At 31.3% G+C, this 60,883-nt stretch overlaps 4 protein-coding genes across 4 annotated transcripts; 2 read left to right on the forward strand and 2 right to left on the reverse strand.

The window, feature by feature from the left end:
* Window positions 1-3,544: 3,544 nt before the first annotated feature.
* LOC132738041 (uncharacterized) lies at window positions 3,545-30,330 on the reverse strand (the record flags this gene model as incomplete). Its single annotated transcript, XM_060725463.1, has 15 exons — window positions 30,067-30,330; window positions 28,032-28,093; window positions 27,400-27,696; window positions 26,456-26,583; window positions 26,005-26,239; window positions 21,676-21,795; window positions 21,312-21,389; window positions 20,931-20,958; window positions 20,672-20,760; window positions 19,344-19,422; window positions 19,027-19,115; window positions 17,181-17,259; window positions 16,877-16,965; window positions 15,473-15,554; window positions 3,545-3,635 (listed from the first exon to the last, which is right to left on the reverse strand). Coding segments are annotated over exons 1-15 (1,560 nt in total), but the record flags the coding sequence as incomplete, so codon positions are not given.
* A 9,113-nt stretch (window positions 30,331-39,443) lies between these two features.
* On the forward strand, window positions 39,444-42,567 carry LOC132738037 (hemicentin-1-like). Its single transcript, XM_060725459.1, has 3 exons — window positions 39,444-39,775; window positions 41,514-41,816; window positions 42,153-42,567. Exons 1-3 carry the CDS (start codon window positions 39,463-39,465, stop codon window positions 42,449-42,451), a joined length of 915 nt encoding a protein of 304 aa, XP_060581442.1. The 5' UTR covers window positions 39,444-39,462; the 3' UTR covers window positions 42,452-42,567.
* Window positions 42,568-42,743: 176 nt separating this feature from the next.
* LOC132738039 (receptor-type tyrosine-protein phosphatase epsilon-like) lies at window positions 42,744-53,307 on the forward strand. The gene is made up of 20 exons (XM_060725461.1): window positions 42,744-43,028; window positions 43,294-43,584; window positions 44,339-44,641; window positions 45,159-45,279; window positions 45,617-45,866; window positions 46,171-46,258; window positions 46,548-46,612; window positions 46,788-46,824; window positions 47,222-47,325; window positions 47,561-47,686; window positions 48,033-48,181; window positions 48,787-48,922; window positions 49,140-49,268; window positions 49,813-49,915; window positions 50,459-50,535; window positions 50,825-50,959; window positions 51,093-51,221; window positions 51,409-51,572; window positions 51,881-52,016; window positions 52,461-53,307. The coding sequence occupies exons 1-20, from the start codon at window positions 42,761-42,763 to the stop codon at window positions 52,521-52,523; spliced, it is 2,874 nt and encodes a 957-aa protein (XP_060581444.1). The 5' UTR covers window positions 42,744-42,760; the 3' UTR covers window positions 52,524-53,307.
* On the reverse strand, window positions 53,101-55,554 carry LOC132738038 (uncharacterized; the record flags this gene model as incomplete). The annotated part of the gene is given in 2 exon segments (XM_060725460.1): window positions 53,101-53,131; window positions 54,239-55,554. Coding segments are annotated over 2 exon segments (1,347 nt in total), but the record flags the coding sequence as incomplete, so codon positions are not given.
* Between the last annotated feature and the right edge of the window lie 5,329 nt (window positions 55,555-60,883).

The raw sequence follows: 60,883 nt of genomic DNA on the forward strand, positions 1-60,883 counted from the left end.
AAGTTAAAAAGAACATGATATAGTGGAAAAAGGAGGTAAAGATACTTCGATTACAAGTAATATAAATAAATCAATAATAATAGTAATAAACGGAAGGAAATAATCGTTATATAGTTTCGTCCATGAAAGGGAAAACATGAAGAAAAAACACACCAGAAAAAATTCTTTGAAGCCTGTTACCCTCCTTTCGAGGAGTAGATTCCTTTCTGAACTTAGCGTTCTACCGATTGAGCTATTGCGACGTTTATTGCTTACTTTTTCCAATTATCAGTCAAATGTTTAATCACCGAGATGTGCAACATTTCATTTACCTACATAGTATTAAGATGGACTGTTCCGTATTTTAAATAAATATGAAAAAAACATATGTTTATTGTCCTCGGAATATAGTCTATATTTTTGTATTCAATTAAAAAGTAACTACAAAAAAAAAAACAACAAGAGGGCCATGCTGGCCCTGAAGTCGCTCACCTGTATAGGCCCCCAGGGCGGGGCCAGTTTAAACCCCAGGGCTTTTATTTGAACAAACTTGGTAGACACCCATTAGAAGATATTTCACGCTAAACATCTAAGGACTAGCTCGTTGAGTTTTTAAAAAAACATTTTTTAAGTTTTAACTATACACATATAGTTAAAAGCAATGCCACCCCTAGGGCGGGGCCAGTTTTGACCCCAGGGCTTTTATTTGAACACACTTTGGAGACACTCACTAGAAGATGTTTCATGCTTGATATCTAAACTCTAACTATTCTGGTTTTTTTTAAAGAAGTTTTTGCTATACACATATAAGGAAAATCAATGTCCCCCGGGGCAGGGCCAATTTTGACCCTAGGGCTTTATTTGAACAAACTTTGAAGACACTAACTTGAAGAAGTTTCATGCTAAATATCTTAACTCTAGCTATTTGGGTTTTTTCAAAGAAGTTTTTGCTATACACATAAATAAAATCAATGACCCCCGGCGCAGGGTCAATTTTGACCCAAGGGCTTTTATTTGAAAAAACTTTGTAGACACTCACTAGAAGATGTTTCATGCTTAGTATCTAAACTCTAGCTATTTTGTTTTTTTTTTCAAAGAATTTTTAATTAAAGTTTTTGCTTTACACATATATGGAAAATCCATGACCCCCGGGGCAGGGCAAACTTTGACCCCAGGGCTCTTAATTGAAACAAAATTTTGTAGCACCCATTAGAACATGGTTCATGCTAAATATCTTAGCTCTAGCTCTTTGGGTTCTTTAAAAGAATATTTTATAAGTTTTTACTAATATGCATAATAGGGAAAATCAATGACCCCTCTGGGGCGGGGCCAATTTTGACCCCAGGGCTTTTATTTGAACAAACTTGATAGACACCTGTTAGAAGATGTGTCATGCTTAATATCTTAGCTCTAGCTCTTTGGGTTCTTTAATAGAAGATTTTATAAGTTTTTACTATATGTATATAGGGAAAATCAATGACCCCGGGCGGGGCCAATTTTGACCCCAGGGCTTTTTTTTAACAAACTTGGTAGACACTCATTAGAACATGTTTCATGCTAAATATCTTAGCTCTAGCTCTTTGGGTTCTTTAAAAGAAGATTTAATAAGTTTTTACTATATGCTTATAGGGAAAATCAATGACCCCCTGGGGCGGGGCAAATTTTGACCCCAGGGCTTTTATTTGAACAAATTTAGTAGACACCCATGAGAAGATGTTTCATGCTAAATATCTTAGCTCTAGCTCTTTGGGTTCTTTAATAGAAGATTTTATAAGTTTTTACTATATGTATATAGGGAAAATCAATGACCCCCGGGCGGGGCCAATTTTGACCCCAGGGCTTTTTTTTTTAACAAACTTGGTAGACACTCATTAGAACATGTTTCATGCTAAATATCTTAGCTCTAGCTCTTTGGGTTCTTTAAAAGAAGATTTAATAAGTTTTTACTATATGCTTATAGGGAAAATCAATGATCCCCTGGGGCGGGGCAAATTTTGACCCCAGGGCTTTTATTTGAACAAACTTAGTAGACACCTATTAGAAGATGTTTCATGCTAAATATCTTAGCTCTAGCTCTTTGGGTTCTTTAAAAGAAGATTTTTTAAGTTTTTACTATATGCATATAGGGAAAATCAATGACCCCCGGGGCGGGGCCAATTTTGACCCCAGGGCTTTTATTTGAACAAACTTGACAGACACTCACTAGAAGATGTTTTATGCCAAATATCTAAGTTCTACCTCTTTGAGTTTTTTAAAAGAACATAATTTAATTTTTTTCTATCGGTTGCCATGGCAACCAGAGTTCTGCATGGAATTGAATTCTTTGAACAATTTTTAAAGGTGACCACCAAAGGAACATTCCTGTGAAGTTTGGATGAAATTGGCTCAGTGGTTTATGAGGAGATGTCATTTAAAGTAAAAGTTTACGGACGGACGGACGGACGCCGGACGAAAAGCGATCACAAAAGCTCACCATGTCACTTTGTGACAGGTGAGCTAAAACAACAACAAGAAAAAACAACAAACAAACAAACAATGACGTGTTTCTGTATCATATTGAGGCTTGTTCGTTTTCAAAGTTGCACCAATATTAAGTGACACTCACGTCCTATATTCCAGTCATTTTCTTCAATCATTATGATTTGTGCTATTTGTCTTTCTTTGTTGACCTTTCATTGGAATTTTTCAGTCACTAGAAGGCGAAACAAATATCAATTTAAGATATTTGTACGACGTATTCCATTCCAGTTTATTAAAAGCAAATTATGCCACAGAAGCACAAAATAAATATTTACCTTTATTGACATGACAAATATGAATTTTATAACATTTAAATAATGGTTTTAGAGTATGTGGGTGCTTTTGACCTGATGAAGTTATAAATAAACGTGAAATAGTTTTACGTAGCAAAATGAAAACTTAGTAGTATTTTGATGTTCATACAAAATACTAAATCACTATTTTGCCGAAAAATAAAAAATGAAAGAAAAAAAATGTTAAAAACTGGACTATTCTAGCAGATTGGGGTTTTACATAAAACCAAGTATTGGATTGGTTCACATATATTTCTGCTTTATTTACCAGTGGGTCCACTCAAAGACATACAAATATTTATTAACAAGTCTGTATATCACTGTACAATACCATATAATACTGTACTGTCTGGATCTGAAACAATAGTTAAACAAAAAGTGTTCACCATTTGATATCAATGATATCAAATGTACAAGATATCAAAGAGATATCCTAGTCAAATATGATACAAAATACAATATTAAGTTATTCAATATGCAAATAGCATTATACATTACTTAATTAACTGTAAGTTAATAACTGTATCCTTATCCTATGAATCCAGAACAATACAAACATTACAACCATAAACTTTATAATACTTTACATCAAAATAATAAGATTAAAGATTAAAATATCAAATAGTGATGATGTCTTGTGGTGTAGTGGTCTGTACCTTTAAATAAATGTTAATTAACAAGTCCAGAATAGGCTTAAATAATATTTTACAATATGATGTTTACAACAACAATATTATACAACAGTTACATACCTTGTTTGTAAAACAAGTACCCTGACAAAACCCTGACAAAACACTCAACTCCACTCCACTGTCAACTGTCACACTGTGAATAATTACTGTGCTGTAATGTTAAATTAGTCATATTCATGCAAGATGTTAATAAGAAGTAAAATGGCAGTTGTAGACCAGCAATTACAATGCTTTTTCGCGAGTGTCAAAACCGACAATTGAAACGCGAAGAAATAACAATATACAACATCAACAGCCGAACAATCCACAATGTCATACAACCAGTACAAAGTACAAACCTTATACCAACCTCAATCCTATATCCAACCTATCAAATTTATATCAAAACCGTACAAATTTTAATTTAATCAACACACGACCATTTACAACAACTCACCTCTGAAGTTAAACATGGCGGCTTCTCCCGCAATGCTATACCATGTGACCACAAGCCATTGAAACGCAAGTTCCGATTGGACGAGACAAAACGAAAGAGCCAATCAACAATAAGGAAAGCCCGAGGGAAATATTGATTACAGTTCACCTTTACGAACTTTAAAGACCCACCACGTTGGATTCAATAAATGATTTAAAGACCCATCATGTTTTAAAAAATGATAAATAATGAAAAGTTAAGAATTTAATAACTTGTTAAAATTCACATCTGCTACACACACACACACACACACACACACACACACACACACACACACACACACGCCCACAAACTTGAGAAATAAGAATAGAATCATTTCATTGTAAACTCGTTCCATCAACTCCATAGTATTTTAGTGACCATTCCTGTTGTCTTTCTTTTTCTTTCTCTCAAATCTGTCTCTTATTTCCTACCATCCCAACAATTTCAACAATTAACTAACGTTTCCATTTCTTTATTTTTCTTTAAATTTTTTTTTAAAACATGCTTAAAAGTTCTATTATTTTTCTTGAAAAGTTTAAACGTGCTAATCTGTGCATTTATCACTTACGTGTATTTATGCTATAGAACTATAGGGTTTTCTTTCACATTTTTATGTCAATATTCTATTATTAAGGTCGTTTCGATTAGGAAAACCAGAGTGTAAATTGCTAACTTTCCTGTATATGTAAAGAAGCAAGTTTATAGTGAAAATGTTATGTATATTTAACTCAAAAATGCATATAATTGTTACCATTTTACATACTGTTTGAGATAGTGATTACGGAAAGAGTTTTTAAAAAAGCTTTCAAGCTTACTACTCAATCCGTACTATTTATTACTTGTCAATTATCATGTAAATGTAATACTTATAAATAAAATATTGTTTAAACTAATCATTTCTATGGCATAAAATGACAAAATCTACTTGTTTCATATACTAGTAGAGTAAATTATCTTACATTGTGCTCTTAATTCAATCTATTAAAGCAAAGCAAATTTGAATAAGTCGATGCAAAGTTCTTGTATATAAGTCCTTAAAGTGTTTTGTTTTAACTTTTATTGATATATATGTATTGTTTGCATGAAAATTATCATTTGAAATCTGCATAACATATATGCAATGTAATTATTCAATAATTCAAATGTTCCAAAATACGGAGATTTAATTGTTTTAGTTTTTAGTTTAATTGTTATGCAGTGGTTTAAACTAATGACATGTTTAAACTGAAATATTATTCGATGCATTTATGTTTACTGAACAGCTGTTAAATGTCGTCGTATTGTGAAGGAAGTTATACCTGTATTCAATGAATACGGAATTTTAACGCATCTTCCGGGGTCATCGCAAAACTCATCTCTTCTTCTTTCTTTTCAAAATTGTCTTTTTACAAATTCGGAAATATCTTGAAAGAGTGCACATTATGTTAATAACTCCTTCCTTTCTCTGATAGCACAAAAACAAGACCATACTATTCTTACCTTAATGCGAATCTAATACTTCGGTAAAATACTTAATCTGGAATAAGTATTATGTTGGGGTTTCCATGGGCATTAAATACAGAATTACCTATATATATATATATGAGAAGAATATATATGCACACTTACCACCACATCGATATGCCAGTCCAATTACGCCACAGCGCCTAGCAGAACAGTCATGAAAGCATAGCTACTGCTCATCCACCATCACAAAAATGATGGTTTCAGAACAGCTTTATCACGGGGGAGGAAGTGTTACACGAAGGATGGAGTTCTTATGATAACTTGTTCAGGAGTTCTTGTGATAACTGTCACGGATTTCGTCGGAAAACATCTGTATATACCACAAAAATACTCGTTAAAAATGATTATTTTCATCATTCCAAAATGAGTTTTAGGTGTTAAATTAAACTTAAATGATTAAGCTTGCCTTATATCTTGTATTATGTGTCAAAAACTAATTCACAGGCTCTTGCTTAAATCTGGTAGTTTTGAGTAAAATTTCCAAATTATTTGCCAATTCACAAGTTTTGACCTGTTTATTTCTGGTCTTCATCCTTGCCATACATAATTACCTAATGATAATGCAAAATTGCAAACATAAAACACCTATTAACAGATTTATACCTGATTTTTCAAATGTCCCGGAATTCTTGTGATAACTCTGAAGATGTCACAGTGTTCTTATGATAAGTTTTGTTATTGCCAGTGTGTTTTTTGCGCTAAATCACGGCACGTTTTGGCGTGTTTTATTATTCAATGAGATTGTAAATCATTATGAAATGTAGTACGCTCATCCTTTGCGCAAAAAATAGGATATATAATAATGGTTTTGAGTGAATTTTAGTTCAAGAGATATTATTTCTTACCCCCGTTTCTTTTTCATAGCATTTTTTTGTTGTTTGACGCAGATTTCGTAGACTGGAAAAAGGATTTATGTACTGGTTTCCTAGCAGTTTCCGGCCCCTAGCAGTTGTCTTGCCCTTTACCATTTTCATCCAGGCATACAGTATATGTTTTCTCAGTTAAGCATCTATGTTACTGCATCAATCAGAGAAACATTTGTTTTCTATGTAAATTATCAGTTATAATAGTACAGCGATAAATATGTTTCAAAGTTTTGTCTGTTGTTTTAAGTTACATTAGAGAACACGGACACTTACAAACAACACCTGGGGAATTCTAGTTTGAATGCCCATGGTTATATACTTATTTATTATGGTATAAAATGATACAAATTACTTAGCCCTTAGGTAAGGGAAGCATTCCTATATATTGTCTGCTTAAGAAAGGTGGTTGCTTAAAAAATGTGAAACTGAAAACAACGTGTACGTTTTGAGACATTTTTGTTTAGTGGTTTCAAAATTGGGTGGTTCCAATATTCCTACATGAATAATGTTGAATCACTCTTAGGATATGTTGCCTGCTTTTTAACTTTGTCTTTTGACGTCTTATCTGTGATATGCAGGCTTCATAACCTCTGATCCCCTTTCAAAATTCCATTTTATTTAGTTCCGCCCATTGTTTTCTCGTTTAGGGCACAAGCTTTTTATTACTTGGGGGCCATACGCCGCTTTTCATGAAATGGCACTACTGTGTCACATTGAAGGTTCCATGATAACCGCCGTATGAACACATCTGCGGATGCTTCTAAATTCAAAATTTCACCATTTTCGTGTTTAAATGTTGAATTCTGCTTAAGCCGGTGCTAGTGGGCGTGGACGGTAGTTTGCACTTAACATTACCGTCCATGTACAGGCTCAATCAAACCGAGCCTGCAACAATTTCAATTTTGACGTGTTGGGCTTTCTTTAGGGATTCTTATTTTCTCTATTTTAAGCCATTATACTGCTGAATATCAGTAGCCGCTGGTTCAATTTTTACTGTAGACGATAGCCTATCACATATTTATCCTTTGCAGACAGTTAAGACCAAAGTTTTATCCACATTTTTGTGCAAAGGATGAGCGTACTGCATTTCATGATGATTTACAGTCTCATTGAATTTATAAAACAAGCCAAAACGTGCCGTGATTTAGCGCAAGAAACACACTGGCAATAACTATTAACAAAAGTTATCATAAGAACTCTGTGACACTTCAGAGTTATCACAAGAACTCCGGGACATTTGAAAAATCAGGTATAAATCTGTTAGCCGGTGCTTTATGTTTGCAATTTTGCATTATCATTAGGTAATTATGTATGGCAAGGATGAAGACCAGAAATAAACAGGTCAAAACTTGTGAATTGGCAAGTAATTTGGAAATTTTACTCAAAACTACCAGATTTGAAGCAAGAGGCGATGAAAAACAGCCTGTGAATTAGTTTTTGACACATAATACAAGATGTAAGACAAGCTTAATCATTAAAGTTTAATTTAACACCTAAAACTCATTTTGGAATTATAAAAATAACCATTTTTAACGAGTGTTTTTGTAATATATACAGATGTTTTCCGACGAACTCCGTGACAGTTATCACAAGAGCTCCTAAACATGTTATCATAAGAACTCCATCCTTCGTGTAACACTTCCTCCCCCGTGTTTATATACAGTCACAAACTGCACTACACATTGAAACAGGCTCAATATTTGCATATATAGAGTTTGTTCTCTGTTATCATGTCTCACAAATCAACGATGACATTTTTATTGTCTTCTTCACTGATTGGGACCAGAGAACTATAAATCTATTTCCGAAAGTCAACTGGATCCAGTAAGATCAAGTAGATCCGTAGGATACAATGAATTTCAATGCACCGTAATCAATTTAACGTATATGTATAACAATTCCTTCCAAATCACGAACCCTGTTTAAAATGAAATGCAGCAACTGTTTATTTAGCACAACAATGCAGTGTTTGGCAGGATTTTTCAACAAAATAAAAACGGCATATTCAAAATGGTTTGATAACGATTAACTGGATTGATAACGTCAGAAATACAAAATGTAAAGAAGCTATTGAAGTATCAGATCTGAAGAAAATGTCACTACATCTAAAAACACAAAAACTGTTACAGAACAAAACCTTTTACAAGACTATGTGTGACAATAAAAGAAAACAGTTTTATGCAAAAGAATTAAATGATCTATGACTCAACCAAATTAAGAGACTGAAAAAGTAGGTAATTAAAAAGTTTATAATTATAACGGAAGATAAAGTCTGAGTAGCTATAAATCATCTATAATAAAGGAAATCAACCGGGTCATATTATATTAGTCTTATGGTAAAGATAGTGTAGTACATGTACATTGTATTAGTCAGATTGTTCAAAGGTTTATTTTTTCAGGGAAATCAATTATTGTCACATTATATATAAAGGAGACATAAACAATGTTGAAAATTATTATAATTTTATTTTTATTAACATATTGAACTTATTTGCAAAAATGTATAAAAATCTCAGAATGTCGATCAAATTTTAAGTTAGATATTTTACAATAGATAATGCTTTTGTCCTAAAATCAGTCACTGACCGTATTCTTAAAAGAAAACAAAGTTGCAAATTATATGTCTCAACAAATTTTTCATACAATTAATAGATAGTTGTAATAGTTTTTATCAAAAGAAAATGGCATCAAAGGTAACTTATATAAAACCTTCCAAAGTATGTGCATATCTGTTAAGGCATATGCAAGATGTAAAAGTACAAGAAGTGGATATGTTAATAATATAATTGATCTTAAGCAAGGTTGTTGGACAAGTCCGATTTTTTTATAGATGAATCGTAACGTTATATGTCCAAAAACGGCATCATAGTGATACAATAACACCCAGATAGTTCTTCAGTTATTTATGTTGCCAGGTCAAAGGTCAAGGTCATACTAAAAGGTCATTGAAAACGCTTGTCCGTAGCAAAACTTCTATACGCATAGAGAGATTTCAATATAACTTGGCAAAAATGTTCACCATTTAAAGGCTAAATATTGCGTATTATAATGCAGGTCATTGCAACCAAAATCCAGATCACACGGAGAAGAAGTCATAATTTGTGTACAGGTACGATTCAGTAATCATTTATTGATGGATTGTAACACAAATGATAACTATCATGACTACAAGTGTGACATGTGTAACTTATGTTAATATTTACAAGGTCAATGTCAAAATAAAATATTCAGATATTATCCAGATATTGCCTAGAGCATATCCACTATTTCATGCCTATCAATAATGCTCTGTCAAAAGCTTTTGTGACGGGCGTGTATGTGCAAATGGGTTGGGATGTAGAAAAAAAGGTTTTATTACACTGTATAGGATCGTAGATGTTTCTAAAATGATGTGTAAGTTATTAAGAAATCGTAAGTTAAAGACAATTTACATAGTGCTTCTACTGTACCTTCTGTTGTAAAGTTCAATATTATCATGTCAACAAATAGTGCAGAAAGCATAAAATCAGTTGGTATGTAAAAATCACTTGCTGTGTTTAGGAAGTATGTTTTAATGATGTGATGTAGTATTAAATAGTTTATACCATATTTGAATTTGATGTTATTAGTTACAACAAATATGAATATGTACATAAATAAACATATGACTTTTATAAATCAAGACTTATTAAGGTGTTCATAAAATATGCTTGAACTTTCAGTTTCAGCACTCATACTTTTGTGGAAATGTATGTAGCCATTATTTTGGCTACAAATATGCAATATGCAATTTACAAAAGGTTAAGACTGAATAATTTCAGTGCCTTCAACATTGTATAAAAATTGTTTGTGTTAACATTGAAAAGTTTTAAGGGCTTTGAATTTAAAATGAAAAAAAATTAATTTGTGCAAACAAATTTGGAACTAAATATTATAACACCTGAAATTTTGGCTGCATTCCGCATGATGGTGGCATGATGACACATTTCTAGTTGATAATCAAACACCCTCATACCAATCGGAATGATCGGCTATTATGACCGACAAAAAGGCCCGATAAGTTGCAATTGCCCTTTCACAAAATCTGATTTCATTCCAATAATAAATAAAACATCAGTTTTATTAATGGTTTAAGTATAAAGAGAAGAGGAACAATATGTTGAGTAACTGTTTATTCACAGTAAAACATCATATTTGAACCAAACTTGCTTAGCAATATTGTCAAGGAACTGCTATGATTATTAAATAAGCAAGTATTGTTTGGCAATATTGACCTGAGACTCATTAATTTTCGGGATGTGTTTCGTTAGTTTACGTAAATTATTATGATTAATACTAAAGATTTTATTGATAGTTTAGATCTCGAATTTAATCAATTAATATTGCTCGATGGCCTAGTGGTAAGTATGACGAAGTTGTGACCTAGTAGGCCAAGTTTGAATCTTTGAAAATCTTTTTTGTAGTTTTCATAAAATTATTTTTTATTAATTCTTTTAACTATATGAAACTTAAGTTGATAAATCGTGTGTTTCATTTCTAGCATTTTTTCATTTCATAAGTTTGAATAATTTTGTAAGGCGGGTGATATGCTTGTAATTCTACTTGTATTTCACCTTATACATTTACCGTTATATCAGACATCGAAATCTGTATTATATATTTCAGAATCTGATAATTACCGCCAAATAATTAACGGTCAACCTCAGCAAAACTATTGAACGTTGGCAAAAAGGGCGAACTATAACCCTTTACCAAGAAAAAATGAAAAAGGTTTTGAAAATTTATTATTTAATGTGTAAATTATGAGTATACAGACCTTTCTAATGATATAAAATATGAAACTGATTAATGAAAGATAACTTTGTAATTATTTATGCAAAATTACTATGATTTGCATCTTATCAGCCGCCATACATTTGCCAACTATTTACAAGTTACATGTATGTCTCATCAGAAAACTGTTACTATTATTACAATAACATACAACGTGTAGTCACGTGATTCTTACAAAAGAACAGGGAGAATTTGTTTATAATTAGATAAAATAATGAAATGTAATAGGTCTCATAAGATATAAGAAACCAAATAATTTGAAAGTGTCATTTCAAATATCATTCATGATCTATCTATCATAAAATAGCAACGTTTGACACTTAGAAAAAAGAAAAAGTATCCCTAAATTCAATGACTGGTCCATAGAGATACATTATAAATTCAATTTTTGAAAATTGTAAATTGCTTTTTAAGATGTCAATATTTGTATATTTCATTTCATTAAGCAACGTTATCTTATGTGTGAATTTTTAAGATTATGAAAAATAATTGTGGTCCTTAATTGTTCAATAACTGATTTGTTTTTACATTCAGATTTTAAGGCCTTCTCCTACCATAGATATAATATTAAACTGTTACAAATATGGTTTCTACCGGCGACTAATAACAATTATTTTAATCAAAGCGCTGAAAGTGCTGTATGCGGTAAGCCCGAGAATTGTAAAGCATAGGTAGTCAGACTATTTTCCGCCTTTTGACACCGAAGGAATTTCAATTAACTGTTAAACCTACCGCCTGTCACGCCATTTTACATACAATTGATACTGAGAGGTATGTAACCTGTTTACTCTACTTGAAACTCAACTGACAAGAATAGCCCTTCGTCTGCTACTTCGGAAACTGTTTATCGGTTATTCAAATTCCATGAGAAATTCAGCACAATTCAAATGCTATGAGAAATTCAGTGTCATTCAAATTCCATGTGAAATTCAGTGTGCTTCATATTCCATGAGAAATTCAGTACAATTCAAATTCTATGTGGGATTCGGTGTGCTTCATATTTCATGTGAAATTCAGTGCATTTCAGATTCCATGTATTATTCAGTGTAAATCAAATTCCATGTAAATTCAACACAATTTTAATCAATGTACAATTCTATTATTTAATATCAAATTTGTATTTATACCATGAGAAATTCGGTATGTTGCAAATCCATCCATCTCTGAATATATGAATACTGAACAAGGTTTAAAATGTAATTTATTGGGTTATATAATATGGAAAAGACGGCAATCCAAAAATAAATTTACAGACTTACAACTATCAAAACTTAAAAAAGGCCTGCATGAAATACATTTAACAGCCACAGCAAACAGTACAAGAGCCATGTCAACATGGCCATCCCCCGCCAAATGTGTTTGCTCATTGGAAGAATGTATATGTGTTGTAGAGCAGAATAATTCCATTTTAAGAGGTCTTTTGGTAATGAAAACTGATGACTGAAGTGATAACAGATTTGAAACCTATGTGAATACTGATGGCTGAAATACCTGAAAAAATAATGCAGGGTAGGTTATCATTCTTGTGTGCGGCATCCCTCCTCAGTAAAATCTATCCACCTATGAAGTTTCAAGTTGATACCTCAAATACTTTTTGAGATGAAATAGTATAAAAAAGAACAAAGGGCAATAACTAAAAAAATATATAGGGAAGAGTTATCATTCTTGTGCACAGCATTCCTCCTGAATAAGATCTATCCACCTATGACATTTCATGTTGACATCTCAAACACTTTTGAGTTATGCTCAACTCGGGTGAAAAGTTAAGTATGAAAAATAATAAAGGGAAAAAAATCAAAAATTATAAAAGGTAGAGTTATCATTCTTCTGCACTGCACACCTCCTGAGTGAGATCCATGCACCTATGAAGTTTCATGTTGATATCTCAAAGGCTTTTTGAGTTATGCTCTAGACAAAAATTAATTATGAAAAATAACAAAGGTCAATAACTCAAAAATTATGCAGGGTAGAGTTATCATTCTGACTTGTGCACTGCACTCCTCCTCAATGAGACCCATCCACCTATGAAGTTTCAAGTTGATACCTCAAATACTTTTTGAGATAAGCTCCGGACAAAATAGTATGAAAAAGAACAAATGGCAATAACTCAAAAGTTATATAGCAAAGAGTTATCATTCTGGCACACAGCATTTCTCCTAAATAAGATCTATTTATCTATGACATTTCATGTTGACATCTCAAAAACATTTTGAGTTAAGCTCTACTCAGGTGAAAAATTAAGTATGAAAAATAACAAAGGGCAATAACTCAAAAAATATGAAAGGTAGACTTAACATTCTTGTGCACTGCATACCTCCTGAGTGAGATCTATGCACCTATGAAGTTTCATGTTGATATCTCAAAGACTTTTTGAGTTATGCTCTGGACCAAAATTAATTTTGAAAAATACCAAAGGGCAATTACTCAAAAAATATGCAGATAGAGTTATCATTCTTATGCACTGCACTCCTTCTCAATGAGGTCTGTCCATCTATGAAGTTTCAAGTTGATACCTCAAATACTTTTTGAAATATACTACGACAAAAATGTCGGACGGAAGGACGGACGGAAGGTCGGACGGACGGATGGAGACTATTTCTATATCCCCCGCCGCCTTTTCGGCGGGGGATAAAAATGCAATCTACTATAAATGTGAATATACAATACAATATCAAAACATCATTCATGTAAACAAGCCAAGCAAAAGTAGTTAACGATGAAATTGATAAACTGAAAAAAGTAAAATCACGCCTTATTCCTGGAAAAATGCACGCTTGCAAAAATAATGTATGCAGATGTAACGTTTTAAGGCACACACATATTGTCGGTGAAAAGCTAGCTCACCACTGAGAGTGGTTTATGCCCTTATATATTTGATACTTTCCTGTACCTTTAGTTTTTGCATATTGTAATGCTCATTATGAGTATTATGACGTTCCACTACGGAAGACCGAATTCACGATTTCACGACTTCATTATTTCATTTATTCAGGTTTTAAAGAGAAATCGTGAAATTATGAAATCGCGAATTCATGAATTCACGAATTCACGATTTCATTTTTTAAAGTTAAATCGTGAAATAATGAAATCGTGAATTCATGAATTATACACGATTTCATTTTTTCATTTATTCAGGATTTTTATTAGAAATTGTGAAACTATAAATCGCAAATTCATGAATTCGCGATTTTATTATTTCACAGTTTCACGATTTCATTATTTCTTTTATTCAGTTTTTTTAAGAGAAATCGTGAAATTATGAATTCACGAATTCACGATTTCAAAATTCAATTTTTCACTTTAAATGTAATGGAATATTAAAATCCTGAAATCATGAATTCGTGACCGTGAAATTTCACCACCGGTCTTTCGTATTCTACCAACGTCGTTTCAAAGATATATTCATGCGCGATACTGCTAAACATTCAATTATCACTTCTTCACGACAAATCCTTAATGAACATTTGTAAAATAAAGTAAAATACATTGACATATATTTATTTGTATAAGTTAAGCCTAAAACAAAATAACACTTGCACTTTGTACGACCTAATCACACGAAACCACGATTGTTCACAATTTCCACGCAGTAATTCTTCGGCGTAGACTGTACCTATAAAAGGGAGTAGTTTGGATTGTTCCGGAATTCAGCGAAGTAACATCGGGTGTACTTATACAAGCATATGTTAATATTTTCAAAAATGTTTATTCTCACAATCTCATTCGAGTAATCAAAATCACATAAAATTACATTATGATATAATGGCCCAGCACATGAAAAATCTTCGAATCATTGTTAATTGTTTGTTTCATTTTGAGAACTATTTGTACTGCGCAGCAGCAAATAAGCGTTAGTTCTTTGGCTGTTTTCCTCAAAATTTGATCAGTCTCTCCAGATGTTGTTATAACTAAAGCGGCTTACCGCAAAAAAACGAACTTGACATGATGTCAAGGCAACAATAAAATTCTTCGTATACATGTAATTATAAGTCTGCATTCAATTTGTTGAAAAGCTGCATATCATGTTTTTGGGTTTTTCTAACATCGTGTATCTGACGGTTTATTGTCACAACCAGAGAGATTGCTGTTTTCCTGCTTATCATCTGTATCAGGGACTTTACTGCAAAAAAGGAGATTGGTAATCGTTATCGTTATCCTCAGAATAATCGCAAAATAATAATAATTTTAATGATTGAAAATGTTTATTTGCTAACATCACTAATATACCATAATATTCATTCAATGATCAATTTTGTTATCACGAGTTTCTGTTCACTTTAAGAAGCAATCTATAAACGAAAGATTTAAATTTTTCATCATACTGATATATAATACTTATTACCGTACCTTGTATTTGGATTGACATCATTACTGTCTTGTATATCGTATATATTTTCTCCTAAGTAAGTCGAATTATCAAAATCTTTTCCTTAAAAAGATGGATAAAATAATAATAATTACATTCATGGAATTTATAGATAAATAATCAATTTGTTCCTAGAAATGTATCAATTCGTTCAATTGTAAAATTGTTTGTTTCAGTTGTATTTTAATTGCATAAAATTATTTGTTTAAAGACCCGTTAAGTCTCAGAAATGATGTCATTTTTTTCACAAAAGCTTTAAACTTTTAATATCTTGCTACAGTTTACAAAACTAAATACTGATTCGTCCTATAGATGTATTATCTTTGCTTATTTTCCTTTGTTGGTAACTGGTTTACATACAGTGAAAAAGTATTTTGTAAGGTCGCGACAATACTACTTTGTTTACATGTTGCCACCTTTATGACATATTACTGCACATTTAGCGCTATTTTCTTAGGCCTGTAGGCTGTTAACATGTAGCATCCACTAAATCGATTTTTAATCATTATCAAACACATGTTTGACGTTTCTAAAGAATTTCATCTACATGGATTTCTGAGGCATAAAGAGTCTTAAACATTAATCCTTACACACTTTAATCTTTGTAGGCTCGGCAAGTATTTGTGGTAAATAAATTACACGAAAAAATAAATATGCTAGGCAAAAAAGGTGACGCAATAAAACCTTTCCTGAATGTAATTACATTTCGGCTTGTAATTAAGAGAATCTACGAGATATCCATAAGACTTTAAGAAATGGTAACTAAGCTGTAAAATGCTAATCAGTGGATGGGAAAATATTTAAACGCAAGCTCAAAGTCAAAGTGGTTGCACATCAGATCAAAACTTTCTAAGTAGCGTTTGTATCATTGCTTAGTTTAATAAAATCGTATTATTGACACATATAAGTTCTATGATAAAACACAACGAACGTTTCGTGAAATAAGAGAAAGTAGATTTTATAGTTAAGCTGTAGCAGTTATTTTGAATTAACCGCCACGGTTTTATTACTTTTGCCACTGGTTTATTACTGTACTATTTATGTAAAGCGGTTGGTAATATACTCAATATACATGTTCTTTAGCAAGCTTAAATACATATTTAAACAGTATTCTTAATGCACTAAAATCTTTGTAGGCTCGCCAAGTATTTGTGGTGACAATTTATATGAAAAAAAAACAAAAAAACAAATATGTTAAGCAAAAAGGCTGACTCAATGAAAACGAGCAGAAATGAAGTTATATTTCGGCTTGTTATTAACATAATGTACGAGAATTGAAGTCTTTCAACAATGGATACAAAACTGTTACATTCAAATCAGCGGATACAAAAAAACTTCAGGCAAGTTCAAAGCTGCATATTATCTTTTTTGTGTGTCTTTCTAACCTTGTGTTTCTGACGGTTTATTGTCATTTTCCGAGTGATTGCTGTTTTCCTGCTTCCCGTGTGTATCACCAACTTCATCAGGTACCTTACTGCAAAAATAGAGATTAATAATCGTTATCGTTATCAACAAAATGGTCGCAAAATAATATCATTGAAAATGTTTATATGCTTACATCATTAACCTACCATGATATATATTTAAATTTGAATGATCATAGTTACTGTTAACTTTAAAGAGCAATCAATAAACGAAAGATTGAAACTTTTTATCATACTGATACTGATATAACACATATTACTGTACCTTGTATTTGGATTGACATCATTACTGTCTTGTATATCGTTATTTTCTTCTAAGAAAGACGCATTGTCAAAATCATTTCCTTCAAAAGATGGAGAAAATATTAATAATTACGGTCATGGAATTAATACATAAATATTCAATTTGTTCAAAGAAATGTATCAGTTCCTTAAGAAGATGGAGAAAATAATAATAACTACGGTCATCGAATTGAAAGATAAATATTTAATTTATTAATTAGTTCAATAGCACAGTTGTTCGTTTCAGTTGTATTTAAATTGCAATAAATTATTTGTTTAAAGACCCGTTAACAAAAACTTTAAACTTTTGATATTTGCTTCCGTTTACAAAAAAAATATCAATTCGTCCTAAAGATGTATTACCTATGCTTCTTTCCTTCGTTAATAATTGGGTTACTTATAGTGAATAAGTATTTGGTAAGGACGTCCAAATACTTCTTTGATTACATGTTGCTACATCAATCACATACTACTGCCCATTTAACGCTATTTTCTGATACTGGTTAACATCTAAGATACGCTTAATCAATTATTTGAACATTATTAAACACATCTTTGGCATTTCTAAAGAATTTCATATAAAATATTTTTGAGACATAATGTGTCTTTAAACAATATTCTTTAAGCACTATAATTTTTGTAGGCCTGGCAAGATTTTGTAATGAATAAATTATACGAAAAAAAAATCATGTTAGGCAAAAAAGGTGACGCAATAAAAACGAGCAGGAATGGAATTACATTTCAGCTTGTAATTAACAGAATTTACGAGAAATTCATTAGACTTTTAACAATGCGCTGTTACATGCTAATCAACGGTTGAAGATAATTTCACGCCAGTTCAAATTCGCAATTGTTGCACATCAGATAAGTATTATATAAGTAGCGTGTTCATCATGGTTTCGATTGATTTTTGTTGAAACATATATATATTATATATATATATATATATATATTTGTTAAAATTCAGCGAACATTTCTTGGAATAAGAGTTAAAATAGATATAAACAGAATCCCTAAAGAAAGCCCAACACGGCGAAATTGAAAATGTTGCAGGCTCGGTTTAATTGAGCCTGTTCATGGACGGTACTGGAAAGTGCAAGTTACCGTCCACGCCCATTGGCACCGGCTTAAGCAGAATTCAACATTAAACATGAACTGGTACAATTTGGAATTTTGAAACATCCGCAGATGTGTTATATGGCGGTCATCATGGAACCTTCAATGTGACAAGTAAGTGCCATTCCATGAAAAGCGGCATATGGTCCCCAAGTAAACAAATGCATGTGCCCTAAACGAGAAAACAATGGGCGGAACTTAATAAAATGGAATTTTGAAAGGGGATCAGAGGTTATGAAGTCTGCATATCACAGATAATACGTCAAAAGACAAATTTAAAAAGCAGGCCACATATCCTAAGGGTGATTATACAGTATTCAAGTAGGAATACTGGAACCACCCAAGTTGAAAAAGGTCAAATAGAAGAAACTAGAAATACCACATAACATGAATACACAACAATTATGTTGATAGTTAAGTTGTAGTAGTTATTTTGAATTAAACGTGGCGCTTTTATTTTCCTTTCACTGGTATATTAATGAAATACTTATGTAAAGCGATAATGTACCCGAATTACTCTAACAAGCTAAATTCATATTAATATTTTTAAATGTTATTCTCTGGTTTATATTATTTACTGCAAATAATAATAATCAGTAAAGAACGAACTTGAAATGAAGACATAGATGCAAAAACATTCTTCATGTATCATAATTAGTTTCCATTCAGTTTGTCGAAAAGCTGCATATTATGTTTTTGTGTGTCTTTCTAACCTTGTGTTTCTGACGGTTTATTGTCACTTTCCGATTGATTGCCGTTTTCCTGCTTCCCGTGTGTATCACCAACTTGATCAGGTACCTTACTGCAAAAATAGAGATTAATAATCGTTATCATAATCAACAGAATGATCGCAAAATAATATCATTGAAAATGTTTATTTGCTTCCATCACTAACGTACCATAATATTAATTTAAATTTCATTGATCATTTCTGTTACCATTAGTTTCTGTTAACTTTAAAGAGCAATCAATAAACGAAAGATTTAAACTTTTTATCATACTGATACTGATATAACACATATTACTGTACCTTGTATTTGGATTGACATCATTACTGTCTTGTATATCGTTATTTTCTTCTAAGAAAGACGCATTGTCAAAATCATTTCCTTCAAAAGATGGAGAAAATAATAATAATTACGGTCATGGAATTAATACATAAATATTCAATTTGTTCAAAGAAATGTATCAGTTCCTTAAGAAGATGGAGAAAAAAATAATAACTACGGTCATGGAATTGATAGATAGATATCAAATTCATCAATTCGTTCAATAGTATCAATTGTTCGTTTGAGATGTTTTTAAATTGCACACAATTATTTGTTTAAAGACCCGTTAAGCCTAAAAATTCCTCTAATTTTTATTTCACAAAAACTTTAAACTTTTGATAATTTGCTACCATTTACGAAAAAAAAAGATACTGATTCGTCCAATAGATGTCTTATCTTGGCTTCTTTTCCTTCGTTAATAATTGGTTTACTTATGGTGAATAAGTATTTTGTAAGGACGTTCAAATACTTCTTTGATTACATGTTGCTACATTAATCACATACTACTGCCCATTTAGCGCTATTTTCTGATACTGGTAAACATCTAAGATACTTTAAATCCATTATTTGAACATAATTAAACACATCTTTGACATTTCTAAAGAGTTTCATACAAATGACTTTTTGAGGCTAATGTGTTTTTAAACATTATTCTTTGCGCTCTATAATCTTTGTAGTTTCGCATGTATTTGGAATGAATAAATTGTAAGGAAAAAAAACATGTAAGGCATAAAAGGTGAGGCAATATAAACGAGCAGGAATCGAATTACATTTCGGCTTGTAATTAACACAATCTACGAGAAATCCATAAGCCATTTAACAATGCCCTGTTACATGCTTCTAATCGGGTGGAAAATAATTTCACGCCAGTTCAAATTCGCAATTGTTGCACATCAGATAAGTATCATATAAGTAGCGTGTTCATCATGGCTTAGTTTGATTAAATCGTATATTTGTTACAACACAGCGAACGTTTCTTGGAATAAGAGTAAGTAGATTTGATAGTTAAGCTGTAGTAGTTATTTTGAATTAAACGTCGCGCTTTTATTTTCCTTTCACTGGTATATTACTGAAATACTTATGTAAAGCGGTAATGTGCCCGAATAACTTTAACAAGCTTAAATTCATATTTATATTTTTAAATGTTATTCTCTGTTGTTTTTTTATTATTTGCTGCAAATAATAATAATCAGTAAAAAACGAACTTGAAATGAAGACTAAGATGCAATGAAATTCTTCATGTATCATTATTAGTTTCCATTCAATTTGTCGAAAAGCTGCATATTATGTTTTTGTGTGTCTTTCTAACCTTGTGTTTCTGACGGTTTATTGTCATTTTCCGAGTGATTGCTGTTTTCCTGCTTCCCGTGTGTATCATCAACTTGATCAGGTACCTTACTGCAAAAATAGAGATTAATAATCGTTATCGTTATCAACAGAGTGATCGCAAAATTTATTTCTTTGCTTCCATCACCTACCTCTGGACGGATATTCAGATATGAAATCTCGGGACGGATATTTAGATATGAACCACATATGACATATATTATAAATATTGGTAAATTTACCTTTTGTTGTCTTCCTTTTCTTTAAAACCTAGAAAAGAATAAATTACAATCAATGAAAGTTACAAAGTTACATTAGTATATTCTATTAAAATGACACTCAAAAGTTTATTAACGTTCATATTTTTTTTAAAAAAATGCCTTTAGAATAAAAAACAAACAAAATATCTGCACAAAATAATTCTGTAGCTTAAACCTTAAACGAGAGTTTTTACTCTTAATTATATATAAAGTGTACGTCTGAAAGCAACAGCATAGAAGAAAAATTTATCAGAAATGTTTAAGTTACAAGCTATTATTTGTTTCCCGTATATTTTGATACTATATTGTTTTTTTTTTTTCTCTTTTAGTCAGAATAAATCTACAGTAATTACTATGTATTACACAGTGATTGATACTCAGGTGGCAATGACGTAACAATCTCATCTGAATCCCTCTTGTCTTTATAAATCTTTTTACGGCCTACAACAAAGCACAGAAATTCTTGCAACAACATTTAAAATATATGTTTAGCGTTAAAGATATCTTAATCTTAGACTATTAAATTTTAGACTATTAAGCTAATACATGTATATTAATGAGCATACAGTGATCGAATTTCCATAATACACATGTAATGCAAATATCATTCTTATTGCATAGAGTAACAAATGTTATACATTTCATTGCATGATGTCCAACAATGCGTTTACAATCATTAGTGTCATATAAATGTTATTACAAAAAGAGGAAACAATTCAAAACTTACAGCAAAAGATACAAATCACACATCCTAAAACGAAAAGTAGGAGACCAAAAACTGCAGCAATAACAATAGGATAAATGTTATCGTCAGTGTTATCAGGTGTGCTCATTCTGTGATCATTTACTAAAATGAATTGTTTTAAACTAAATAAACACAATGTTTAAACACATAGCTATTATAGGCAAAGCAAAACAGAAGCATTTATGTTTAATATTTTAAACTTAAATAAAGTTATTATCTTTAACTGGGAATAACTTAATTTGAGTGTTATATATAAAACGCCACAATCAGTTCATAAAAAAAAAAGAAAATCATTTGACTTAGACTTCAGTGGTCATAAACTCATTACACTAACTGTGTCTGTATAAATGTTTGTAAAAATATACTGCACTGATAAATCTCAAGTTTGTGATATACATAGTATATAAATTATCAAAACAAAACTGTTGGCAGTCTATTATGTTTTGTTATCATTATCTGTTATCTTATTTCATCTAAAAGAACGATAGATTTAAAACGTAATTGTTTACAATAATTTAAATAATCATCATTTTTATATCAACTTAAACCGCTAAGATAGTTTTAAAGTGACAGTATGCCCATCCAATGGTATAACTGAGTGAACAAGTGAATGTCAAAATTACTTTTCATTTTACCATAATTCCTTTCAATATAAAAAAATTATTTCACATTAACAATAAACGACGCATGGATTCAAATGGAATTTTCGTAAATACCCGCTAGAATTTATCTGCAACGTTCATTTCGTTAAAAGAGTGGGGCAGTCTTTTTATATTATAGGCAGATTTAAATTTTACCCTAAACATTTTCCAATATGAACAGTTGGTCAATCACCATTTTAACAGTCAATCTTTTGAAATATATAGTCAGTTCAGCTTAACTTGACTATGAAAATATGAGCATAATGTCACTTTAACAGAAAATGTTTATTTCGGATAGAACACCATCTTGACTTTGTCTTTTTCACTGATTGGGTAGTTGTGCCAATGTTTGTTTTTGACATAACACAAGTTGATGTATCACTCACATATCAATTTTACTACGAAAAAATATATGGATATATGGGAATGTACGAAAACCCGTATATCATTTATATACCGGAAAAAAACCCGGTAAATTAAAAAAAAATCATTCGTATATTATTTAAATTCGTATCATTCTAATGCAAACGGTGATCCGTATAAAAGTTTTATACTGAACTTTTGTTGAACGCTACTCGTATTTTACTAAAATACGGAAATTTTATAACAAGTCCGCGTATTACTAATATAATTATGTATGATTGCTAATGCGGATTTTATATACGAATAGAATACATTTTGTTTGTCTTAAAATAAAAAGTCTGATCAGATTAAGATGAAAGAGTAAGGCTCTTTAAAAATGTTATATTTTACGGGTTTATAACCATGGCAAATCATTTGAAATGCTTGTTTCGCTTTTTCTCCATATACGTTCTGTTTAACGCCCGCAGACATTCATTTACACGATATCAGCATATTTTATGTTTGAAGTACACTTCTTTGAATTTAACAGTTTATTGTAAACTCAGAACCAAATAAGGAACAACTGCGATTGAAAGAAATGTTTTTAAACTGTGTTTATGGTGACTTTTTAAAAGTTAAGCAAAAATATGTTTATTTACTGGATTCAAGCGACATTCAACTGCTCTGATCAAACGCCCACTGAGCTATCGTTTCAAACATATCTGTTGCATACCGTTTAGATGATTAATTAAATTTTAACTTTGACGCTTGCATTTTAATTCAAAAATATTTCGCGTTATGATTTGTCACATGCTTAATGCTTTAATGCTTAGAAGTGAAGTTCTGGATATTGTCCTTGAAATAAAAACCATAATAGTCACAGTATATATTTAAAGTGTGAGTTATAATTAATCATAGTTTTGCAGAAAAAATATGTAAATATACATAAAAGTGTGTTGTCGCATTTTGTTCTTTGCGTCTAAGCTTTCGAATGAAATACAATTGCTGCACTAATTTTTTAAACGGTTACGTCAAAATGATGACTTAAAGATTTAATTCCTTTAATTTGCACATCGACAGCGTAGCTATTGAAAGACTTACGTCAATTTCTCTAATCTAATTTCAATTTCTGTTTCTTATGCTTCATTGAAATTATTAATCATTCTTGTTTTATTTTCTTTTTTTTTCTTCTTCTTTTACCCTTTGTTTTCTTTTTTATCAAACAAAGTCATTAAGATGTCTATATTTCCAAAGCATGTTTTATTGTGATTATTTACAATTTTTTTATTTTTATTTTCTGTTTGTTTGCTTTATATTTTCCAGCAAACATAAAAGTAGATTATTTGGCGCAGAGCGATCCTTGCGTACCAGGGTTGGTGTAATTGTAATCAGTAATCGTAATCGATTGTAATCAAATATTTTTTTCAAGTATTTTATAATCGAAGTCATTTTCGATAACATGTAATAAAATTGTGCCATAAATTGATAAACTTTAAACAAAACACAACAATAAGTGTTTACACGTATGTATAACATAAATGAAAAACATATTAAATGACATCATTCATTGTCAATGCATTTAATCGAATGAAATCATTATGTAAATTTATCATATTTTTTTGCCAAACTTGTCGAAAGTATTTCATTACACAACTCTATAGTGTTATCAAATATTAATCAATTACATAAAATGTAAACATGTAATTGATTAATGATCGATTACATGTGACTGTAGTTTTGTGATTCTAAAGTTGCGAGTCTTTCTATGCTTTCATACAATTTTGTTATTGTTTATAGAATAAAGTGAAGTATATCGCCAAATCAATGTTCTTGCTCAGGAAAATAGGATGTGATATAAGTTGTCATTTAATATAATTTTTTTCCGAAAGAAATAAATAATATTTTTTGACAATTTTCATAAACGAATCTGTCAAATAACAATATTGTCAGATTCTTTGCATCACATGAACATGAATCCCCATTATTTTTCATGATAACAGGTGCTTGACGAGATTAAGAAATACCTTAATACTACACGTGTGAAATAAATAAATGCGAAACGTCTTTAATACCAAGAAATTCTTGTGATAAAATTTAATTTCTTACATTGGTATAATCATAGATGAACTATTTCCTATAAATCGTGTTCAGAATATTCCGTATCATCTCGTCCCCTAGTCTCGAATGTTAGCCCGTCTCCATTTTAGTCAAACTCGTCCTGTGGTCAACGCCGTCCCATAGTCAACACGTCCCCTAACTTAATTCCACAGTAAAACTTATCAAACTATAATTACCTACTTCTCTATGAAGGAAATATCTTAAAGAAACTGTCTCCATATCTAATTCATGTTTATTTTTGCATATTACCTCAAACATAATCAGGCCTGTTTGTAAAAGCTCGACATATAAATTCATAACTATAACCTTCAAAATTATCAAATAGATAAAACTTACTTCGATTCATTCAATCTACCGATAACCAAACATGGTATGTTTAAGTTATGGTAAGAGTCGTAACAGTCTGATTATTACACGTCCCTCCACATACAAAAAAAAATGTGATCATCAGCAAGAAATGAAATTATCCAAACATTTGTATTGAAACCTTTCAAAAGTCATATTTTGGAAATACCTTTTCGTTTCTTGAATTTAAAAAAAATACATCTGTCAACACTTGTTTATTGTTTGTAACAGTTATCAAATATTTTTACTTTCATTTAAACATTTGTAAAATTCCAAGTAAATTAATCTAAATCGAATTTAGCACTTTAACCGAGCGTAAACTTTAAAAATTGCGGACATTCTGTCACTTTGGATTGCTTGATTAACCAATTACGCCTGGATGCGCGGATAAAATTGTTTAACGGCCTTGCATAATTTTTTACCGATAAACCTTCCTTGATACATTTATTCGACCAAACAAGAACAGCAACCTTTCTAATATATATTAAATTGACTTAGCTAAAATACATTATACTTAAATAAACCGATTTGTACAACTATAGAGTTATCAAATCATTATTGCACAAACATACTATTTTTCAATATGTCGATCATGTATTGAACGTAAAAGATTAAGTCAGCGCATGCAGCACTAAAATAACTTAAATAATCGATCTTTAGACAATAAGTATATATCAAGAAGGTTAACATAGATGTACCAACTGAATATTTAATAAACATGCATCGAGTAATTACCCTTAACTTCATATTTTCAAGAAAAAAAAGCATTAAATAAAAAATGCTTTCATTATAAGAAATAACATTATAATACATTTAATTTGTATTTAAAACTAATACTTAATATTATATATAATTTATATCATACCTTGTACCATATACGCATGCTTAGAAGTTAGAGTAATATCATCCAAAGGATACTCTTTATGATGTATTTTCACTTGAAACAGAACTTTTTGAGCCTCCTTTCCCCCTGCTTCAGTGTGGTTAAAACCAATTGTTAAAGATGCAAGTGCATCGCCGGCACACTGATTACATGAAGAGTTATTAGACTCGAAAACGAACCTTCCTTTGTCAATGTCATACTTCCTTTCAGACCCGTCCTTTAAATATAATCACACAAAATGTTGTAAATGTGATACGAAAATATTATGAACTTATTTATGTCACTTATTTACATATAATCTCGTTAACCACTTCATGATAGAATAGTTTATAGAAGTGTCGATTTCCACTGATTGCGCGCTTTTTGTATATTTTAACTCTCAGAAGAGCAATATAAGAATAACGTACTTTGACAAGAAATAAAAATAACTTACACTGACAATGTACCAGGTGTAATTTATCTTCGAATACTGAAAAACACATGCTGTGGTAAACGTTATTGTGCCGTTTGAGTGGTTAGAATTCGGTTCATTCAGTGAGACTGGTGTCGTTGAATCAAACTCTAAAAATATAAATGAAACACCATCCGAGTTAACAAGTTTCCATTTAAAGTAAATTGTACATGCTAATTCACACAAAAGTGTAAAATATTTAACAAAAAAAAGTAGAAATGCAAACAATACTCATAAACTAAGAATGTGTCTATAGGACACATGTGTCTCTAGTCAAAGTGTTGCATTAATAAATGTTTCATATGACATGCAAAAGTAACATTATGACTCAGTTATACTGTTAATTATTCAAGTATTTATACAGGCAATGTGTCAACCATCTATTAGTCATGCACAATCTACACACCAATTATGAAAACCTCAGATCAAAGTTTGCAAAAGTTATTGATCTAACTTTAAGTGGTCTATGACACTGTTACCAACACCTTTGATCTAAGAATCCTAAAATATGGTATTCCGCTGGCCATGACTAAAACCAAATCATAGTCTCTATAAATAGTCGGGTAGGCTTTTAGCTGCTATCAATGTCATGATGACCTTGTTTTTCCTTATGACATGAAGCTCAGTGATTTCTTCTTCTAAAGAAGATCAATGTCAACATTTAAAGACTGTAATTTTCTGCCATTAGTGAAACAAGCTTTATGTATTTCAGCCCAATGACAAACATTCAGATGTTATCTTAGGACTCTCCGCAAAAGTGTTCATTAGTTATTGATCATCTCTCACTCTCCCTTTAAATGGAAAAATACAACGGTGACATTTACCTTTGACATGTTGACCTCAAATCTAATTTCATAAACAGGCAATGAGCAATGTCCCTACAAAGGTATATGATTCATAGCTTATTCCTTTTCAGGGTAGCTTACCTGAAGGTGATGGTCTTGCCGATATCTGAATAGTGCTATCGCTTATGTCCCTGCATGAAAAATATAGGCAATCGCTATACCTATAGTTGATTATAGTCATCCGATAGGATGCTGAGTCAATAGAAAACATAAAGCCATTTATCGTTGGAAAACACTGCTGAAATGATTGAAAGCAGTTCACAAGTTTTGTACCGTTTGGATGAAACCAGGATATACCGTTTCCAACATATTGACACACGCATGTTACGTTTGCAGGTAATAATGGGTTAACAGTGCCACATGTCAGTTCAATATTGCCTGAAATTGTAAAAACAACTGATAAAAATATCAACAAATCTATAAAACAGAATGCACAACACATGGCTTATAATTGTCATAAAACAATACTAGTTGATCGAAAAAAAAAACACATTGTAAATGAATAACTTAGGAGGTATCTCTAAACAAAAAAGATAAATATTAATGCAACAAATGAATCAAACATTATATATAATAAAAAGATTTAATTTGCCGTTTTTTATCAGCTCAATTGAAATTTTGTAATTGAAATAAGCAATGGCTAATTTCGATTCATTGAAATTGATAACTTGATAAAGAATTGTTAACAACAAACACATTGACTGTTTACTTACCGTAAAATCCATGAATTATATGTAAGAAACACAGCAAGGACGGGCCTAATTTCATCCTTAGCCTAAGATAGAAAAAAGGCCAAAAACAGTTTGATAATCTAAACTAAGATAAAAGAGATATGATTTGTATTATGTTGTGTCAATCAATAAATAAGATAGATGCAAAGTAACAAAAGTTGTAAGGTTATAAGTTTATGGTATTACAGTATCCGCGGATATCTAAACACATGCACATTTAATGAAACTGCCATTTTATAAACATGTATTTTTCAAAATCATTGAATGGAATAAATAAATAAATTGCAATAATAATACATTTCTTCTGATATGGAAAGGTCAATAGATATATCCGTGTTCAATATGTCACATTATCATGTTAAAAGATGAAATTCTAATTCATATTCAATTCTAGTTCAGTCAGTGCGAGTGACGGGGACAGCAGCTTGCATTTACCACTAACGTCCACGAAAACGTGATAACTCAATTTGTACGTAGAATAAGGGATCATTATTCATAATGTAAGTCCATGGGAAAATCCATTCGTGAGTCTGACCCTCTATGAAAAATACCAACAAAAAAAAATAAAATAAACACAGGAACCTCCGTATAGGAGAGTGAATTCACTCGATTACGAAAGAATAAAATGACTCGGAATGCACTATCACATGAGCACTTACATTAATTAACCAAACAAAAGCATATTTCAGAGAAGATTGGTAAAGTAAAGACAATTAAGCGTCCGAGTAAATATGATTGATTAAAAAAATCATGAGAAGTGAATTTTTTTTTAAAGTTTTGCATAATCATATTTTTGCGCTTAAAGCAATTCTTACATCTAAAAATTGCGCCGAAATTTAAGGGTTTTTTCCGCTATGTATGACTTAATTCTAATGGCCATATTTTTTGAGTCAAACTCAGACAGAAAAACTGGAAACCAAGCCCCGGTTAAAATTTGGATATATATATTTTGTGTTTTTGGTTGTTTTCTATTGCTTCCCCAATAAAACCCAAAAGTGCTAAGTAGTAATCCGCTGAAATGTTGTTTGTTATTGTTGTGGTTGTTATGTATGTATGTGTGTGTGTGTGTGTGTGTGTGTGTGTGTGTGTGTGTGTGTGTGTGTGTGTGTGTGTGTGTGCGTGTGTTGGTGCGTGTGTGTGTGTGTGTTGGTGTGGGTGTTGGTGCGTGCGTGCGTGTGTGTGTGTGCGCGCGCGCGCGCGTGTTCCTGATGCATGGGGGTATGTGTGTGTGGGGGGTATGTGTGTGTGTTTTTTTTTAATATTTATTTTTTTCATATTGCAAAAGTATTTGTATTGTCAGTTTGAAGTTTTAAACAAGCAGATGTTACATCATTTCCTGCTTGTCTAATGATATCAACAAGGACATTAATGTCTGTTATTCAAAGAAATTTTTATATATTTCGATGTATGGTTACGATCTAAGTTCTATTTGCATGACTGCTGCTTTTAAAAAATCTTTTTGTTTTAAGAAAACCCATTACAACCAGTTCCATAATGTGTTAATTTTGAGACGTAACAGTAACAACCTATATTCTTATTAAGCCTCACTCACACTGATAATTTCACCGTAATATGAATATATTAGGTGTTGCAACAACATCATGCACACATGCAAGGCGATGTTAGATAATTATACCATGTGCTACAATACCAAATGTTCGTAAACATTCCCACTCTTTATTAAATTGCCGTCGCTGACGTCCGGTGACATCAGGTTGGCTTAATTAGTTTAAGTTGCAGAACATTACGTATTGAATAAACTAATATCCTAAAATCGTGTATCGAACTTGCATGCTTCCTTTTAAACAGAGATATCTATAGCGGTATGACACTTTCTGTTTCGTGGCATTCGGCTTCAAACCCGACAAAACAGCTCTTGAATATGTTCAAGGTTCTTCTCCCTGGAAGAAACTGGCCAGTTTTCTACTATCTGGCCGGTCTCGTATCACTTTCCTTAACATTCCATGCATTTTATAAAAGATAAATAAGCTTTATAACAAAGAAATAATATACAAACTTTCGTGACGACATTCCATCCAGATTTTGATCAACACCCTATATATTGTTCTGTAGTAGACATCCTAATGAAGGAAGTTTGTATTTTTCTTAATGTCTACATGTCCAACAGCACATTTGTAGTTTGTTTCAGATAACCAGGGTAAAACCTTATTGCACGTTGGACGCGCCTAACCGCCTCCGTGGTCGAGGGGTTAGAGTCGATGACTTCTAATCCAGTTACCTCTCTGGCGCGGTTTCGATCCCTGGGAGATGCTTTGGTAGTTTAGCGCAGAGAAAGGTAGTCTAGTACTGGTGTAACTCTCCAGGAACAATGGTAAGGAAACCACCCGCCTATATGACTGAAATACTGTTGGGAAAAGGCGTTACGTAAAATGTAACAAACAAACAAATGCCCTGTGACACAATACACCTCATGTTTAATTATTTAAGGACAATGTGTTTTGACCTTGTGTACACAATATCAATTTGAAGTTATATTCAGGAGCAATAGCAATAAACATATAAAATCCGAGTACTTTTGTTCAGGATAGTTATGAACGTAATAACTGGACAATATGACATAAAATGAATGAATAGTTTCATTACATTGCCAATAAAATACTGACTTACTTGATTTTTAATCATCAACACTGTTATACATTCCTTTTGTATAAACTGTGTATGCCAACTTTGAAATCTACATTTGAACAAGTTTAACAGTTTTTTTTCCAATTGTGAATCACACTGTATAAAGCACATAAAATACACACATTTTTATGACAGTATACTGACTGATAACACATTGTTTAAAGTGGACATAACTCTTTGAAAAGTATCTAGACGGCTCAGGATTGAATAAGTTGTTCCCCTTAAATGTTTACTTCATGTTAGGTGTTAACTATTTTACTTCAAAGAAAACAATACGGTTAGAAAATGATATGATGGTCATAAATACTATCACAAAGTTTTAAAACTTTCTATAATTAAAAAAAATATGAATTCTAGCATTGGTTTTATCATACAACAATAGAATTGTGTATAAGCGATTTAACACACTAATTTTTATATTTTGTCGTTTTGACTTGTTTAATATTCACATCTAAAATAGCATACCTTTGTTCATTCAATGACATCCGCGTTATTATTATTTGCGGGATATAGATAATATAAGCTCAAATCTGTCTGATTATGTTTTTTAGCTCACCTGACCACGAAGTGGTCAAGGAAAGGTATAGTGATGGGGCTATGTTCGGCGTCTGTTGACGTGCGTCGTCAACAATTGGGTTGTTATCAGTCGAACAGTCACAGTTTTGATTGGATCATCATCAAACTTTATTAGAATGTTTGTCTCAATGAAATACAGACCAAGTTCGAAAATGTGTTATCTCGGGTCAAAAAGTAGGTCACAGCAGCTAAAAATAAAAAAAGCTTGTTAATACTCTAGTGACTGTAGTTTTGATCAAAATGTTCTGAAAATTAGTCAGGAAGGTTGTTTTAATGATTATTTCTAGGTCAAGTTCGAAGATGGGTCATCTTCGGTCAAAAACTAGGTCACAGAAGGTAAAAATAGAAGGCTTGTTTACACTCTAGTGGCTGCAGTTTTGATCCAGATATTCTGGAAATTTGTCAGGAAGGTTGTTTTGATGATTTCTAGAACAGGTTCTAAGATGGGTCATCTCCGGTCAAAAACAAGGTCACAGGAGCTAAAAAAGGAAATATCTTGTTAACACTCTAGTGGCTGCAGATTTTATCCAAATACTCTAGAAATTTGTCAGTCTTGTTGTTTTGATGATTTCTAAGTCATGTTTGAAGATGGGTTATATTCGGTCAAAAACTAGGTCACAGGAGCTAAAAATATAAAAAGCTTGTTAACATTCTAGTGGCTGCAGTTTTGATCCAAATATTCTGGAAATTTGTCAAGAAGGTTGTTTTGATGATTTCTAGGTCAAGTTCGAAGAAGAGTCATCTCCGGTCAAAAGCTAGGTCACAGGAGCTAAAAATATAAAAATCTTATTCATTTCTAGTGCCTGCAGTTTTGATCCAAATATTCTGGAAATATGTCAGAAAAGTTATTTTGATGATTTCTAAGTCAAGTTTGAAAATGGGTTATGTCCGGTCAAAAACTAGGTCACAGGATCTAAAAATAGAAAAAGCTTGTTTACATTCTAGTGGCTGCAGTTTTGGTTCAAATATTTTGGAAACTTGTCAGGTAGGTTGTTTTGATGATTTTTAGGTCAAGTTCGATCAAAATCACAGGAGCTAAAAAAGAATTAGGCTTGTTAACACTCCTATGGCTGAAGTTTTAATCCAATGTCCTGGAAATCAGTCAGAAATGTTGTTTTTGATGATTTTTAGGTTAAGTTTGAATAAAGGTCATCTATGGTCAAAAACTAGGTCACATGAGCTTAAAATAGAAAAAAGGCTTGTAACACTCTAGTGACTTCAGTTTTGATCTAAATATTTTGAAAATTTGTGAAGAAGGTTGTTTCGATGATTTCTAGGTCAAGTTTGAAGATTGGTCAAGTCTGGTTAAAAACTATGTCACAGGAGCTTAAAAGAGAAAAATCTTGTTAACACAATTTAGTAGCTGCAGTTTTGATCAAGATATTCTGGAAATTTGTTAAGAAGGTTGTTCTGATGATTCCTAGGTCAAGTTTGAAGATGGGTCATGTCCGGTCAAAAACTAGGTCTCAGGAGCTAAAAAAAAGAAAAAGCTTGTTAACACTCTAGTGGCTGCAGTTTTGATCCAAATTTCGTGAAAATCGGTTAGGAAAGTTTTTTTTGATTATTTCTAGGTCAAGGTTAAATATAGGTTGTCTCCGGTCGAAAACTAGGTCACATTGCCCAAATATGGAAAACCCTTTTTAACACACTAGAGGTCACATTTTTGACTCAATTGTCATCAAACTTGGCCAGGATGCTTGTCTAAGACATTGCTTGAATCCGGTTGATAGGTCAGGGGAGCGATCCAGGGCCATCATGACCCTCTTGTTTATTTATTTGTGTGTTGTCAATCGTGTCGTTTCGGTTTGCGAAAAATATGTTATCTGTAATCCAGTTTATAAAGGAAGAAATATAAACAAGGAAATATATTAAACGATTAGGTACTACCTGCTGTGTCATAGAAAGAGTTTAACTGTATAACTGATATGAATTTTAACGCTCAAAGTTAAATAATACTATTGTTTTGAGTTAAATCCAGCTTAACTGATATGGATATATTTTTAAAAATTTTGACATATTGTGTGTTAAACACTGCATATGCAATAGAAGGTAATATACTTAAAACATTCCTTGAAATAAACTATAATCGTAATATTACTTGCATTCCACTATCTTCATAGTCATATATAATTACTTTAATTTAAAATGTGTTACATATGAAAGAAAATGGCATATTTGCGTTATTTGTTAAAGAGGAAACGATTTTATAATTAAAGATTACGGACCCTAATGGACAGTATCAAGAATGATAAAGAAACTTTTTTTTCCAAATATCTGATATTTAAGCAGGTAATTGCCAAATTTTAACGAGTTACTAAATCGTGGCCACGAGATAGCTAAGTCGTGGCCACGAGATACTATGTCGTGACCACGAGTTACTAAGTCGTAGCCACGAGATAGCTAAGTCGTGAATATCTCGTGGCCACGAGTTACTAAGTCGTGGCCACGAGATACTATGTCGTGGCCACGAGTTACTATGTCGTGGCCACGAGTTACTAAGTCGTGGCCACAAGATAGGTAAGTCGTTGCTACGAGATGAATAACCTATCAAATTACACCATTTTTGTGAATTTTCCTAATTAACTGGACATGCGCTATAGTACAAGAATGTCCCTTCTTCACCAGCCTGTAAAAGTGTCATTTATACAACTTATTAACTTGTCAATAATTTTACATTTAGCGTAACTGTGACCCTGATTTTTACCAAATGACCTCGAAATCATTAGATGTCATCTACTGATCAGGTGCAATGATCTTCCTGGGTTATATAAACCATGGCTTATCCCTTCTAAATTATTCTTAACCTTATAGACTATTAATGTATGATGGGCCTTGGAAGGTGATTTCTATTATGATCCTAAAGACAAGTTCAAAGTGAATATCTTCAGTATTTTCAAAGATTAATGTTGCATGAAAAAGTAAACGGTTTAAAAAAAAGTCATAATATATATAGTGTATTCCGATTGGTTAATTATCTCGTGGCCACGACTTAGCTACCTCGTGGCCACAACTTAGTAACTCGTGACCACAACATAGTATCTCGTGGCCACGACTTAGCTATCTCGTTGCCACGACTTAGTAACTCGAGGCCACGACATAGTATCTCGTGGCCACGACTTAGCTTTCTCGTGGCCACGACTTAGTAACTCGTGGCCACGACTTAGTAACTCGTGGCCACGACATAGTATCTCGTGGCCACGAGAAAATAAAAACACACACATGTCACCTTTGTGCCACCGCAGATTTTACTATGATGCTTATTTTATTTGTATAGCGTTTTGATCACAATATGTGTCAATTTTCAAATCGTCCAAAAATATCCATAATCTAACAAAAAACGTGCATCTATAAATTTAAACTTCTTTCGAAGTAAGAACTACATAGCAAGTTATCTAACAGTTGTCAGAAACTTATCTGTAAAATTAAAAACACAATTGAATGTGTTATTCATTTTTATCCCCAACCTTTTTACCCGATATTTACCGATTTATGAGGGTCCGTAATTCTTACAAGTATTTATGGAATGACTATCATGTTATTCAACCATATTCTTTATAATCGAAAACTAGTTTGAACATGTTTTGAGCTTTTTTGTACAAATAAGAACAAGTAGCAAGTATCGTCTTTGTTTGTAAGTGGTAAAAGCTCATGCCTTGAACATGCAAATATGCAATAAGATGCGGCATCGTATGTATTCCCCAACAAAGAATACTGGGATATTAATCTTGTAACAGCCCTATTTACAAAAAAAAATACAGATGAAAATCAATTTTTTATGTATCTGAAGGGCGGCATTTAGTAATTGCTTTGTCCTTTCAGTCGGTAATCGTGCAGGTGTTTCATCTCCAGAACAGCTGGGGGATTTCAGTGAAGCTTGACAGGATCGTTTATCACCATGCTTAGTTCTGCATAGTATCTTGATTTTCTGCTTTTTTGCACAGTAATGGTCCCTAAATGGTCATTTTTGAGTAAAATAAGCTTGTCCGTGCTTCCTATCCAAAACCGCTGGGAGATATCAGTAAAACGTTACAGGATTATTTGTCACCATGCCTATTTGTGCATAAAATCTTGATTTTCCGCTCGAATTTATTTTGGCGCAGATATGGCCCCTTAATGGTTATTCTCAGAGAAAAATTTACTTGTCCGCCTTTCATCTCCAAAATCGCCACGGGATTTCAGTGAAACTTTACAGGATTGTTTGTCACCATGCCTAATTATAGATAGTATCTTGATTATCCGCTTGTATTTATTTTGGCACAGTTATGGCCCCTTAATGATCTTTATGTAAGTAAAATAAGCTTGTCCGTGCTTCATCACCAAAACTGTTTTGGGATTTCAATGAAACTTCACAGGATTGTTTGTTGCCAAGCCCAGTTGTGCAACGTTACTGTTTTTTTTTCAGCTAATTAACTTTTTTCATCCTACAACTCAAAACCTCTTGGGAAATTTCAGTATACATTTTTTAAATTGTTTGCATGTTGTCATGATTTTCCAAGCCTAGTTGTGCACTGTGCCATGATTGTATGCATTTTGTTTTCGAACAGTGATGGACTTGATGATGATTTTTTAGTAAAATTTGTTTAAACTATTACTCCTACACTTCTAATGGAATTTCAATGTAATTTTAAGGAATCATATTTATCAAAGGCGGTCGGGCGTATATTACCGGTATATTGTGGATTATATGTCAAAGCTTCCTTTCGGGGGCACAAGTAACTTACCAGTGACAGCTCTTGTTTAACACTTATCTTTTTAAGCCCGAAATATTTATATTTGAAACAAAATCTCAAAAGAAATTCTACTATTTTTTCAAACAGGTTGAATTGTTGGTTTGTATAGAGTTAAACATATATTTACTTGTACTACATACATTTTAACTGTATGAATGCGTGTCACTTTTAAGAATAAGGACAGCATTGTTTCCAGGATGGGATTTCTGATCGTTTACTTAAGGCAAACAAAAGATAAAAGCCTAAATATTATCAAGTTTTTTGAAGAAATTTAGTGAACGAGTAGGTTTATAGATGGGAATAATGGACATCTTTTATTGACAATCAACTAAAAGTAAAATATCTTTGGAACACAAACTGTAATATAGTTATTCGAGTTTTAATTAAAGACGTTTTCGGTAGTTTTCTGTGCGCATCGTTATGCGCTTCCAAGAAAGATAATCACGGATAATTACTCTTCAAATGAAGGTCAAGTTGAATAGTATTCGGATAAGTGTTTAAATTTCGGCTATAAGCAAATAATGAGTAAATATTACAGATTAGATATTTCTAAATGTTCAAAACGAGATCGGTTCAAAAGAATAACAGGTCGTTTGGACAACATCACATAAAGGGTTTCTCCAAGCATTAGTACGACAGCATTGATGATAATTCTGCGCGCCTTACCCCACCCACTTGTGGTATAGTGACGAAAGTGCGTCGCGACTTGATTACTGGCAGACATCTGGGCAAAGAAGTTTAAAATGATATATTTTAAAAGTGTTGAATAAAAAAACTAAATTAATATCGAAGAAATGTTCCGAATTTCATTAATTTCTTTGTAAATTTCTGAATACTTGCTTACTGTTCGGGTATGTTAGTCGAGTGAAAAAAATAATATGGCCCTAGATATGTTTTAAAAAGATAATTATTTAGTATCATTTACTTAATATAACATCAAAAGAAAAAGAAATTTTTATTACAACATGTTTTTGTTGTATATTTGACAATACATTTAGTATAACACTGATATTTCTTAAGAAAGCGTGGTAATTTTGACAGTTAGCATATGCGGTAACCATGGAAACAGCCCGTTTACAAAAAACTAACACGTCAACATATATATTTTATTTCTATTTTTGAATCCACCATCAAATGTTACTTGATATATCAATTATGTAGAAAATTCTATGAAAGAAATTTCTTGATGGTTTTAATTTTTTACAGAATTCATGTTTATTTTTCACATTTTTTGTTTAGTTAAAAGCATGAAAACTTATTTTTTAAAGAAATATGTTCCAATTATCGTTTGTTTTATGCAGAACCCTAAGATAAAAGCAAGCTTTGTATAAAATTATGTTTATTGTGAGTGTAATAAGCTATTTTATACATTATTATAACACAGTTTGGCTATTTTGAAAATTTTGAGATCTACGGTTACCATGGAAACTGCCATTTTTCAAAAAATCCAACACGCCAACATATATTTTTCTTTTTCTTTTTGAATTTGTCATTAAATTTTACACAACATATAAAAAAATTAGAAAATCCTATGAAACACTTTTTTCAATATCTCTAATTATTCTCAGAATTCATGTTTATTTTTCTCATTTTTTATTCGGTTGAGGAACATGGAAAACTCATTTTTTAAAGAAATATGTTCAGATTATCATTTGTTTCATACAGAATCATTAGATAAGATTATCTTTGCATAAAACAATGCTCGTTGTGTGTTTTAAGCTATCTTATACATTTTCTATTCGTTATAACACAGTTAGGCTATTTTGACAGTTTTTAGATATACGGTTACCATGGAAACTGCCATTTTACAAGAAATCCAACACGTCAACATATATTTTTCTTTTTATTTTTAAATTTGTCATTAAATTTTACTCATCATACAAAAAATTTAGAAAATTCTATGAAAGGATTAATTTTTCATAAAACTGTAGAAAATGTCTTTAAGTAAACAGTATTTATCTTGTTTTGATAGATGTATATTTGAAATATGAAAATGAACAGTTTCTTCTTACAATTCCTTCTATTTTGAAATGCCAATACAATATATAATGTTTTCAAATTATTAGGTGAAGTATCATCTGGACCTTTCATACATCCGGACCAACACGACGAGATAGAAAACAGCACTGTCTCCTTCAGATGTATTACAAAGGACAAAACGTCTCTGATTATTTCATGGACGACAGAATCAAAGGCAAATATTTGTGGTTTTAGTCGAACATGTGACAATATCTTAACACAATCAAGAAACAGTAGTTACAATTGTAATTGTCTAAATTCTAATAACGACGAGCTCATTTTAGATCTCGAAATTCAGAATATAAGTAAGGAAGATCATAGTACCATGTGGATTTGTGAGGTAACTACAGGATCTTCAATTCTCACTAAGTCAGCATTGCTTTTAGTGAAAGGTGAGTGCAAAATATAAACATATTTTTGAAGAGTGTATGTGTTATTAGCATAATTATATGTTTTTGTTGTTGTTTTTCATCTTTATGTTCATAAAACAAGCTGATACGTGTGTCATCGAGCATGATATAAAAGTTGTTTCCCGTAACTGACTTGGAAATATTTGAAATATTATTATTTAAATATTTAACCCTAAATGATTAAGTGACAAACCTACAAATAATAAAGTGACAACCAGTATATCAATTGTAGAAAAAAAAGATTTTCAGTCAAAGCTCAAAATATCATTTACCGCCTGTGCGATTATTTTTTATGCATTTATTTGTTTGTGATGAAGTAAAATTGCTTGAAAAGTGCGATTTCTGTTGATAGTTTTCGTTATGAGTATGATCTATTTCTAAAACTGATAATCATAAAGGGAGCAAATGTTAGTATACATTTGCAAACTTAGATAAAGCTATTATTAGCTGGGGGTATTTAAGCAACCGATGTGGAAGTTATTTCTTTTCATGTCATTTTTCTTATTCATAATTATGGAATGAATCATTTCTTTGTGCCTTAATGAAAATTATGTTATTGTTTATTAATCGTATGTAGTATACTTTTAGCCGCCTGTATTAAAACAATCGATGTCGAAGTTACTTCTTATCATGACTTTTTTTTCTTAAATTTAATTATGGTACGAGTCATTTCTTAGTACCTTGAATAAAAACATTAAGTTTTTGTTTATTTATTAAAAATCATTTAATATAAACGCTTTTACTTTAAGATAATCATCAACATGAAGCATCATGCGGAAGGATTTACTTTCTGCAATGATTTTTAAACAATTCTAGAACAACTTAAATGACATGTAGTATTTTCAACCTTCTTGGTTAAAAATGTCATTATTTTTTCTCTTTTTATTTCAATGGCTTAGACATGTGTTATTACCGTTACTTATATTAACACTGTGTGTTTTGTTGTGATTTGCTTTTCTTTTATGTACATCTTTCATGTATAAATCAAAAAGTGATTATTGTCTTTCAGTGCCGGTCAAATCAGTCGAAATAATGCCAGCCGAAACAATTGTATACATCTCAGAAAATACAAGTTATCAGTTTACTTGCACCACGTCTGTAGGTCGTCCTGTTCCTAATATAAAGTGGATAGTTTTTGAAAAAACAGACGAGGCAAACTATTTGATTTTTGAGGGTTATCAGACTACTCCAAACAAAACTAGTGAAAGCGAAATGCTGTATGCAAACAGTACATTTCTGTACATGGTTAACAGAACTGTCAACGGTTGGAAAATAATCTGCTCAGTTGAAAAGACAGGAATACAAACAGAAGTTAATTCTAAAGCGATCCTTCTCAATATCACATGTAAGCTATCCAAGAAAATATTATTCATTTTAAGTACATTGTTTGATTTTTTAAGAAATAGAGGATATTTGATTAGTTCAGTTAAGATCGGAATATATTTCACCGAGTGAGCACCAAAAGGTATATCAATATGAATTTTTGGTGTATATTTCGATCTAAAACTAAATAAAACAAATTTCTTTTTATTACGAGGGTTGTTCAAAAAGTAATAGGACTGCAGCTCTACTGTTCACATTTTTTTAACATAATTTTATAAGAAACAAATATTGGAACATGTTCTCTATAAACAGTGAAAAAATCAATACAAAATTTTAACAAATAACAATTCTGTGAAATTTTCAAATGACAAGGGGTACGAAATCCGGCGCACGCTGACAATACAATAATTGACGTTCATGACGTCAATAACTAAATACAAAATATAACATGTGTCATCCATCTCTGAAAGCATTCTTCCTAGTGCTCTAGGTGTCTGAATCAAGTGACCATAATCAGGTCTCATATGTGGAGATAAAGCGAGAAAAAAATATCACAATTTCGTGCATCTCTCCAAGAAAAATGCCCGATAGCCGGCCGTTCTCCACTTTTCTCGAATATTTTGAGTAATTAGTCATAGACATAGGCTTAATTATACAGTCGAAATATTAATGTTTTTTTGCAAGTGACTAGGAAATTTTATAAAAAAAAATAAATAGAGTCTATAATGTTCATAATAAATAAAATAATATAAAGTCATATACCTAAATAAAATCTTGCGAGAATTGTATCAAGCTCGTTGGAAGATATTTTTTCAATAGGTCTGTTCTCATTTACACTGGCCGCCCATTCTTCAAATTCAAAGATTTTTTTTAATCACTTCTAGTTTTGTTTACTGTTGCCTTGACCTTGTTTTGTTCAACAAAAGTTTTTGTTTCACTAATGTCTACAGGTTTAAAACGTTGGTACTTAATGGCATCAGTATTTTCTGAATGGCACCACAGTTACCCAAAACATGCATATCCGAAACCTCAAACATCACATTTCCTTCGTCATCAAATAATTGATCCTCAAACAAACTTACGTCACTGCAAGCTTGCATGTCGATAATCCTGTCTAGATGCAGAATATTGCCTGCTATCAGATCCAGAATCCTACCGCATTCGTTCAATATTCTATTCCGGAGAAACGATGTCGTCTGACAAAACATTATCCTGTGTAAAAACCTGTCAGACCCGTACTTTATTCCGCGACATCTGGTTGTTTCATGTCTCGCAAAAGTCGTCGCAGATAGGGTCCCGATTAAAAAAAACACTCAGATTGTATCAACATTCAAAATGGCGGCGCTTTTTTTCTCTGGAAAGAAAGAACACGGGCTTTATGAAAAACTCGGCCATTATGAGATTTGACCAATCAAAATACCCGAATCTCATAATGGCCGAGCTATTTCATAAAATTCCGTGTTTTACCATAATGGCCGAGTATTATGTCATACTGCCGTAGTGAACGCCAGAACAACCCTGACTTTTAAGTCAAAACGCGCCTTATATCGTACAGTTAATTAATTAACTTCTATAAACTTCCGGAAATCATGAAATAATAGCATATATTTATATTCAAACAGGTTTGGATAATGATATACAAAGATAAAATAGACAACAAAGATTTTATACTGCATATATTATCGACCTACATGTTGCCCCTTTTGAGACATAAATAAAAAATGCTCCAACAATACTTTCACTTATATGTACTATTTCAGATCCTCCAGTGTCTCGGTTGATGATTAATGGACTATTTATGGAAAGCGTATATAAAGTTATAGAAAATAGTACTGGATCATTAAACTGCACAGTTGAAGGAGGCAATCCAGAACCGATTCTTTCTTGGAGTAAATGCTTGGGAGCCGACCAAAGTAGTTTTAAATTTAAAAATGATGCATTCATGGAAACATATTCAAACGTGTTAAAATGGAAAGCAATATATAACACAGATATGAAATGTACATGTTTTTGCACGCAGAAAGAGCAAAATCAGTCTTTGTCCATAAATGTGGACATCCTCTGTAAGTTAAATATTTGTGTAATACATCATTAACCTAACATTACTGTTACTTTTCGAAGTTGTATAATAACGAAATTCAGCTAAGAGAATTCAATAATAGTAAAGTATATGTATTGAAACAAATTTGAGTTATTATCGTAAATATGAAAAAATACATTTAATTAATAAATCAGTACTTCTGATCCCGGCTTGTTTATACACATGTAATCCTATTTACAGGTTTTGTAAAAATGCATGAAGTATACAATCATCTCATATGCATAAAAAACATTTTTTTTTCAAAAAGAATTTTTACTTGTATTACTTATTTGGGAGTTCAAATATTCCTTTCTTCCAGATCCCCCTTTTCCTCCATCAATATCATTCGACAATCAGGTCATCACTGAAGATATTTCGGTTATAATTAATACTTCGCTTCCCTTAAACTGTATCAGTGACAGTAGGCCAGCTTCGACATACAGATGGAAATTCAACGATGATTACCTTTCAGACAGTCAGCAATACGTTATACAATCAAATAAAGCAGACTACGGACATTACACATGTGTAGCAACAAATGTGATGGAACCAACAGATGGCAGTGAGAAAATAGCCTCTAATTCCAAATCTTTCGAACTACACGTTCTTTGTGCGTAGAATATTTCACATAACCATTACTTTACTAATCATTACGTTAAGTGATGAAAATGTACATAGTAATCATTGTCAGATTTATATATTATCACATTGTTGATAAAAAAGCATAATGAAAATTACTGTCTACATTTACCTCCCTATTTCTTTAACTGTGCTACGGCAAGCAACAAATATAGGGTATTAAATGTCAGACTGAAAGTAAATATGCCTTGTATATATTCTTTTGACTCATTTTCTTGTATAAGTATACAATATTTTAAAGCAAGTCTTAAGCTTAGTTTATGTTCCAAAGATCCACCAACAATCCATATGATGGAAGATCTGAGTATACTTGAAGGAGCGCCGTTAAACTTTACATGTCCAGTCATCCCGGGAAATCCATGTGACACGCAAATAGTATGGACAACAGCGGATAAAGACGTTGGAGAGCAGTGGCTATCTAAGTTTCTCGAGATATCAAATATATCAAGAAAGCATGATCAGAAATATACATGCACTGTCAACAATACCATGCTTCCAACATTTGGTGCAGAAAAGCATGGGAGAAACAGTAAAAGTTTCCATCTAAATGTTGAGTGTATGTAATACAGTTATTAAATTTAGTTATTCTTTTAGAATTTGCATGCTATAAGTAATTGGTTTCCGACTACAGGGATTCAAATTGAACAGTGTAGAGAGAGAGAGAGAGAAGAGGGAGAGAGGAAGGAAAGAGGGGTAGAGAGAGAAAGAGAGAGATCGATTTAAGATAATCATTTGCTAGCAAAAGCATAATAGTGTAATGTTTGTATCTACCTTAACGTTCAATTCACTAAAATTTTCTTTTTTTTCTATTTTCCCAATAGACTTGGCAACTATAACGGCATTTTATGTGGAAGGATATGAACAACATTTTAACATAACAGCCAATGAAGCAGACAGTCTTACTTTCATCTGTCAAGTTGAAAGTAAACCCGTGTCTACCACTTCAATTTATGTTCAAACTGGACAACCCTTAAGTGTTTCTGAATCGAATTACATTTCGTACAATATTCACTCTGCCATGTGTCAACATACCGAGGCGTATGTCTGTAGTGGACGGAATGAGCATAACAACAACCAAGTTTCAAATCGGACACTGTTCGTTTTCATAAATTGTAAGAATAAAAATTATTATTATAATTTAAATTTAAAATCAGACATGTGTTGATGAATTGATATACCTTTTTCACGTTTTCATTATTTAAAATTTTCGATTTGATTTTAATCGATTAGTTAAAGAAGATACATTGTACGTTGTTTAAAGAATAATATATCCCAAATTGTGATTTTATTGCGAAATAAAATCACTGTTTGGAGTTCGGATGGGAGAAATTATGTCACAAGGGCCTAGCCCGAGTGATAAACTGATCGACATCTGAGCGACAAACAGTGATTTTATCAAGCGATAAAATCACCAATGTGGATAAATTATTTCAATTCTAACACGACAACAACCAACAAATACTGCCGTACCTGATATTAATCTAAATTGCGCCTTTGTTTTCGTACTTTTATTCTCATTGGTAACATTACATGTTTTAATATAGAACGACCATGATTTTACTGCATAATGACACACACTATCGGTCCTTCTATGTTCAATAGGGAAACATTCGGGTCGTGTTTGAATATCTAATAACGGATGAAACTGTTAGAAATTAAACATTGATGGTGATTTGCAATATTACTACTAGATATGTTTTCAAGAGCTACTTATTTCAATTTTTAGATGGGTAGGTAAGTGTTTATCGGCAGAGTATATGTATGCACAACAAAATGTATTAAAATTGAAATACATTCTATTGATCATAACACAGGAAACAAATCTAAATATAACATATTTATACATTTCTATCTTTTCTTGCTAAGGTTCCCCAAGGATTGACCCTAAGTATCCTGTTAAGGAGAGTGTAGCTGTTTCATTGAATGAACCGGTTTTGCTCAGCTTATCAGCACTTGCATACCCTATACCAACGGACGTTTCTTGGCAAAAACATAATGGCTATGTATGGACAGATGTTATTGTGACGAACAGTATCACAATTCGTCGTTCACACTTAAATTATAGTCTAATTATTGATAGCATTCAAGAGGAAAACTTTGGAATGTATAAATTGACTATAGCAAACGAAAAAGGTTCATATGAACAAATATTCCATATCAACGCTGCGGGTACGTTTGACACTATTTTATGAAATAATGCAAAGTAAATCTTTATGTTCTCTATACCTATTGTTGTTTGCTAAGGGGTTAATAAAATTGCAAAATTTACTCAATCAGTTACTCTAAATACAACAGAGAAGCATTTTTTTGTCTTAAACGAAATATCAACATAGAAATGTCTGACTTAATGGCTCTACGACTGTCTTCGTTGCTTTTAAATATCATGTTTTTGGTGTTTTTGTTAGTAATGCATGCGCAATTTGGCAAGATGTGTTGAGAAATTCTTTTCATTTTAATGATATTGAAAGTGAACTCGTTTCTGTTTATCATTTGATACTTATTGTCTATACTGAAACTAAATTTAAACTTATAAAACTTAAAAATTGAGAATTCCTCGCTCAGGCAGAATGTGATTGACATGCGTTTTAAAATATTAAGAATGATATTGTTTCTTGATAAATATGTATCCTACCTTACAAACCATCGTAAGAATTTCATTGATTTGTAACCTAACCTTTCCTCTTAGGAATAGATCCAAGCGCAAAAAGCGAGAAAACTAACACTATGGTAATCGTGATTGGTAGTGTTTCTGGTATAATTGGAGTTGCCTTTATAATAACTATATTGGTGTGGATTTTTAAAAAGAGGTAATAATATAGCTATCGAAATCTAAATAAAAAGGTGATTCTGATAATTTCTCAGAAAATTGTTGTGATATTCGAAAAAGAAAATATATAAAAAAGATAAATGAAAAAATAAATAAATGAATATACAAATAAATAAAAGAAGAAAGATAGCAACAACAACTTGTCAACTGAAACAGAACCGAGTTATGATAGTCGACATAATTATAATAGGTACGGTTATTGACTTCAGATGCATTATGATCTATAACAACAATCGATAATCATCAAACTGTCTTGATATTTATGTAAATGATAAAAATATTCATGACATAAAGTTTTCCTGTATTCATGTTTACAGGCGTTCAAAGAAGGAACACAAAGGAATCAGAATTCCACCAAGGATAAGTTTTAAAGAGTCACTTGTGCGACATACAGCGCTTGAAATGGAACACTTGCAAGAAATAGACGATGCTCCTTTTGTATTGACTGAGCACACTGAATATTACAATTCAATCCAGAAAATAGAGAAAATAGATAAAATAAAGGTGTCAGAATTGTACCAATATGTTATCGGTAGAGATGAAGACGACTTTGCAATCGAGTATCAGGTAAAATACTTCTTTGATTATTATCGTTGGTCAAAGAGGCTAAATAATCTGAACTATGAGTGATATATTCGATTGCGCCCTTTTCATCTTCCGTTAGATTATTCCATGTTTTTGTTATAAGTCTGCCTAATACGTTTTAGATATTATTTATCTTTTGACTAGGAGCTAAGTATTTTTATATACGTTGTTTCAATTTGTTTCCCTAAAACATAATGATGTCTAAGAAATGAATATTATTGATCTGATTCTATTTCTCATGTTCGGACTTGAAAATAATTATCACGATTTATATTTTACTTAACAGAATATACCAACAGATCTTCAGAAACCATACAATTTTGCTACAAAACCTTGCAATTTAGCATTGAACAGATACAATGGAATATTCCCCTGTAAGCTTCAAGAAATATGTTTCAAGAAAGTTGTAAGAAGTGACTTATGTGCAAAGTGAAATTTGTGCCTATTTCACATGCTTCTTTTTTATTTTGCACTATTGTTGCTTAAACATTTATATATTATTTGGAAAAGGAATAGTGACAAATATTATCATAATGGCTTCTTTTTTTTGCACATGAAACTAGTTTCTGTAATAGTTTTAATGCTTTTAGTGTAGGTTATGTAATAAATATATGTTGCATCATTAACCAGCTTCTTTTCTAAACCATATTTTGTCCTTTTCAGATGATCACTCAAGAGTAAAGATTCCTGCTATTCCAGACTTTTTTATGAATGCCTGTTACATAGATGTAAGAAAATGTATTTCAATATGCATGCAAAAGTCGTGTTTTTTAATGTTTCTCAGATGTTTTTAACGAAATAATTCCAAGAGTATTCATTGTAAACCGTACATTATAACAAAAATTGTTTATTATTCATACACAATAACTCTATTAATGAATGTTTCTGACGTCTTTGTTGTAGGGCTTTGAGAGACAACATGCATACATAGCCTCATTAGGTGCGTTTATAGTCTCATCATTTAAGAGCATTCTTTTTTTTTACTTTTTATAGGTAGCATTGAACACTTATCAACAACAGTTTTAAGCTTATCATTATCAACATATGCTTACATCGAATATCTTTTACGAAGACATCTTTTACAATAATTATGACCTTGTTTATTGCTTGAATGATACAGAACTATGATGGGATAAAGTTTATATTTGTTTGAACAAAATGTCGTTACTTTGGTGTTAAGTTAAACAACATCACAAAAGTTAATACTGCACATATATTTTATGATATGTCAACATATTCTTGTTAAATCTCTTTCCAACGTTTATCATATTTTAGTGCAATTGACATGTATTATAATAAAGTATAAACTTAAATTTAAATTTTACATTTTATACAAGGTCCTACGGAAAAAACAACGAACCACTTCATCACATTTTGGCAAATGGTGTGGTATGAGAAATCAGATGTTATTGTAATGCTTACAAATCTTGTGGAACCATCGGTAATAAATAAACATCTGACTATTGTTTAAATTAATGATATATGACACCTTAATATATCTACTAATTAAGTGTGAAACACAAAATGGTAAAAACGTGTGTTAGAATTAATAAACGTTTTTGAATTGAAATATGTTTTGCTTATGTACGTGTCTAACTTGTTATAATGATTTCTTTCTATAATAACCATCTGATATGTACAACATTTACTATCATGTTCCTTTTTTTCCTTTTAAGGGAATGAAATGCGAGCAATATTGGCCAGAGGCAGGTGCAAAAGAAATATATGGGGATATTTGTGTGAACAGCAAAAGACTGGAAACGTTTGCAGAATATACTGTCCGTGAATTTGAAATCTCGAAAGTAAATTATGTTTCATAGGATTTTATTTTAAATTTGAATTCATTTCATTGTTTTAAAACACGTCATTCTTTAAAAACACGTCCATAAATATAATTTTTGACCGATAAAGTACACGTAACAGAAACACAAGACTGTTTAGAAATAATATCTGTGGACATGTGTTTATTCCTACTCTTGGCGTGTATCCCTTTAAATTGGAATAGAAGAGAATAAGTGATATATAGATTTTTCATTTAGGTATGTATCCTGCTTGAGGAAACACTAAAGCGATGTGTAAATTGACTTTAAATCGTATTTTTTTATCTAAATGAATAAAATGCCACTTTTATATATTTGAAATATATAGAAACAAGAAAAGCGCTGTGTTATACAGCTTCACTTTACTGCATGGCCAGACAAGACAGTTCCTGAAGATGTCACTAGTTTGATTGAATTCAGGCAGCGAGTAATTCAAACACCAACAGATTCAAGTGGACCTGTAATCGTACACTGCAGGTTTAATAATAGAATTTGTTATACCTTTTTATGAAATGATTTTATACCGTTTTGTCTCAAGAAACTTGCAATTAAGAGATTACGTTAAGTACCAGTTTTAAGCGCGTAAGTTAAGATATTTATCTAGTATTCATATTTGTTTTGCATATAACTGTGTCAGGTTACTGGTTTGGTTAAATCTACCATTTATATCAACAGGAAGTAAATTACATTTACAACGGTAAAATATAGGTCAAACATTCTTGTTCAAGATGAAATTCGCAAACCGTTTTGATTGCGTGAACTCAATTAGATATTACTGTTAATTATGAAAATTCACAATAAAGTTTCCAAATGTAAAACATTTTTTTTCATCGGTGCGTAAAACTCGATTATCTGGTAAATGAAATAGTTCTATTTTTTTTCCTTCTACGAGAGAGAGTTATTTGTTTTTGATTTCATTCATATAATCACAATTTTTTTACGCACAAAAATAATTTCAGAGACTTAATCATAGTAGTATTGTTATTCAATTAAATAGTAGTAAGAAAATAAATACATGTACAACTCACATTTCAAAACATAAAACATTGACTATTAAATGATGTATTTATAATACCTTTCAGTGCTGGTATTGGAAGGACTGGGACTTTTATAGCATTGGACCGACTTATAAGGGAAGGACAGAAAACTAATGAAATAAATGTATTTGAATGTGTACAGAATATGAGGCAGCAGAGAATTAAGATGGTGCAAACACTTGTAAGAAAGGGCTTGAAATATACAATGCTTTATATTAACATAAACGTATCTATATGTTTAATACAATAATATAAGACTGTATTATATACGTATTTACTGCTGAAATGAAACATTCATGTTACGAATACTTTAGAATATAATATTTTGTCGAAGATCCAGTGCTAATTTTTTCAAAACAAATAAAGATATGAGGATTTATAGTCATGTTATTTTTCAGGAGCAATATGTTTATATATATAAAGCACTGGTAACTGCACTGACCTTCGACTCTGAAGTGATTCCATTATCATCTTTGCACGAGTTCACAGAAGGAACAAGTAATAATGAGTACAGCAGATTGTTTCAGGTTTGGATAAACTTTCAATCAGTTAAAATATACCAAAACAACACATATTCTTTAATCTTAACTAGTTTCGACTGTTGTCTTCATCGGAATCTAAAATCTAAATCTAAACTTTCAAAGCTTTTCTAAAATTCATTTTGGACAATACTTTTGTCTCAGTACCATTTTTGTTTCGCCTGTTTCTTCTGGATCATTTACACCAATTTGATTGTGTTGAAAATTGAATTCTGCATAAGTTGGTGATGGGGAACGTGAGTGGTGTTTCAGGTTGATTTATGAACAGACCAAATTTATCCGAGTCTGCAATATTTTTTCTTGACCTATAATTGCCTATTTTTCAACGTCATAGGTCATGTGTGTCCTTTTCAAAGCACCGAGAATAACTCGGTCATCTGCGATATATGACAAAGAAATAAGACATGAGAGAGTTATAAGTTTCCTCTTAAGCAGTTATATGTTCGAAACATAATATAGGAACGTAAAAGGAAGCAGTAATAAAAAAGATGTCTTAAAGTACATGTCTCAATATAATTTTTAACATTATAAGCAACTAAATCAAACCGTTGAGGCAGTGAAGGAAGATGAGCAACTGGCAGTCAGAAGAAATGAAAATCAGACGAAAGAAAATCGAGTTGGTGCTGACATACCAGGTAAAGATAATTATTTGCTTTATACAGAATTTATTTAGTTCGATTGTGTAGGAAGCTATAGGCTTATAGACACACTTTCGAATCCGTTTCTGGGACCAACCAGCACTGAGCAATGAATGTAAAGTTTCTTACTCAAGGAAACAACGACGGGATTTGAACCCATGCGGCTAGCTATCATTAGATTACTAACCCGACGCGTTAACCAATCGGCCATTTCGCCACACATGATAATTATTTGACACGATAGCAGTATTTCTGTCATCATACACAATACGATTTGGCATCCGGAATATAAACGTATCACCTAAGGACATAACTATTTACAATATTCGCTTTAAAGATCAAATATATAATTCGATAAATCAAAAACAAAATATGTCCATCGAACTGTCAACGGAATTATTAAATTAATTTTATTAAACGTATTTATTGAATCACTCACAATCTGTTGATACGCGACTTTTACAGAAATATAACCGTTTATTATAAGGTACTTGCATATTTATGTTTGCCTACTGAAACATAATTTCTGGTGTTTTTCAGGAAAGATGTTTCGGGTTTATCTACGTTTACGCAGAAAGCAAAACGATTCTGATTATATAAATGCTGTTTTCATAAATGTAAGCGGTATTTACATCACTTTGTTATTTGGATGTATTTACCTAAATTAATTAAGCATTAACAGCACAACACAATTCCTTGTGCGTTTTTATTTGCCTAATGTGTATTAATATATCAATTAAAGAATACAACACATAAACAATATCTAACATTGAGGAAATATGTAAATGCGCATTTAAGGCTTTTCAAATGAATATGTTTGCTGCTACGAGTAAATACAGACCAACCGGTAGAACCAACCAAGCCTTGTTGTAATCAACTTCTCCAATTTCATCTTTATACTTTCAGAGCTTTACAAAACCAAACAATTTTATAATGGCCCAGTCGCCGCTACCTTTAACTGTTGAGGACTTTGTCTCTATGATTTATCAGGACGATTGCATATGCGTTGTCTCCTTGGATGATAGAAATGAATCGAGAATGGTAATTTGTTTTCATTTCATGAACATTGTATCTTTGCTATAAAAAGACTGTTGTTCATACTTAAGAAAGCTAGTTTTACATGAAAAGCTGTCGTAGAAAATATTTATGATATGGATACTTTTTGATGTTTCAGTCGGTTCGGCAATATGTTCCTGAAGTAAAACAAAAACTGACATTTGGAAGTTTCCGTGTTTCAAGCTCCTTACTTCAAACGGAACGATACTTTGTTTTGAAAAAGCTTACAATATCTTATGATGACAAGGTATGCATTTTAGTACACATTAATATTAAACATGAAATGATGTTAAGATACACAAAACATAATATAAACTGCTTTCTTATATACGATAAATAAAATTAGGTTGTTTTATTTATATATTGGGTTTTGAAGCGTTTATACCAACAGTAAGGATGATGAAATGATACAATTTGTTTTTTCTATTTGAAAGCCTAAATCTGGTGCAAAAATTGTATATCTCTACCAATACACACAATGGCTCGAAGAAAAGCGAATTCCAGAATGCACAGAAGACTTTGTACATTTTGTAAGCGAAGTTCAGCGAAAAGCAAGAGAACATGGACGCAAGAAATTTCATATCCTTGTTCATTGTCTGTAAGTTGATTTCTTGTTGTTTATATTATATTTAAACGTGAAAACGGCGTTGATTTCAACAAACGCGTTTGATGAACTCAATCCTAATACATCCATTCCGTTAATGATTTTAATGATATCATAAAAATCCAAGATGAGGTATAAATGTAGGCATTGCAAATAGTTTACATTAGTTTCATATTTAAATATACATGTTGTGTAACCATTATTTAATTATGATATTTAAGTACTTTGCATATAGTTTTGACTGATATATATGAATAAAATTTATCATTATGAAAACAATTACATATAAAATGTTTTTGTAGTATGGCAAACGAGAGAAGCGGTTTGTTCTGCGCGTTGGCAATTATTTTCGAGAAACTGAAGTTAGAAGGTCAGGTCAACATGATGAACACATTGAGGCATCTGCGAACGAGGAGACGAACAGCAATCCTATCAATGGTAATATTATTAATGATAATAACATGTTATTACCGTTTCTATTAAACATTTGAATACTTACACATTTTTAACCAACAGATTAAAGGTCATAAGGCTCTTCTACAGATTTGCTTGTGGAGGAAACTGTCTCTCTGTACATTATTAGCTTCCACACCTGAAAAAAGATCAAAGTCATAGGGGTTCGAACATTCAGCGATGAGAAGCAAGCAAGTGGTTGAAGTCAACTTCCTTAACCATTAGGCCACGGACGTCCCTCAGTAGTTAATCAATTTTGATTCAATAAAAAGAAGGCATGAAAAAAAAATCAAGATCCGCGCAATAATGCAAAATTGTGGATTATGAAGGCCCGGTTAAACTGAGAGACTGTGCACAATATGTCTAATGCTAATGAATTTTCTATTTGTTCATGTAATGTGTTAAACATGGTTTTGTTACCGATTTTAGGAGCAGCTCAGATTCTGTTTTGAAGCAGCAAGTATCTTTGCCGGACTCGAAAGGAACAAATAAAAACAAAGTGAACGAATTTTAAAAAGCAGTTAACATTCAATAAAATTATCAATAAAATATTTTGAATATGAAGTATATCTCAGTCTGTGTTTTCCAATCTATGTGATGAGCAATTTTATCAAACATATTCTTAATCTTAGCATAATATAACACAACATTAACTTAGAAACATCATAATTGTTATATATGCTTATTCATGTAAACACGATTGTATCACTGGATAGAGTACAAATAATATTTTGTTTAAATCAAGTAACCGCAAATAACACTAATGGAATAAAACTGTTTATTATCGTTAAAAGAACACATTGTGATGAAAAATATTATGATATTTAAAAGCAGAACAAGTTAACGTTCAAACGTGAAGCATGTCAATCACAATAAAGATTCACTGACTGTTATAAAGTGAACATGTATATATCTTAGTTTTTTGTTATATTTTTCAAAAGATGACATTGTATTTATAACGTTAACATTATTCGAAATAATTATATTAAATGAAGTGATTTTTCTTTTCAATATCCTTATTTGAAAGGTTTATTAAGTTATTTTTTCTTGAAACTTGATATGATGATATTCATACTTCAGTCATTAAATTGGCAATAAACCTGAAATGCATCACTTTCATTTATCAAATCCTATCATAGTTGGTTTTCTGATACAATTTCCAAACAATAACTCATTGACAATATACATGAATGCTTGTTGCTTCTTTTGGTTGTTTTTTTTTATTTTTATTTTTTTTGCTATTAGTACACTTGCACTGATTAAGTATTTTGTTATTTTGTTTGTGTTACCTATTATAAATCAAACAATACTTTATTATTTAGTCCATTTGGAATCATAGTATTTAATTTATGGATCCAAAAAGATTCTTTACATAACCGGTCCATGTTGTTGTCTATAATTTCTATAGGTAAAAATGAAAAATCTGACAATGAACACTTATTATCGTTTGATCCGAAATGGATCGCAACATGTGAAACTGGATTAACGTCACAATTTCTTATATCAAATCTATGTTTATTCATTCTGCATGATACATTTTGATTAGTCTGACCTACGTATTGCTTTTTACAGCCTTTACATGTAATGAGGTAAATTACATTACGCGTAGTACAATTAACATCATTGTGTAAATCAAAAGAACTACCTGTTATGCTGCTATTAAATTGGGAACCAACAATTATATTGTTACAATGTGAACATCTACTTCGTAAACATTGGCTAGATAAAAATGTGCGATCAAGTAAAGCACTTCTCATAAGATAATCTCGAATGTTTTTAGGACGTCTATATGCTAAAATAGGTTTGAACTTGTTATGTATATTTTTAACGCTTACCTTATCAGACAAAAGTAATAGATCCCAATATTTATCTAAGATTTCACCAATATTAGGCAGAGATGTATTAAAACATACAGTAAAAGGTATTATTGAACTAGTATTTTTAACGACAGGACTTAGAGCATCATTTTGGGACATGCCTTCAATTTTAGAAAACGCTTTCTCAATTATAGATTTAGGATAATTTCTATCAGAAAAATATCTATTTAACGTATCTAAAGACTGCTTAAAAGTACCGTCATCGGAGATGACACGTCTATAACGTTTAGCTTGACTAAACGGGATACCACGCTTACATGATAAAGGATGAGAGGATGTAAAATCTAAATACAAATGCATATTTGTAGGTTTGCAAAATATATCGGTAACAATTTTTCCTGTTCGTCTTTAGATACAGAAACATCAAGAAAAGGTACCGAACTTTTAGAAATATTGTAAGTGAATTTAATATTCGGGTGGAAACTATTTAAGGAATCTATAAAAAAGTTTAGCGTTTCCAAAGAATCATTCCAAATCATAAAAATATCATCTAGGAAACGTAACCAGACATCAGGTTTTACATAAGTAAAGTTAAGAAATTGCTCTTCTAGTCTACCCATGAATAATGAAGCATAAGAAGGTGCCATAGGGCTTCCCATTGCTGTGCCCATGGTTTGTAAATAACTCTGATCGTTAAACTCAAAGCAATTATTATGTAAAACAATATTTAACAATTTCCTTATATCATTAGCTTTGATGTTATTGTTTCCTTTATCTTTCTGTAAAAAATATATACAAGATTCAATACCTTCATTATGAGGGATATTTGTGTATAATGATGAAACATCAAGGGTAACTAGATAGGTGTCTTTGTTTAATTTAAGATTACGAACCTTATTTATAAAGTCGGTGGTATCCTTGATATAGGAAGGCAAACTTTGCATATAAGGATTTAAAATAAAGTCTAGGTATTTCGCTATGTTCTCAGTACTGGAGCTACATGCTGAAACAATGGGACGACCAGGGTATCCAAGAGGAAGTTTCTCATCATATGATTTATGCGTTTTCGGTAAAATGTAAAATTGAGGTGTACGAATAGTAGACGGGAACATGTCAAATTGTTTAGTAATGCTTACATTATTTTCCTGTATTTCATTTACACATTCTTCTATTTTTAACTTAGTCAAATTATGTTGTTCCTTTTCTACTTTTTTGTAATATCGCTCATCGTTCAGTTGTCGATTCACTTCGTCGATGTACTTCTGTTTGTCCATTATAACGATGGTATTGGATTTGTCTGCCTTTTTGATAATAATATTTGTATCACGAGATAGGTCTTTAAGCGACTGGAGTTCTTGTTTGGATATATTAGGACGAAACCGTTTTTGTTTAGAAGAGTGCATAATTTCATTACTTATAGCCTCAATATAAAAATCCAAATAAATGTCTCTCCCGCTAGGTGGGGTAAAGGTAGATGATGTTTTATTATAGAACGGCAAATTTTGATATTCTTCTTTTTGGTTATTATCATCGCTTTCGTTGTTATCATTTTTATACAAATCGTTGAAGTATTCTTTTAGTCTTAAACGTCTTGAAAAATGAAAAACTTCTTCCGCTAATCGAACCTTATCATGCGAATTATATCGTGGACAAAATCCTAACCCTTTTCCAAGCACTATCAGTTCAGTTTCTGACATTGGGCGTGAAATTATAGACAACAACATGGACCGGTTATGTAAAGAATCTTTTTGGATCCATAAATTAAATACTATGATTCCAAATGGACTAAATAATAAAGTATTGTTTGATTTATAATAGGTTACATGAATATTAATATGTTTGTCTATTATCTTATTTTTATTAACACTGTCTAATAGACATCTGTATCACTGTTGATCCATTTTAATTCATGTACCAGCTTTATTTATAGCATAGATATTTGTTTCTACATGTTATCATAGTTTTGCCGCTAAACGCCATAACGTTTTTCGCGCGTTTAACGCGTGTTCCGTTATGACGTCGCTTCCGGTAATTTTATTATGTTTTGCACTGATGAAGGCATATAGCCGAAACGTTTGCAATTAAATCAAATTACTAAATGTTCGTGTTTGTGTGGCTTGTCTGATTATGTTATTTTGTTTGGGAATCGACAAACTAGTTTGTTAACATTTTGCTACCTTTATTTAAATAATTTTCACGCTCAACACTTCTTATTTCAGCTGATAAGCATCACACATGTTCATAATGAGAACCTTGATATTTAATAGTGTGCAAATGAAACACACATTTTTTTTACCGTATTTTATCTCACATATCGATTGACATTCCAAACTGCATCAAATTTCTTTTTCATTATTCTTTCATTAATTGCATTTATAATTATTTATGCCTCAATTGTAAATATATGTATTTATCTTTGTGACTGTACTTCATACACTGCATATCATGGTATAAAATTGTCATAGATGTATTTCGTTTATATAACCAATTGCATGTTGTTATAATATCGTTTCAATATATATTTCTTGGAACCTCAAGAATCATTGTTAGTTACCATTTTTGTCATTTAAAAAAATACAAAGTAGGGAAATAAATGCATTTGTTTTGTTGCAAAAAAAGTTCGATTACTTTCATATGATATTTGTTTTTAACCATTGATCAATATTGACTTTATGATGTCGCAATGTCTTGTCTTATAATATGTTTCAAAATGTTTTATAGCAAATAGGGAAGGATAAGGTAGATGAATAATATGTGTACGTGAAACAATACATATACTTTCTACCTTTTCAAATGTTCACAAACTGTGCCTACTCATTTTATGTAAAACCACGAAATAACGAAGTTTCATGATAAATTATGGTTTTCATAATCATATTTTCACTTGACTTAAAGAGACCTCTTTATTTAAAGGCTGATATAAAATTAACTGTTCATGTATATATAACCATATTTTTTTCTATTCAGATTTATTTTTCAAACTGTAAATATCATGTTGTATCATACACCTGTTATTACTTGAGCTATACATTTCAGTTGTTAATATAAAGTCGAGATGATGAAAATAGCGTTGTTGTGTTTTCTGTCCAATCCTAGAATGTAATTTCGGCTAAATTCGCAGTTATCTATTAATAGTTAGGGTTAAATAAACTTAAATACAAATTAAAGGCTTTCATTTTAAAATTCCTTAAATCCCTTATAATGTGAATATTCCACTGAGCTGAATAAGATGTTTTGAACAGAAATAAAAAAAAAACCAAATGTAAACCATCCCGCCATTTGAAAGTGTTTTTTTTTGTGAATGAGGTTAGCTCTTGTCATTTCAATGGTAACACATTTTAGGAAAGGCATCTAATATATTTTAACAGAAAACACAACTTATGATCAAGTATACGTCTGTATCTGCCATTACTGCATGTTTAACAATCTCTTCCCTATATATATATTATATATATATATATATATATATATATATATATATATATATATATATATATATATATATATATATATATATATATATATATATATATATATATATATATATATATATATACTGCAGACGACAAAAAGAACCAGAGCTCTATATAAAGATAGTGAATGAAATTGTGCTTTGTTGTCGTTGACGCATTGAGATCAGGGAAAACTTAAGTGAGTTGATCTACAATGAAGTGTGACTCGATTGTAAAATTTGATAAAGACACATAGCGAAACAATAGTTCTGCCTCTGAAATTGGACTATACGGAACCTTAAAAGAAGCCTTATCCGAGTTTTGATTTTAATCTTAAAAACGTGTATTATCTGTGTATACTTTTGTTCAACAAACATGGTGTTATTCAAATACTTAAAATACTTATGGTTATTATTTTAAATTAATACAAAAATCAGTATTTTGACAAATAACACTTTCATTATAATACGAATAATTTATATTGGGACATTTTCATTATTGATTCGAAGATACAAATTTAATAAGATGTGTTCAAAAGGAGCAGATGTCCAATATTTGGGTTAGAGATATTATTATTTAATTTGTATTCCAGGTTACATAAATAATATATGCTTGGTAGCCCTAAAGTTGTGTTGTTAAGTTTATATTTTATGGGCTCTTAGATATACAAGGTCTGCATGACAATACACTTGACAAATCATTGAGTGCTCGTTACTGATATCGATATCTTAAATAGCACGAAAGTAGACAAGTGTAGATATTTAAATCAGGTGTCAGGTAGATTTTAGGTTATTTTATCATGTTATCAAGGACATCAATAAAATCTTGCATAACAACATGTTTGTCTATTTGTTTAGCCCAAGACAATTTTGATTTTTTTTCGCTCTATTGTAAAAAAGTATTCAAAACTCTGGTCTACATAGTTTAGTTGGTTACCGTAATGAACACTTTATATAATAAAGATAAACATACACACACAAAAGCCTCAACATGCTTCTGATCGTAAGATATTGTATAACCAGTACAATAATATAATGTTGAAAAATTTTACTAAATGACACTATACACGTATATGATAACTGGATTATTTGGCCTTGGCACTTTGATGTCTCTGACGCAATTAAAATCTGTCACGTAAATTGTATAAGCGCAACCTTGTCCTTTTGATATTTGACCAAACATAGAATATGAATAATATCACGAGATATAAGCAATGAGATTTTTATTTAAAAACACTTCATTGCATTTGAGGAAAATTTATGGAATAAATATAACGAAATTTAACTTTTTATAGCATTAAAACTTTATGTTCAATGAAACGTATTTAAGTATGCAGGCCAAGGTAGAATTTTTTCAATTGATTCGGCAAACAATCTTGACATACGACAGATATATTACTTTTTTCGTTAATAGAAACAACCTTTCCTTATTCTTTCTATGACCTGATATGACAAAATGACACTTGTATTACCTTGAACGGCGACAAGAAAATCTAAAGTATATTTGTTTCCTTTTTGAAGACTATAATAATTTATTGGAAAGAGTAACTTTATATAAGTTTCTGTTCATTTTCAAGTGCTTTGTTTAGTACTATAAAAATCTTATCATGATTATACGCCCTCTGTAGGGTCTCATACTGCGGAAAATATGTCAATTTTAGTTTCTTATTGTTTTCTACTATATTTGTTCGATTTAATCTATTTTCATAAACAATATTTCCTTAATAAATATATAAAAAACATTAGATTATAATAAGTTTCCTAAAGACAAGGAATTTAAACCTGTCTCTTAATTTCCTGTTAAATAATCGGTTTAGAATTAAAAAAAAACATAAAGTGAAAGTATGTTTTCATACTTTCAACGTATAATCGTAAAGGTTGGAACCCAGGCACCTAGTCTTGGCTTTCGACAATGGTAAAAGGGAGGTAACACTATTTAAAATGAGCGAAGAAATTTGAAATAATGTTCAAAGAGTCGTCCTCCTCATTGTGTTGCAATGCGCTTAACCGTGTTTCCCATTCTAGTGTAGGTCATGTTTTAATTTTAACTTCATTTTTGGTTTAAAATATGTTGTTTTTCGTTGTTTACTGCTGGTTTCCAGGAATAAAAACTAAAATAATTTTACATTTCTTATTACCTTATTTTGAACGACCATTTGATATCAAATCAAATAGCATATTTATATGAGCGTTATAACAAATTAATACTAAACACAAAACTATCTTCACATGTGTTTTCACATGAACTTTCGGTCAACGAGAGGAATATTGCAATAGTTGAAACATCACTTTGCCGTACATTGCAAGCCAATAATTTGCGTGCTAATCGTGAAATAATTGTATTATCACTACGTATTTTAATATCATTAACATAATGTTTAATTATAATACAAGTTAGCTGTATTTGAAATTATAACAAAACGTAACCTTAATGCTATCTTTACATACGAAAATCAAAACAAGGAAGAAAAATACCACTAGTCAAGTAAAGGAGAAGTACACATTCACGGAATTTGTAAATGATTGTATGGTATAAGTGCTATAGATTTTCAATTCAAACTGAATTAGTTTTAAAATGAATGCATATCAGGTGCATAGGGATTATGCCGTTTTGTTTTTCCTTTGTTTGTATTCTGGTAGGTACCGTTGCTGTATACCTCTATCGTTATATGTTAATTCAATTGTTACCTCTTACTGAACAGAAACAAAATATCAATTGCACATAAGAAACACAATTAACGTGTTTCATCTCAATAAATATATCTATGGTAATGCAAGTTTAATGTAAACTAAATAAAGTCATAACAATCTGATCGTAGATTTGCTCTGTCGAATTGATGTTCGTTGACATATTGATAGATTATAAACACGGTTTTAATTCGTTAATGCATTGATTACTGTTTCATGTCCAGGAATCTACACACAGACAGTTACATTAACACCCACGAAAGCAGACGTAATAGAGAATGAAAGCATTACTTTAACGTGTTCTTATAATGGAACAAAACAAGTATCAGATTCGAGATGGAGTTACTCTGCCATTTCGACAAATCCAGTTATTGTATTGATAAACGGTTCATGTCTGGCGGCTGGGTTTTTAAACAATACGGCGCTATATTCATGGACATGTTATGAAAACGACTCATTTTCGTTAACGATAAAGAAAGTTGAACGTAAAGATCACGGTGAAACTTGGAGCTGCAGGCAGGAAAACATGGAGAGTAACACAGTTGAAATATACGTGACAGGTAAATATAGTTGTTTGCACATGTATTTACCCTTTCCATTTTGCGCAAACACTGCTGTCATACTATTTTAAAGAATGAACGTTTTCAATTTACTTTACAGTACCATAGTCATCATAATGTAGCCTATTTGAATAATTTAATTAAGTGAAAATAATGTTATAAAAGATTGTTTTCTATCATCTTAACACACATAGTGCAACTTCTGAAAACCAAACACGTGCTGGACTAGTCAAACGTTTGGTTTTTGCATGTTTCCGGAAATAAGAAGTTCGGAACCAATAGAAACAAGCAGTCTTATGAGTCATCCGTTTTTTTTACAGACATGTTACAGATATA

Source organism: Ruditapes philippinarum, unplaced genomic scaffold (assembly GCF_026571515.1).
Source record: "Ruditapes philippinarum isolate M1 unplaced genomic scaffold, ASM2657151v2 ctg4937_1_1_1_1, whole genome shotgun sequence".
Classification (NCBI taxonomy): Eukaryota; Metazoa; Mollusca; class Bivalvia; order Venerida; family Veneridae; genus Ruditapes; species Ruditapes philippinarum.

Excerpts from the sequence above, each read along its gene's own strand:
- LOC132738037 (XM_060725459.1), top strand. The coding sequence starts at position 39,463 with ATGCCAGCCGAAACAATTGTATACATCTCAGAAAATACAAGTTATCAG. Across the intron at positions 39,776-41,513 it reads GATCCTTCTCAATATCACAT|ATCCTCCAGTGTCTCGGTTG; the intron begins GTAAGCTATCCA and ends GTACTATTTCAG. Across the intron at positions 41,817-42,152 it reads CATAAATGTGGACATCCTCT|ATCCCCCTTTTCCTCCATCA; the intron begins GTAAGTTAAATA and ends CCTTTCTTCCAG.
- LOC132738039 (XM_060725461.1), top strand. The coding sequence starts at position 42,761 with ATGATGGAAGATCTGAGTATACTTGAAGGAGCGCCGTTAAACTTTACA. Across the intron at positions 45,280-45,616 it reads GTGTGGATTTTTAAAAAGAG|GCGTTCAAAGAAGGAACACA; the intron begins GTAATAATATAG and ends TCATGTTTACAG. Across the intron at positions 50,536-50,824 it reads TAAATGCTGTTTTCATAAAT|AGCTTTACAAAACCAAACAA; the intron begins GTAAGCGGTATT and ends TTATACTTTCAG.